Source organism: Haliotis asinina, chromosome 13 (genome assembly GCF_037392515.1).
Source record: "Haliotis asinina isolate JCU_RB_2024 chromosome 13, JCU_Hal_asi_v2, whole genome shotgun sequence".
Classification (NCBI taxonomy): domain Eukaryota; kingdom Metazoa; phylum Mollusca; class Gastropoda; order Lepetellida; family Haliotidae; genus Haliotis; species Haliotis asinina.
In genome coordinates, this window is record NC_090292.1 from 11,813,318 (window position 1) to 11,885,406 (window position 72,089).

General features: G+C 42.8%; 3 protein-coding genes across 3 annotated transcripts; all 3 read right to left on the bottom strand.

Annotated features, from left to right (window-relative positions):
- Window positions 1-8,548: 8,548 nt before the first annotated feature.
- Window positions 8,549-9,565, bottom strand: LOC137259338 (GTPase IMAP family member 4-like). Its single transcript, XM_067797018.1, has one exon. It carries the CDS (start codon window positions 9,563-9,565, stop codon window positions 8,549-8,551), a length of 1,017 nt encoding a protein of 338 aa, XP_067653119.1.
- Window positions 9,566-21,933: 12,368 nt separating this feature from the next.
- Window positions 21,934-25,222, bottom strand: LOC137259872 (GTPase IMAP family member 4-like). Its single transcript, XM_067797505.1, has 3 exons — window positions 25,140-25,222; window positions 24,192-24,239; window positions 21,934-23,575 (listed from the first exon to the last, which is right to left on the bottom strand). Exons 2-3 carry the CDS (start codon window positions 24,202-24,204, stop codon window positions 22,518-22,520), a joined length of 1,071 nt encoding a protein of 356 aa, XP_067653606.1. The 5' UTR covers window positions 24,205-24,239; window positions 25,140-25,222; the 3' UTR covers window positions 21,934-22,517.
- Window positions 25,223-55,031: 29,809 nt separating this feature from the next.
- On the bottom strand, window positions 55,032-57,973 carry LOC137259796 (GTPase IMAP family member 4-like). Its single transcript, XM_067797411.1, has 3 exons — window positions 57,913-57,973; window positions 57,259-57,305; window positions 55,032-56,645 (listed from the first exon to the last, which is right to left on the bottom strand). Exons 2-3 carry the CDS (start codon window positions 57,269-57,271, stop codon window positions 55,588-55,590), a joined length of 1,071 nt encoding a protein of 356 aa, XP_067653512.1. The 5' UTR covers window positions 57,272-57,305; window positions 57,913-57,973; the 3' UTR covers window positions 55,032-55,587.
- Between the last annotated feature and the right edge of the window lie 14,116 nt (window positions 57,974-72,089).

Here is a 72,089-nt window from a genome sequence, read left to right on the forward strand (position 1 = left end):
TCTATAGCGTGTTTTCATATTGTATTGTCCGAATAGTGATATTTTATTTAACTTTCCACCCTACTTTCAATTCCATTTGTGATATTGTAGTTGTTTTACTGTCCTTTGTTGACCGGTTTTCATGATATAAATATATTCCATTTCAGTGTAAAATGTTCTCGTCACGATATGGTTGAAATCTTGCCGATTTGACGTTAAATATTAACTCACTCATTCACTCACTCACCGTTTTGGCTGAGGAAGGCCTACAAACACCAATATCAGTTTTCACTTTAATTCTCACTGTACTCTGCTGGTAGGAGGGCCAGTATTAATAACATTGACCCTGCTGTAGTTTTAAGATGTTTAACTAGTATTTCAGACCAGTATTTGGGAGAAAAATCTTCCAATTAGTGCATTGATGACAGCTCCACATCTATAACAGGAACCGGAAAAGGCACTATATTACTATCTACTTCGCATGCGTAAATTGAAATTATTTTAAGTGTCTGAGTATTCTATCATGTTCACTATGCATCAAACTATAAATGTGGACAGTTTCGTGCTTTTATCATTAAATGCCTATTTTACCTACTCATCCATCTGTGAATTTCGTTGTTTTAAGTGTAATACAACTGAACATAACCCAATATTTCCTTTCCTAACACACTCACTCTCTAGTATTGGGTAGATATGTTACAGCTGTTACTGACTTTAAGATTAGTAAATGTCGAGTCTTTCGTTCCTTTTGTGCTGCTTGTGTTGTATTTAAATCGGTTACTCGCTGATCCATCCATTAATAATACAGCGATCCAAACAAAGGTAAATTTCTGCCTTTAAGAGGTGATTACCACTTACACGTGCTGCTTGGCTACACTCGTTCCCATTCACCTCAGATGTATCTTTTCCTTGTTTACTTTTCAATCTGTCCTGAAGTCTCATCTGTTCAATAATCAGTGACAGTTATTCTTTGATTCATATGCTTACAGCATTCCCTGTGTGGTGTGGTGTATCATTCCTCATCTTTCTTTTCATTCTTATTTACATTATTGTCTACATGTGTCCTTCAGAAGGCCGAGGTGTCCTTTTTCGTGACAATGCTGCTATCATTATTGCCCCAGTGTGTAATTCAGGAGGCTGAGGTTGAATACCATTTGCGTGTCGTTATTATTCTTATTATCAGACATTTAGACTTGGGTGTAGAGGTGGGTAGATCATAGTGTGGGAGTACATGGACATATAGACCTGGGTGTAGGGCTGGGTAGATCATGGTGTACGAGGACATAGACATATAGAGCAGTGTGTAGGGCTGGATAGATCATTGCGTGGCAGTACAAACACATATAGATCTAGGTGTATAGTGCAGTGGGTCTGACCACGCCAAACTAGATAAAACGAAACGTGATGCTACGAAAAAGTATAGTACAATTTGAATAAAACACACATGTACATACTTTTGTCTGTATATGTATGATTCACACATCTAAGGTCAAGCAGGCCTTGGTTCGTGTTGGTTAACAAAGGTGGATAACATTCACTTCATGCATGTTGCTTTGACTTTGACGGTGAAGAAAGATACTGTAAAGTTTTTGTTGGTCACGTTGTACCCTCTATGTTTGTTTATTTTCCCTGAGCCCGAACATCAACCCATGGGCCCCGAGGGACCAGTGAACAACGTTTGTTTTTCTTACCGAACACCTCAATGTTAATTTTGAAGTGTTTAGAAACGAGTATCAGATCGTACACTTGCATCTCACTGTTTTTCCTACAGCCATGGCCATAGTAAAGTCGCCGCGGTGTAATTTCTCCTCTTAGTATTCACACGCACTAAATTTGAACGTTTTGTTAAAAGTTATATATTGGAGTGAGAGCCACAACCTTTCCTAGCCATCGCTAGATTTTCGAGACCACACAAGAAAAAAAACCAGACGTAGATTTATCTTCCTTCCATCGACTTGAATTCGCAAAACATCGGTAATTTCCGTACATCATTTACCAGTCAGTGTTATTCGAGCTAAACATGTACAACCACGAAGTACCGAATTAGTTACCATTGCCAACGGAGTGCATTGCAGCACACCTCGCTTGTAAGCAGGATACATTGAAAATAATAGAAGAGCAATCAGCCAAACAGAAATCGACATTTATGTGTGAAGGGAGATAAACCTGCATATCTGTCTTCAGAGGATGAAGACAGTTTGTCAAAAAGGAAAACAAATGCCATTTGAAGTTTTCCAAAAAAAACCCACCAGTATGTGAAATGCAAGAGTTCTAATTGATAAGTTCCTTGTAACATTTGGGCGTAGAACATTTCAACAAGAAGTAGGCATACCCATGTGCACCAGCTGTGCTCCCCTTCTTGTGGGCTATGCCTGCTTGCGATGCCAAAATCGAAACACGGTAATTTGACTGACTCAAGGCTCTGGTATATCAATGTTTTGATTTCGTTCAATAGCCATCAAATCGCCAATTGCCTTCCCCTGATTCATCCACATGAACTTGACATTAAGGACAGAAGTAAGACCGCCTCAATTTGTTCATATTTCGATCTGTACAATAAGACCACACCCCACAAAGGTATGTAACAAACAGGGTCGTTTCAGCTTTCTAATAGTCAACTTTCCGTTCATGTCGAGCCATAGTCCCAAACGTATTTCTGGGGATATACGAGCTATATCAAGCATGTAGTCTAGTGTAGTTTGTGGGTGGCAATATGGGGGATATGAACCTGGGTAGTAGGTCTGTTTGCATTATCTGACATTCATGGGGCAATATTGAACATGATGATCTGGGTGTAGGCGCTGTTTGGATCAAGAGGTATGTGTAGAACTGTCGCCTAGTTTGGCCGAGGTGAAGGGCTGTGTGGGACAATACTGAACATGATGATCTGGGTGTAGGCGCTGTTTGGATCAAGAGGTATGTGTAGAACTGTCGCCTAGTTTGGCCGAGGTGAAGGGCTGTGTGGGACAATATTATTTACTTTTTCTTTGTTTTAGGGTTTGTATCATTGTGTATTGGAGGAACACCAAACAATAATAAACGTTATACAATGTTTCCGAATTAATCCATCAGAAGAACCTAAGGAGAAAAATAGCTGGATGTTTCACATTTCCTTTTTTATAGATGTAATTTTGATTTTCACATGGAGCATCAAGTTCATGGACCTAGTACAACCATTCTGTGAATTAAGGAAAGAGCATTTTCCCGAATTATGTACTCATATTTTGTGTCTTGCTGCACAGCGTGTTTGTTTGTGGGGACGAAACTGACGCAACGTCACTGCGTAAGACAAGGGTGTAAGTGGGAAAAACCACTCTAACCAGTACAAAATGATCCATAATCATTTACTGACATCAGTATAAATGAAAGTCATTAAAACTACCCATCCGAAATTTAATTTCCTTAAATCGACCTTTTTGACAACAGTGCACAATTCCCACCCTCGAGCGATTTTTCAACAATCAGCAATCTGCGTGTGTCTGCGCCTCATGTATGAGGTATACCGATTTGGGTTGCTGCAGTGTTCATCTACATTTCAGAGGATAGATTGTCTTGTTTGTAGGTTTGTCTAAACCTGCAGTCGCGACAATTGTTTTAAAAAATGAAAGCTTGTTTTCACAATCTGCTGGCATCTTGTCACGATTTGCTTATCTTTCGAGATACAATTTGTTTTCACTAACGATTCTATTAAAATCGATTGTTGTCGTAACATAATGTTTACAAATCGTTCTTTTGGTTCTGTTACAAACGGTGTCATGTGAAATAATTTTGGTCATGATTCTCAAACATATTTGACTACGAGGAGGAAGTATTTTTGATTGTTTAACTTGATGACACCCAAATGATTTCCAAAACGGACTTTTGAACGTGACGCCCCGATTTTTTGAAAAAAAAGGTCGGCGCCCTGTCGCGAACATCCGTCAGTCTGAGTGCAAGTGTTGTTTTGAATTGTTTTCACCAAGTTACGAAATCTAGACTACTTCCTACAGTACTGTCTTTGATTGATGGACAGGAGGATTTTGCATGACATTGCTTATAACATAACAATTTCACTCTTGGAAGCGAGGCGGGGATCAGTATAATATTATTTACATTATTATTGTCACTTTGACCACAACCTTGCTTCCGAGGAAGAAATCGCTTTGTTCAAGTAAAATCCTTTTGGTCATCAGTCATTTACTACAACTAGTAAGTAGGTTTAATTTTTTTTAATTCAATGAAAATAATCTAGATAGCGTCTTCTAAACTGGAAGCGAGGTAGGTGTTCAGCCTCGCCATTTAATACGTACATGCTTCCAAAACGCTCCCTTTTCACTCACAAGCAACTTATTTAGCTCAACCTGAGGAGGACGGTGGAAATTTGTGCATGGTGACACCATCACTTAACACCGAGGAGCGTTTGACGGCAACACAACAATATACCAATTTCCCGAGATAATATGACTAATTAACCAGGTCAAACTTTGGGACAAAATGGCGTCTGTCAAGCGTCGCTGTGGTTACTGGTCACTCTTATTGTAACATTTGTTCGTAGTTTATCGATATTTGTGAATGAAATACTTGTTATAAATGCTTTTTGTATATATTTTGTCCCATCAGTGCATATAATTTTTCTCTGAGGCAGTATAATTCGGCTGAGGATTTAGAATATGTCTTTGTTGACGTCGGGAAATCAGCAAATTGACAAACTTGTTACACATTTTACATACAACAAACTGAAAATCCTTCCTCATATATATGATGTCAATGCAGAGCTCTGGCGACAGAGCTACGTAACCTGTCTGTGGTTTCATTGGTGGGCGAGAGTGAAAAAGACAACATTTGGGGAACTTTTAATCGCCCAGTATTAATTAACTACAAGTGTTTTTAAGAATGAATTTGGTGTTCCTTAAGATTAACCGTAATTCTTTCATATGTAATGGTTAAAAACGTACAGAAAGTGTGAGTTTATTTGTCCTTTAAGGAATCATAGAACGACATACTTTATGTCTCCAATAAAATAATACTGTGATCCACTTTTCCTCGTCTATATTGCTGTCTTCATGATAGTGTATGATGCAACCCTACACTGTGACCTGAGTGCGATTTGACATTGCGTGTAAAGTGACTGCATTGCCTTTCATTGTGTGACTGTACAACCCAGGAAAGCTGGAAAGTGGATTCCCGAGAAACAAGCGTTTCACGGAAGTTTTGTGACTGAGAGTGTTGCACCGCATAGGACGCACGGGCAAATGTGTACTGGCTGTGTAAATCAAGGGGAAGGTTGGGACTACATGGGACATACGTACCTTCGGGTAGGGCTGGGTAGATGAAGCGACAGGTATGGGACTACATGGGACATATTAACCTGGGTGTAGGGCTGGGTAGATCAAGGGGAATATGTGGAACTACATGGGACATACGTACCTTGGGGTAGGGCTGGGTAGATGAAGGGGAAGGTTGGGACTACATGGGACATACGAACCTGGGTGTAGGGGCTGGGTAGATCAAAGTAAAGGTTTGGGACTACATGGGACATATGCCCCGGGGCGTAGGGACTGGATAGATCAAGGTGATCTATAATTCAAGCTGTAGATATCAAATATACACCTTCATTCTATTTAAATGCACGAGGAAATATGAAATGTCTGGTTCTGCACAACTATACACATTCCATAATCACCTGGTGACATTACTGAGTGCTACATTACACAAACAAAGAAAACATACAAATAAATAAGAGAAGGTCTGAACCTGGAAAGACAGGAAGAGAGAGAAAGATAACATAACACTTTAATATCCCAAGAGAAATTTGTCTTACCGCATGCCAGATCACAGAATACATGGTTAAGATAACAGTAATCTAAAATATGCGTTGATTATAACATTCATTAAAACATAGACAACGCATATATACAGTGAACACACACTGTGCATGGGAAACGTAAAAATGAAAATCATCAAGAGGATGGAAATATTTTAAAATAAATAATTAACACATTCGTTCAAAGTCTAATGCTCGTTGATATGAAGGACTGTCGAGCGATGTTCGATCTGAGCAGCGGCAGGGGGATACGTCGTCCCTACTGTACTGGGAAGTTTGATAAAAGTACCTCTTTGCGTATTTGCCGTTCACAAATTGAGCCGAAACTTTCAAAAGTTACACCAGATATTTTAATAGCAGTATTTACAATTTTGATCAACTTGTTTTTATTCCACACCGACAGATTTCCATACCAGCCGACAAAGTTATAAACTATTATGCTTTGGATAAGATTCTGGTCAAAGATTGTCAAAATGGTTTTATCAGATTGATTTTTTTAGTTGATGCAAGAAGCATAATCTGTGTTGACCCTTCCAGTAGATGTACTCAATATTTCTGTAAAACTTAAGTTAGAGTCAGTTATTGTGCCAAGATACTTATACTTATCTACAAGTTATTTTCTTTTTTCTAAAATCAATAACAATTTCTTTTGTCTTTTTAATCTGGTTTCTGCAAACCGTAAAATCTCTTATCCAATTAATGATCAAAGAACAAACGACCATGCTATGTAAGTTAGTTAAAAGCAGGTTGTATAGTGTTAAAAGCTGAAGGCAGCAAATAGTAGATGCACATAGCTGTTGCTGTTTTCTGAATGTGAATAAACTTTATGGAAGGGAATCAGTTTAGCTTCGTTTGTACTGCGCCCTGGTCTGTAGGCCGACCGAACAGGGTCTACAAGGTGTTCAATCTTGTTCAATAAAAGCTTTTTAATAAGTCGTTCCATTGGGATTGATGTTATTCGACCGGGCGGTAATCATTGTAAACTGATGGAGTTTTCGTTATCGGAACAGGGATAATATTTGAGGTTTTCCAAACTATAGGAATTTTGCAAAAGGAGATTGATTTTAGAAAAATGTTTTGAAAGACAGGCGCTAACTGCTCCGCACACTCTTTTAGAAGAAACCGTAGTAACTTGTCAGGGCCAGACGATTTTCTTGCACTGAGGTGCTTAAAAGAGAGTAAAACATCATGTTCTGATGCAGATATTTCAACAGACGGAGATAGTGGCATACAGACATTTTCAATTTCGCTGTTACAATCGTAACAATCAAAACGAGCATAAAAAGTATTCATTTCGTTGGCATATGATACCACAGGGACTTGTATCGCTTAAAACGATTGGTTGAAAATAAAATATACAGTGGGAACGGCCAATCGGATGTTTGTGCTGATCTGATCAGTTCACTTGAAAGTCAAGGTCACTTATGGCCGACAAGTGAGTAGGATTGCCAGCGGTTTTGGTGAAAATGCCTGCTTACTGTCGAGAAAATGATATTTAGAGTTGCAATAAGTATTCCGAACCGCGGAATGCCGCAGCCGATCGAATTCAGCCCAACGCTTGTGCTGTCAACGTGACTGGAATTAATAAACGAATTGAAAAGGTAAGTTTTCGCCGTATTTGGTGATCCATGATTTTGGCGTGAAATTGCGGAGGTAGCTGTTTTCGATGATTCGTGGCGTATAACTTTGACCATTTATAGGTCATTTTGTAGGGAAATCATCTGGCTTTCGATCCGTTGGCGTCGACGGGGCCTTAAAATAGTTTACGCGGTGACATGTAACTTTGATCGAACAGGGGGTGGTTTCTTCGTTACATCCCTTTCCTTTTATATAGTACTAGGGTAGGGTCTATACAAATATATATCATTCGAACGCTGTTTCTAAGCGATACACGTCCCTGTTTATGATACGTTGTCAGATACATTGATCAGCTGCTTGTTTTCTTTGGTCCCTGTAATAGACTTCAGTCCATTCCCAGCTGATCTTAAATTGTTATCCGAAAATTGTTGTTCAGTTTTATTCTTGCAAGCTTGTCTGTATTTAGCCTTTTCTATTATAATGTCCTTTTGCTCATTTTTTTAAATGTGCAGATTTGTGATACAAGTTAAAATATGGAACTGTAGCAGTCACCCGTGTTCCTCATTTTCAAGTCTAAAATTGCCTGTCGCTACAGAGGAGGAAAAGATGTTACCAATAAAAATTGAAATGGAATAAACTGATAAAAGATTATTTTACTAAGAAAAAGTGACATTAGAGAAAAGACGATAATTTCTTCATGATATTAAGCTGTACATTTTAATTAATACATTGCTTTATAATGTTATGATTAACGAAATCGGTGAAGAGATAAACATTTTAGAAAATGCTACTGCTACACTCTTTATTAGAATACACAATGGGTAACACTCTCGACGTTACAAATTTGAATTAAAACCGGGTAACCCAACCCACCGTGCAGTTCAAACAAACGTTTTTCACAACATTCTGTTCAGCTTACAGGTCATTGGTTTACCTTTCTTCTCATCGTATTCAATTTGTCATTTTCGACCACAGACCTATCCTCTGCTTTGACCAAATGCATTAGTTCCCACGATTTTTTAAATTGAGTTGGAAATAGTTCTTATTGGTCAATTTTCACAGTGACGAAAAAACGCAATGTTCATGTTTCATGCAATATTCGCACATGTGGAAATTGACCAATCAGAGCTGTTCCCAAGTCAGTCAAAGATACCACTTCTCTTGTTGTGCTTTCAGACATGGCTGTCACTACCAAAGTGTAGACACAACATTCTTTACTGAATGCCAAGCAGTTCGTATGAAACCCATGTTGCCTTGCTCAAGCTCTTCTCGTATTTGCTTACGAATCTCTTCAAGACGCAATTCTTCTCTCCTAAGCTCAAATACTTCCTTTTGTTTTCTTTTTTCATCTTTCATTCCCTCAAGCTGTCTTCTCATTTCCTCCTGTGCTTCCTTTAGTTCTGCCTCTCGCTTCTTTTCATCTTCTTCCTTTTGCCTCAGTTCTAGGGCTTTTAGGCGTTCTATCAACAGTTCTTCATCTTTTTGCATGTGAAGATACCGTTCGTCCAAAGCAGCAGCTTCCTGTTTAAGTCTGTTTTCGAATTCCTTCTGCCTGATCCCTTCAAGCTTTTCCTTTTTCTCGGCTTCTTGCAGATCAGCTTCACATATCTCGTACATTTCATTTGTATAGCACTGGCGGCCATTTTCATCAACCATATCATTTACCATGTCTATCAGGTGTTTGGTAAATTTCTCCTTTTCTTCATCCGTCCCTCTGTTGTTGGTAGCAATAAAGCGAAGACTTATATCAAATAGGAAAAGCAACATTACTGGGAAATCACCTAAGTAGCTGTCAAGAGTTTTACCCTCCGCTACCAAGTCATCTTTTCCAGCGAATACGACAATGACGAATCTTTTAGCTTCTTGTCCAAAGCACTGAAGGAAAAATTCTAGTGTTTTCTTGTCGTCGTCACCCATCCTGCCAATTCTCACAATGAAGAGAATGGCGTGTATTCCTGGAGATGACATCCCCACACATTTCATGACCTCTCGCCTGATGTCTTCGGGTGATCTGTTTGTATCACAAAAACCCGGGACATCAAGTTGCACGTCGTACCCAAAGCATTTGAAGGAATGCTGCTTGCATTTTTTTGTAAGAGACTCTGGGCCTATTGATGATTGGAATACCTTTTCCTCCTTTCCAGTTCCAATTATTGTATTCCCTGTTTCACTTTTACCTGCTCCAGTCTTTCCAACAAGTACCATTCGAATTTCCCTCTTCAGAAAACTGCTAGTATTTTCTGTGAAGAAAAAATAATCATAGCTTCACACACTATTACCGATTACGTCACATCATGTCACATCAATATCGACACTTGACTTTCAACCAGATGCCATTAGAAAGTGGTAAGATCAAATACTAGGTGTTGAGTGTTGATTTTTTAAACTTACTAATTATGGTGCTCATAAATATAATCACAACCAAATATTTATTGAGGTGATTGCAATGTTTTTGCTTTATTCAGCTCTGGCTATATTCTAAGGTAATGACAAGGAATCACCCGAGCTGTAACGAATCAATCAACGAGAAGGCAACGGTGGTGTGCTGTACAATATAATAAAGAATGGTGAGCATATGTTACAGATTGATACAGTCTCACATATGCACTTTTCAGCTTCAAAGCGGTTTTTCTCGTTCATCTTGAATACATTTCTGGATAGTAAAGAAATACCTTTGCCAGCCATTGCGAAGCTTTTTGCCCTTTGAAGTCTTTTCCAGCCTGTAACGTAAAGAAAATAGTATGGACACCATTGTGTACATTGCTGCTCAATGTCAAAATTGTAGACATTGTTGGTCTGTTGAAAGCAACACGGTTGTTCTTCAGCTTGTAAACGTGGTTTTATTCAGCACACGTCAAGGGTTAAGGCACGTCGGTAAAATATGGTTATCATCGTCACGACATAACCCTGTAAACCCATTTGTTCATCTAGGTCAGCCTCTTGCCAAGGATTCCACACAAAATGCGACATGCTATCTCTATGGAAACCTACTAAGGATGGACAATGAAAACAATATTTCGAAGACCTATACAGGTGACACTTCACACATGGACGAGATGATTTTTCATGTATCAAGACACATGATTCAGTTCCTAAAGCATTTCTTTGTATAGAACGTAAGTGCTCATTTAACACGTCCTCAGTAGCCCATTGTTTATCAATCTGGGTATGCATAGTATCTCTTATCTGAACGAAACTCGGAACTCAAAAACCTGAAAAGAGTAGGACCAGAATTGGTCCTGATTATCGTAGGAGGCGACTAACGGGATCCAGTGCTCAGGTTCGCTGACATGTTGATGGTATAGTATCCCAACTACGCAAATCTTTTGCCATACTGCCAATCTTTAAATTGTCCGTTCAAGCTGTTGACTCTATAATTGGTGAATGAAGATAGAAAATGTTTAATTATGTGCCATGATACATGTAGACACACTTTTAAGACATAAGTGAATACACAGGAATCGTTTAACGTGTAGCTGAATCTTGTCCAGAATCAGCACTAAAAGTATCAGAAATACTCACCCCTGTGTGCTCGTCCTACCTAAGTCAGGTCCCACTTGTAATATAGTCCGTCATACCCACCTCTGGTTTTATACTTATAGCCGAATGACGTATCTCGAGAAGTAGAAGAAGATGAGGAAGAAGGAGAAGACGAAGAAGAACACATTGGTAACAGCATATATATTCAGACGCCAAAACAGGCGACCTGTAAGAAGCTCAATCACCATATACATATAAATGAAACGTTCAGCTAAACACATCACAGATTTCATATCTACATTTTTTATAGACAGGATAGCAATACAAAGGAATACAGGTAAATGAAGGAAGAACATCCACATATTAAAACTATTAATTTATATGGATAAATGTAATCCCAGTTCACAAGTTCATAAATCACTGCAAATACACAAGTGGAAAGATAACTGGAAGAAAATGCCACGTTGAAATTGAATTGACCATCTTGGTCATCAGATAATTATACAGATATATGAATTATTAAACTAGTCAACAGCATGAGCATCGATCTACGCGACTGTGTCAACCAAGTCGGCGAGCCTAACCACATCATCCATTAAGTTGCCTCTTACGACAAGCATGGGTTACGGAAGCCCAGTTATAGCTTGATTTATCACTAGTAATATTTCATTATGTGCCATTATTTGCTATTATTGACAAGTGGAAGGAAGTAAGATCAGCCTGTAAAATATGACAGCAATGATACCAGTGATCATATTTTTGGCCAGTAACTTTAACTGTCAAAAAATGAACTAAGTGTCTTTTTAATCATAGATAAGAGTTCGTGATGGTGTATGCTTGGAAATTATCACATCTAGTGCAGCAATTCGAACACATGCAGTTCCTAAGGTAAAATAAGGCCTCGGTATAGCCTGGCTGACGTATAAAGATATTAGTAGTAGGCACCCACGTATTACCTAACACGCAGTATGTCCCAAAATCAGATCCCTCGCACAATCAAGTTACTGGTTTATTTTGACAACGGTCTTTGTGTACTGTTCATGCTTCAAAAGAGACATCTTAAATGTCTGGTAGAATATCACGCTAACTATATACTACAGAACATGCAATACATTGTACACGTCTTCTCAGATTTCAGCAAATCGCGTGTGATCGATTGTACACGTTTTATAAGCAGGAGGACACTGATCGTCAGTAGAAGTAGTTGTCCTTAGCGTGTCAGTTTCAAGCTGTGGGGTTTGCAGGTATACTGTACATGTAGACATCTAATATTGTACGCCCTCGGGACAATGCAGTCTCTATTCGGTACAGATACAAAATCTGAAGGATTCATATGGTTCCGATCATTGAGGGAATTGTGTCAGCAAGATAATTTAATTTATTACAATTTCATGAGGTACTTGGTATACAAAACCTTTAGTATAGATATACAATAAGTGTTAACAGACATTTGATCTCTCATAAATTGACATTTGGCTGCAACTAGTATAGAATTACGTGCATTATCCGAAATTATAGTCAGTAGATACAATTCGTGAAAACACACCTATGTTTTTCTTTTAGGGAGAGCTCAAGTATTTTGTTATTGCCTCAAAGTGTATTCTCATTGCCATTGAAGACAATAGTTGTGGGTCCAGTATCAAGAATCTTTCGTAGTGCTTCGACTGTCGTAGGTCTATGTTCCATACTTTACAGTTTTAGAACTAAGATAGCTTTGTGAAACCGGGTCTCGAATTTTCGTCAGCCAGCAAATTGTTTCATGGGTCACAGTGACCAGTGTTTGACAGTTGGAGTGCTGTTTCCGTTCAAGTCACCTCCTGCGACCAGTGTTAATTACTGTTGACGAATGACGAAACACCTGTTACCATAGTGATTGAGTGAGACTGGATACAGAAGGAAAGTGAACAGTATGTTCCCCACTCACTTAAATGCACTGTACTCTGTTGGTTCGAGGTCCAGTATTGATAACATTGACCCTGTTATATTTTTAAGATGTTTAAAGATCACATGCAGTGCAAATATCAAACATAATTAAACACAATTATCACTTATTCAGGACATGTAATATACATTGCCGCATGTACAAAACAAGTAAACGAAATTATAAGCCTACAATCGCGATTCAAAAGTGCAATATTTTGTACTTGGGCTTACTTCCCTCGAAACGAAGCCTTCGTGAGACCGAACCCTGTCATAGCGGGTAGCGGTGCACTCAGGTGTAATGACGGCTTCCGATTTTGCTGGTTCATTAGCTGATACGCTGAGGGCTCATTGTGTGTATAGAAAGATGATGTTTGGTGGGCATTTTAGAAGTATGGCGAGTCGCAAGAAAGTAAGATTCTTTATGGATAACAACTTCATTTATTGTACCTGATGCGTCGTTTCAGTATGGATTCATATACCATTGTCAAACATAATCATTTACACTAAAAGAAGTTGTTATCCATAGTGTACATGTGTATGAATGTTTGTCTAATTACATAGTGTGGCAGAGACAGGACTGGGGTGTACGAGCCATAAATCAATTTATTTATAGCGTATAGCCTGATTGGTGTTAAGTTCAGATTGCATGTGTTCAATGATTGAAGCTGTGTATTGCATATTGCCTTAAGCAGACAAACAGGCAGGCAGACATATAAGTGTCAATAAACCGGACATTGAGCTTTCTCTGTGAAAGAAACTGCTTACCACAATCAACAAGTTTTGTTTTTTGATGTAACGAGTAGATTATTTACTTGTTTGTGTACACAACCAAGATTAGACTACTGCTCACGACCTCATACTCCGGGCATGCATACTGTTTCAATCTCCGCGAACCTATTCACTGCGCATGCGTTATGGGTGCAGCGCAGCATAGCTGTTCAAACCACGTTTTCCCCCAGCGCTGGAGGAAATTTAGTGAATCGTTTGAACTCAGATTTCGCGTGCTTTTATTCATCGCCTTTTTTTTAACTTTATAGGTTGAATTGGCATTTTTGATGATTTGTTAAGGTAATTGCATACCGAAAGGTATGAGAATGTGCAAAGTTGTGTTTTACGTTTTATGTGACCTTTAACCAGTATTTCAGGCCATTATCTGGGAGACAAATCATCCCATTGGTGCATTGATGACAGACCCACATCGATAACGGGAATAAGAAAAGGCACAATATTACTGTTTACTGTTTCATGATCACTGACAGTTATTTCTTGGTGCATATGCTTACAGCATTCCCTGTGTGGTGTATCATTCCTTATCATTCTTTTCATTCCTATTTACATTATTGCCTACATGTGTCCCTCAAAGGCCGAGTGTCCTTATTATTGACAATGCTATTGTCATTATTGCCCCAGTGTGTGAAATTCAGGAGGCTGAGGTTGAATACCATATGCCGGTCGTTATCATTCTTATTATCAGACATATAGACCTGGGTGTAGAGGTGGGTAGATCATAGTGGGGGAGTACATAGACATATAGACCTGGATGTAGGGATGGCTACATTATGGCGTGGGAGTACATAAAGATATAGACCTGGGTGTACGGCTGGGTGGAACATGGTGTTGGAGTACATAGACATATAGACTCGGGTGTAGGGCTGGGTAGATCATGATGTGGGAGTACATAGACATACAGACCTGGGTGTGTTGTTGGGTAGATCATGATGTGGGAATGCATAGACCAATAGACCTGGATGAAGGGATGGGTAGATCATGGTGTTGGAGTACATAGACATATAGACCTTGGTGTAGGGCTGGGAGATCATGGCGTGGAAGTACATAGACATATAGACCTAGGTGTAGAGCTGGGTAGATCATGAGTCAGTGAGTTCAGTTTTACGCCGCACTCAGCAATATTCCAGCTATATGGCGGCGGTCTGTAAATAATTGAGTCTGGACCACACAATCCAGTGATCAACAACAGGAGCATCGATCTGCGCAATTGGGAACCGATGACATATGTCAACCAAGTCAGCGAGTCTGACCACCCGATCCCGTTAGTCGCCTCTTACGACAGGCACAGTCACCTTTTATGGCAAACATGGGTTGCAGAAGGCCTATTCTACCCCGGGACCTTCACGGGTGGGTAGATCATGATGTGGGAGTACATAGACATACAGACCCGGATCTAGAGCTGGGTAGATCATGATGTGGGAGTACATAGACATATAAACCTGCGTGTAGGGTCGGATAGATAATGGTGTGAGAGTACATAGACAAATAGACCTGTGTGTAGGGTCGGACAGATAATGGTGTGAGAGTACACAGACATATAGACCCAGGTGTACGGCTGGGTAGATCATGGTGTGGGAGTACATAGACATATAGACCTTAATGTAGGGCTAGGTAGATTATGGTGTGGGAGTACATAGACATATAGAACTGGGTGTAGAGCTGGGTAGATCATGATGTGGGAGTACATAGACATATAGAGCTGGGTGTAGGGTCGGATAGATAATGGTGTGAGAGTACATAGACATATGGACCTGGGTGTAGGGTCGGATAGATAATGGTGTGAGAGTACATAGACATACAGACCTGGTTGTAGAGCTGGGTAGATCATGATGTGGGAGTACATAGTCATATAGACCTGGTTGTAGGGCTGGGTAGATCATGGTGTTGGAGTACGTAGACCTATATACCTGGTTGTAGGGCTGGGTAGATCATAGTGTGGGAATACATAGACATATAGACCTGGGTGTGGGGCTGGGTGGATCATGATGTGGGAGTACATTGACATATAGAGCTGGGTGTATGGCTGGGTAGATCATGATGTGGGAGTACATAGACATATAGACCTGGGTGTGGGGCTGGGTAGATCATGGTGTTGGAGTACGTAGACCTATAGACCTGGTTGTAGGGCTGGGTAGATCATAGTGTGGGAGTACATAGACATATAGACCTGGATGTAGGGCTGGGTGGATCATGATGTGGGAGTACAGAGACATATAGACCTGGATGTAGGGCTGGGTAGATCATGGTGTGAGAGTACATAGACATATAGACCTTTGTGTAGAGCTGGGTAGATCATTGTGCGGGAGTACATAGACATATAGACCTGGGCGTATGACTGGGTAGATCATGGTGTGGGAGTACATAGACATACAGACCTGTGTGTAGGGCTGGTTGGGTCATTGTGTGGAAGTACATAGACATATAGACCTGTGTTTAGGGCTGGGAGATCATGGTGTGGGAGAATATATACATATAGACCATGGTGTCGGGTTGGGTAGATTATTTGTGAGTTATTCGAGATAAAGGAGTACAACCACGAACTACCGAATGAGTTGTCATTGGCAACGTTTCGGGATGGATTGCAAGGCACCTCGTTTGTAAGCAGGGTACATTGAAAACAACAGAAGCGCACTCAGATAATCAGAAAATGACATTTATGTGTGAGGTAAGATAAACCTGTATATCTGTCATCAGAGTTTCTGGACAGTTTGTCAAAAATCAAAACAAATGCCATTTGAAGTTTACCAAAAACACATTATGTGAAAACTAAGATTTCTAAATGATAAGTTCTTTGTAACATTTGGGCGTAGAACATTTCGACGAGAAGTAGGCATATCCATGAGCAGCAACTGTGCTCCACTCCTTGTTGCCTATGCCTGCTTGCGATGCCAAAATCGAAACAAGGTAATTTGACTGACTCAAGGCTCCGGTATATCAATGTTTTGATTTCGTTCAATAGCCGTCAAATCGCCAATTGCCTTCCCCTGATTTATCCACATGAACTTGACATTAAGGACAGAAGTAAGACTTGTTCATATTTAGATCTGTACATTAAGAGCCCATCCCACAAGGGTATGTAATAAACAGGGTCGGTTCATCTTTCTAATAGTCAACTTTCTGTTCTTGTCGAGCCATAGGCCCAAAAGTATTTCTGGGGATATACGAGTTACATCAAGCATGTAGTCCGGTGTAGTTTGTGTGGGACTATATTGAAATTGACATCACGTTGTAAGGGATATGTGGATTTAGAAGTTTATGTGGGACTACATGCGATATTCTGAGGTATGTGTAGAACTGTCGTCTAGTTTGGCTGAGGTGAAGGACTGGTTTGGAAAATAATATTTACTTTTACCGTGTTTTAGGGTTTGTATCATTGTGTATTTGAGGGACACCAAACAATAATAAACGTTATACAATGTTTCCGAATTAATCCATCAGAAGAACCTAAGGAGAAAAATGTCTGGATGTTTCACATTGCCTTGTTTATAGATGTAATTTTGATTTTCACATGGAGCATGGAGCATCAAGTTCATGGACCTGATACAAACACTGTGTGAATTAAGGAAACATGGTATTTTCCCGTATGATGTATTAATATTTTGTTTGTGTCTTGCTGTACAATATGGTTGTTTGTGGGGACGAAACTGACGCATCGTCATTACGGAATACAAGGGGGTAAGTGGGAAAATATCACTGTAATCAGCACAATATGATTGTAATGATACCAATGGCACCACTCCTTACTCTTTGATAAGTTAAGGTAACACTGATGCATATCGCTATAGAGCGCCCGGGTAGCCTTGTGGTTAAAGCGTTCACTACTCACGCCAAACACACGGGTTTGATTCCCCACAGGGTAGAATGTGTGAAGCCCATGTCTGGTGTTCCCTGTCGTGATGTTGCTGGAAAACGGTGTAAAACTGTCATTCACATTCTGAAGTGTTTAACCCCAAGAGAAAACGGACGTCGTCTAGGGGGGGGATCTAACTGCCTTACAATATCGGGATCATATTATGATACCAGTCCTTATATCATTTATTCCGCTACATTGTCCTGTACTGACATTTCACCATGACAACGCTGCTGCCTTTCTGATGCGTCTTGCAACAACAGTGTTGATATCATAGACTGGCCTTCACCACGGAAGATAAGAGTGACAGATGAATCGGGGTGACGTTCTGTTGCCGTCACAGTCGCTGTGTTGGCGTCGGACCTCGTGTGCTGGTGACTAGGTCATGAATCACACTGGTAACCAACCAACAGTAGTATCAGTGTTGAGTTAATGATCAGATAAACTCAAGTGGGGTACAAATCCATATATCATTTACTGACATCAGTAAAAACGAAACCTCGTCATTAAAACTAATCATTTCGTCATTTAATTATCTTAAATCGACCTTTTTTGACAACAGTGCAGAATTCTCACCCTCGAACGAAATTTGAACGATCCGAGGGAGGCGCAAAGGTGACGTATACCTATGTGGGTTGCTGTAGTATTCATTTACATTTCCGAGAGTAGATTGTCTTGCTTGTAGGTTTGTATAAACCTGCAATAGCGACAATTGTTTTTGAAAATGAAAGCTCTATGTTTTCACAATCTATTGCTATCTTGTCAAGACTTGTTTATAAATCGTTCTTATGGTTCTCTTACAAACGGTGTCATGCGAAATCTTTATGGTCATGATTCACAAAAGTATTTCACTACGAGTAGGAAGTATTTCTGATCATTTAACTTGATAACGCCTAAGTGATTCCCAAAACGGACTTCAGAACGTGACGCCACGATCTAAAAAAGTCGCGAACATCCGTCAGTCTGAGTACAAGTGGTGTTTAAAATTGTTTTCACCGAAATCTAGTTACGAAATCTTGACTATGTCCTACAGTACTGTCTTTGACTGATGGACAGGGGGATTTTGCATGACACTGATAATATCATAACAATTTCACTCGTGGAAGCGAGGCAGGGATCAGTATTGTATTACTTACAGTATTATTGTCACTTTGACCAGAACCTAGCTTCTGAAGAAGAAATCGCTTTGTTCAAATAAAATCCTTTTGGTCATCAGTCATTTACTATAACTAGTAAGCAGTTTTAATTCTTTTGAATTCGATGAAAATAATCTAAATATATAGCTTCTTCTATGTCGGAAGCGAGGTAGGCGTCCAAACACCAGAATAATACGTACATGCTTCCAAAACGCTCGCTTCGCACTCACAAGCAACATATTTAGCTCAAACTGATGGGGACGATGGAAATCTGTGAATGGTGACACCATCGCTTGACACCTGGGAGCATTTGACGGCAAAACAGCGATTCGGCATGTCTTTGTTGACTTCAAGAAATCAGCAAATTGACAAGCTTGTTACTCACTTTACATACAACAAACTGAAAATACTTCCTCATATGACATCACTGCAGGGCTCCGACGACAGAGTTACGCAACCTGTCTGTGGTTTCGTTGGCAGGCAAGACTGAAGCAGACGACTTTTTGAAATAACCACAAGCTTTTTCTCTTTAAGAATGAATTTTGTGTTCCACTTATGATTAACCACAATCCTTTCACATGTTATGGTTAAAAGAGTACAGGAAATGTGAATTATTCTTTCTTCCACTTTTCCACGTCTATATTGCTATCTTCACAATAGTGTATGATGCACGCCTACACTTTGACCTGAGTGTGATTTGACATTGTGTGTAAAGTGACTATATTGCCTTTCAGTGTGTTTTAGAATCCTATGTTACGTCGCGTCCGTAGGTTAAGAAAACCTTGAAATGAGAAGTGCACAAGCGTGACCGAACAACCAGTAATGCTGGGAAGGGGATTCCTGAGGAATGAGTATTTCACCGAAGTGTTGTGACTGAAGGTGTTGCACTGCTTAGGTCATACGAACCTGGGTGTAGGGGCTGGGTAGATGAAGGGGAAGATGTGGGAGTACAAGAGACATATAGACCTGAGTGTAGATTCAATCGCGGGAAAGGTGTTGTACACCCTCAGACATTTAGACGTTGGTGTAGGGCGGAGTCAATCACAGGGAAGGTGAGGGCTACATGATACATACAGACCTGTGTGTAGGGCAGAGTTTATCACGGGGCAGATGATGGATACATGATACATACAGACCTGGGTGTAGGGTGGAGACAATCATGAGTAAGATGGGGGCTACATGATATATACAGACCTTGGTGTAGGGCGGAGTCGATCACGGGAGAGATGTTGGCTACATGATTCATAGAGACCTGAGTGTAGGGCGGACTCAATCACTCCTAAGATGTGGGCTACATGATACATATACAGACCTGGGTGTTGGGCAGAGTCGATCACATGGTACATATACAGACATGATTGCAAGGCGGAGTCAATCAAGAGGAAGTTGGCTACATGATACATACAGAACTGCGTGTAGGACGGAGTAGATCACGGGGAAGATGTGGGCTACATGATACATACAGACCTGGGTGTAGGGCGGTGACGATCAAGAGGAAGATGTAGGCTACATGATACATACAGACCTGGGTGTAGGGCGGAGTCAATCACCGGGAAGGCGTGGGACTGCACAGGGACATGCATACCTGGGTGTAGGGTGGGTCAATAAACAGAAAAGTGTGGGGCTTTATGTAACGTATAGACCTGAGTGTAGAGCAGGGTAGATGCAGGTGAAGGTGTGTCGCATCATGAGACATAAAGACCTGAGTGTAGAGCAGGGTAGATGCAGGTGAAGGTGTGGAGTATCATCAGACATAGAGACTTGAGTTTAGAGCAGGGTAGATGGAGGTGAATTTACGGGGCATCATCAGTCATTGAGACCTGAGTTTAGAGTAGGGTAGATGCAGGTGAAGGTGTGGGGTATCATCAGACATAGAGACCTGGGTGTAGTCCTGGGTCGATCAAGGTGCAGTCGTTTGGCTACATGGGACATAGGGACCTGGATGCTGGGGATCAAGATGTGGGACTGTATGGACATAAAGATCTGAGTTCTAGGGCTTATGCAGAGATGTGACACAACACTGTATATTTTGTAGTGAGCGACTGTGTAGGTCTTCAGGGCGCGTGTAGAACTTGGCGTATTTGGTGCTGTGGACAATGGTGTATATTGTACATGAAATCACCTCAAACGAATTCCCCGACTTTATCCTTTAAAGCAAGTTTCACAGATCCTTATTTTTTTAAAAAATAATTGTGATGTATGATTATAGCTGTAGAAGTCAAGTATACACCTTCATTCTACTCTACTGCACGCTAAGATAGCGGTCGCAGTATACATGGCCTCCCCATCCTTACGAGGCATAACGAAACACCCAGCTATACCTAGAGAATCTTCTCTCTGTAAAAACCCACCGCCCCTCCCACGACGTCCCATTCTCTCAGTCTCTCACTGTCTTCACTTTCTTTCTCTGTCTCAGTCTCTCTCTCTCTCTCAGTCTCTCTGTTTCTTTCTCTGTCTCTCGCACAAACAGCTTCTTCCCCCACCAACCCACCCGACACCTACACACACACACACACACACATCCAGCAATGGACATAATTCCCATGTGATTGAAAGATGAATTGCGGATTATGATGTATTTGAGGTAATCCATCGAAATTGTACGCCAGACAAGAATAATCTATAATCATGTTTTCCGAACTTATTCATCAAAGCAAGAACGGAAAGACATTCCTTGGTGTATTGAGCTGACTCGGATATGGAATTCAAACTGTCCATGATAAATATGTTAAAAAACCTCAAAATAAATAACGGTCAATGTATATAGTTTCTAAGACAAAAGTCTATCATGAGACACAAAAGTGCAGAAAATGTCCTATCATACCTCCCACAGACCTACAACTGAGCTACGTCTAATGTAAAACTTAGTAAAGGGGCTAAACGGAAGACCGTGCAGACCGGGTAGATATTGCTAAGGTTACCGTGCTCCTCCAGAAACGCACGAACGCACGCACACGAACACACATATCAATTAACACGCGAAACGATCTACTCAATATGAATCACTGAGGTTGTTCCCGTTAGTAAGCTCGTACAACAAGCATGGGTTCCTGAAGACCACTTCTAGCCCGAATATTCACTTGCTTCAAGTATGTTGATGTAGACATGAAATGTCAAGTTCAACACAATCATGTACATTCCATAATCACCTAATGATATTACTGAGTGCTACATTACACTAACAAACAAAACACACAAATAAACAACAGCAGTTTAGAACCTGTCAAGACAGGAATATCTGGTACAAGTTAAAATAGGGAACTGTAGCAGTCACCTATATTCCTCATTTCCAAGACTAAAATTCCCTGTCGCTTCAGACGAGAAGATTTTACCCATAAAAACTGTAAAATGAATGAATAGATAAAAGATTGTTTTACTGAAAAAATAACGCTAGAGAAAAGACGACACTTTTTTAATGATTGAAAGCTGTACCTTTTAATTTATGCAGTCTTTTATCATGTTATGATTAACGAAATCGGTGAGAGATAAGGTTTTTAGACTATTCTACAGCTACATGCTCTAACAGAATAAAGAACGGGTTACACTCCCGGCGTTAAGAATTTGATCGAAAACCAGGCAGCCCAACCCAACGTCCGGTTCAATCTAACCTTTCGTTTTTCACAACACTGTGTTTAGCTTATAAATCATTTTCTCAACTTGTCATGTTCGACCACTGACCTATCCTCAGCTTTGACCAAATGCAATAGTTTCTGCAATTCTTTGATTGACTTGGCAAGAGCTCTTTTTGATCAATTTTCACATGGTCAAGAAAACGCAATGTTCATGTTCCATGCAATCATCTCACATGTGGAAATTAACCAGTGAGGTACATCATATCTCTTGCTGTTCTTTCAGACATGGACCTCATTACCAAAGTGAAAACACAAGATTCTTTGCTCTTTTTGGTCAATTTTCACATGTGGAAATTAACCAGTGAGGTACATCATATCTCTTGCTGTTCTTTCAGACATGGACTTCATTACCAAAGTGAAAATACAAGATTCTTTGCCGAATGCCAAGCAGTTCGTATGAAACCCATGTTCCCTTCTTCTAACTTCTCTCGCATCTGTTTACGAATTTCTTCAAGACGCAGTTCTTCTCTCCTAAGCTCAAATACTTCCTTTTGTTTTCTTTTTTCATCTTTCATTCCCTCAAGCTGTCTTCTCATTTCCTCCTGTGCTTCCTTTAGTTCTGCCTCTCGCTTCTTTTCCTCTTCTTCCTTTTGCCTCAGTTCTAGGGCTTTTAGGCGTTCTATCAACAGTTCTTCATCTTTTTGCATGTGAAGATACCGTTCGTCCAAAGCAGCAGCTTCCTGTTTAAGTCTGTTTTCGAATTCCTTCTGCCTGATCCCTTCAAGTTTTTCCTTTTTCTCGGCTTCTTGCAGATCAGCTTCACATCTCTCGTACATTTCATTTGTATAGCACTGGCCACCATTTTTATCAACCATATCATTTATCATGTCTATCAGGTGTTTGGTAAATTTCTCCTTTTCTTCATCCGTCCCTCTGTTGTTGGTAGCAATAAAGCGAAGACTTGTATCAAATAAGAAAAGCTTCAACATCACTGGAAACTCACATAAGTAGTCTTCAAGAGTTTTACCCTCCTGTTCCAAGTCATCTTTTCCAGTAAATACAACAATCACAAATTTTTTAGCTTCTTGTCCAAAGCACTGCAGGAATTTTTCCAGTGTATTTTTGTCTTCTTCGGTGAACCTTCCTATTCTTACGATAAAAAGAATGGCGTGTATTCCAGGAGATGACATCCCCACACATTTCATGATCTCTTGCTTGATAACTTCATGGGATTTTCTTGTGTCACTAAAACCTGGGACATCCACAAGTTGCAAGTCGTAGCCAAAACGTTTGAAGGAATGCTGCTTGCATTTCTTTGTAACGGATGCTGGACTTATTAATGATTGGAAAACTTTTTCTAGCTTTCCAGTTCCAATTATTGTATTCCCTGTTTCACTTTTACCTGCTCCAGTTTTTCCAACAAGTACCATTCGGATTTCTCTCTTCAGAAAACTTCTTGTATTTTCTGTGAAGAAGATTAATCATAACTTCAGGCACTATCAACGATTATGTCAAATTATATAACATCAATATCGACACTTGACTTTCAACCAGACGCCATTTGAAAGAGCTAAGATCAAGTACTAGGTTGTGAGTGTTGTTTCTTTAAGCTTTCAAATTTTTGTGCTCATAAATGTTCATATTTATTGACATGGTTGTAATGTTCCTGCTTTATTCAACTCTGGCTGTATTCTAAGCTAATTACAAGGAATCACCCGAGCTGTAACGAATCAGTCAGCTCAGTTTAAGTATCAAAACCTGAGAATAATCCCTCTCAAAGGTGCACAAAGGCAGCGCCCGTGCGTCCGTGCGTCCGTGCGTCCGTGCATCCGTAAAGTCCCAACAGGAATTACATCAGTAACAATCTATCATGGCACCAGGTGTTTTGCTGAGAAGGCAACGGTGGTCTGCTCTACCTATTACTATTTACAAAATTCAAGTCTTTCCTTGTATGTTGTGCAATATATTAAAGAATGCTGAACATACATTACAGACTGACACAGTTCCATACATGCGCTTATTCAGTTTCTAAGCAGTTTTCTCGTTTATCTTGAATACATTTCTGAATAGTAAAGAAATACCTTTGCAAGCCATTGCGAAGCGTTTTGCTCTTTGAGGTCTTTTCCAGTCTGTAACGAAAAGAAAATAGGATCGACATCATTGTGTATATTCCTTATCAATGTCAAAACTGTAGACTGTGTTGGTCTGTTGAAGGCAGTACGGTTGTTCTTCAGCTTGTAAACGTGTATTTATTCAACACACGTCAAGCGTTCTGGTCTGTTTAGGACTTCTTGCTTCTTGTGTTGTGTTTGTGTTTACAGGACATTGTGAATCCTTACACTGAATTACACATTTCACTTTCAATAATAAATTTTAGACGCCCAAACAGAGACATGATTAGTAAACGAAGCACGTGGGTAGATATGGTTATCGTCATGATATTACCCTGTAAACCCACTTATTCAGCTGGTCCCTTCTCTTGCAAAGGATTCCACACAAAATGCGACATGCTGTCTTTGAGGATGACAAACTAAGGATGCACAATGAACACAATATTTCGAAGACTCTACATGTGACACTTCACACATGGACGAGATGATTTTTTCAGGTATCGTGACACATGATTCAGCTTCCTAAAGCATTCCTGTTCATAAAACACGTCCTCAGCCCCGATTGTTTATCAATCTGGGCATGTACGGTATCTGCTATCTCTGCGAAACTCGGAACTCGAAAACTTGAAAAGAGAAGGGCCAGAACTGATTATCGTAGGAGGGGAATAACGGGATCCATTGCACGGGTTCGGTAAAAGGTTGATGTCATAGTATCCCAACTACGCCATCATGCCAATTTTTGATTGTGTGTTCAAGCAGTTGACTCGATAATTGTTGAATGAAGATAGAAAATGTTTCATTATGTGCCATGATACATGTAGAAACACTTTTTTAAAACATGAATGAATATACATGTATCGTTTAACATGTAGCTGAATCTGATCCAGAATCAGCACTAAAAGTATCAGAAATACTCACCCCCTGTGTGTTCGTCCTACTCACGTGATGTCCCAGCTGTAATGTAGTCCGTCACGCTCATGTCTGGTTTTATACTCATGCATTTCAGGTAGGGAGAGTCACATGACCAGACCAGTTGAATATCATCCCTCACCTGGGTCAGGTGAGAGCTTCGTCAAATGGCTGTCCAGACAAACAGAGAACACGTGACTTTCTACTGGAGTCAGGTAGGAGGAAATTAAACACAGACATTATATTTTCGGCTTTATTCAAAGAAGACAATGACAGCCATGCAGATTCATGGCAGAATCATGTGTCTCGCGAATCAGAAGAAGACGCATAACAAGAACATACAACTGCAAATATATTCATTATGTGTGCATAATACAGACAGAAAGACAGACAGAGAGATAGACAACGTGACAGATTCACCGACATGGTTCCTGTGTGTTGATTTGTTTGTTTGTTTGTTCAAGGCTGCAGTCAGCAATATTGACCAGCTATATGGCAGCGGATCGTGATTAAGATCAAGAAGTTCCATGTACGCAACTGGGTTATGATGACATGTGGTAACCAAGTCACTGAGCCTGACCATTCGTCCCCGTTGGTCGTCCATCAAGACAAGCATGGGCTACTGAAGACCAGTTCTAACCTGGATTTTTATCACCAGTGATATGCCATTATGCACCACTGTATGTGATAAGTAACAGTTGCAGGGAGCTAACATCAACCAGTAAAATGAGATCGTAATGATACTGTTCACAGTCTTTTAACCACGTTGATTTGGTTGTCCACAGATGAACTTAAGTGGCGTTTACTTGATCTACAATTGTTCAGGAATTATTCAAAGACGACTCCGCCGTTCGTAAGAGGCGACTAACGGGACTGGGTGGTCAGGCTCGCTGACTTGGCTGGCACGTGTCATCGGTCCCATTGCGCAGATCGATGTCCATGCTGTTAATCACTGGATTGTCTCGTTCAAAACTCGATAATTTACAGCTGGAATATTTTTGAGTGTGGCGTAAAACTAAACTCTCTCACTCATGAATTATTATATCTTTTGAAACTGGTGCTGTTTAGACATGGTAACGCAATTCAGTATCAACGCATACAGTTGCTAGGGTGGAATGAGGCCTCGGTTTATGCTGGCTAGTGTGAAAAGCTGTTAGTAGTAGACACTGACATGCTGTTATCTAACACGCAGTATATCCTCACCCGCCCTTAACTCAGATCCCTCGCACTGACAACTTTTAAGTTAATGTTGTATTTTCAAAAGGGTCTTTTAATAGCAATCATACCACATGAGTGACAGCATCAACGCTTTGTAGGGATGGACTACATTGTATCCACCATTGAATAAATTTGGTCCTTTGTTATCACAAGGTATTACACACATCTTCCTGTTTTCATATTTACGCTGATCTCTGGATTCCCGAGGAATGGGTTTTTCCTCTATGTGAGAGGTTGCACTCACTTTATAAACAGGTAGAGAGGATGTCGTCAGTGGCAGTAGTTATGCTTAGTCTGGCACCTGGAAGGTATGTTTTAGTTCAAAGGTTATGTTTGCAGTTATTGTATAACGCGGGAGTCAGCAATGTTCCACCTGTGTGACAGCTGTCTGGTAGTATTCATGTATGGATCAGACAATCGACTGATCAGCAACACCAATATCGATCTATGCAACTGGGAAACGAGGCTATGTGCCAACCATAATGGCGAGTCTGACTATCAATATGCTTCCTTTCAAGATGTACACAAGGAAACATAAACAGTTTGTTTTCTGTTATATATGTCAGGAACGATCATGGCGAATCGACGTTTGTTTATGTGACAGAAATAAATTGAAAGTGATTATTTGGTTTTCGATTCCTAAATTTAAACTAATACGCCACGCCCACTAGCGACCTATTTGCGAGACATTCCGTGTCCAGTCTCGCTTGAACTTTAGCAAAAATATGCAAGTTGATCCCGAGGCACTTTCACTTGGTTCAATAGTGCAATGGTCCCGCATGTGTTGGATTTCCTCCTTCTAAGTTTTACGCTTGGTTGGATGTCCTGATATGGTTACGCAGTGTGAAGCATGACTGCTTCCACAGAATGTGTGAAGCAAATTTATGGTGTCTAACTATTGCTAAAAGCGACGCAAACCCATACTCACTAATTCCCTCATTCACTGTAAGGATGTCCAACTGTTGGTACAATGTACGAAGAAAATTTGTTGAGTCCCTTGCCCTGGTTTTGCTGGGATATTGCGGAAAGCGGCATAAAAGCGTACTCACTCACTCACTCACTCACTGTAAGGATGTCCCCACATGGGCACTTTGTGTGAAGCCCATTTCTGGTATCCCCGCCGTGATAAACTCACTCACTCACTCACTCACTCTGAGGATGTTGTTTCACTCGAACCGCGTCAAGTAAATCTACATCAGACACAAACCCCCTCTACATCTGGAAACAAGTGAGTGAGCTTTCCACCCAGAACTCGTTCAGTATTAGAAATGTGTAGCTTATCGCTAGTATAGTCAGCAATACCATAGTAATCTTACGTTCGGGATCAGAGTAGTTGTCTTTAGTGCGTTAGTTTCAAGCTAAGGGGTTGACAGTCATATCGTACATTTAGAAATCTATTATTGTACGCCCTCGGGACAATGCAGCCTCTATTCGGTACAGATACAAAATCTGAAGGATTCATATGGTTCCGATCATTGAGGGAGTTGAGTAGTATAGGGAATGACAGTTCTGGACCACTTTCAAGAAAAGTCTCTACAAAGCCTTATTTACTAAATAAGGCTTTGGTTGGGCCATTAGCTCTTGCTACTATTACCCCTACTACAAAAAAGTTGGGTGCCTATGTCACGTTTATATCGATGAAACAGTTTAACGTGAACCGCCTACGATCTCTTTGGTGTTCATAATAAAGGCTTGCTGGGCTTTTTGTATCCCCTGTTCTATGTACTTTTTTTTCTCGTCCTCGCTGATAGCAGACTTACGAGATTTGGATCGAATATCTTGTTTCATTCCGTTATATTTTGTGAGTTCAGAGAGGATTGAACTAAATTCCTCTTCTGAGATCTTACTATCAGAGAGTGCCGTGGAAATACGCTCACTCACTGTGTTGAGCTTTGCTTCGGCCAGAACCCTGATCTCGTCGTGTTTCAATGCCTTACGATGCAGTCTGCGTGATACTAACTTAAGCGCCAACCCTAACACCCCCGCTATCCCAGCTGTTATTTCAAACCCTAGCACTATAGGTGCGGCCACGATAGTAGCCAACAACCCAACACCTGCAGCCCCTAGTCCCATGCTGGTTGCCATAAGGGTAGTGTCAGCCCCGTCCACGATATTGAAAGCTCTATTGTACTTCTTACATAGTGCTTTCCGCGTGTCACGGTCTTGTTCTAGTTGGCGTTTCACATCACATAACTGCCTCAAGCGGAACCCATCTACGGTTTCCAGCGTCTTCGCTACTTCCTCTACGACTGGGTACAGACCCATCCTATAATATATATTTTGGAAGATATTTTAATTGGGGTTCAGTTAATATTCTATCAATGAATTTGAAGTCTACAAGTTCTATACAACTAGTCAGGGTAATATGTGAGAATCTAATAGACTTTCCTGTTGTAATAAAAACCCCACTGAGGCTTATTAAGCTGGTTATAGGACCCGTGGGGGTATCCTGTTGTATAATAATACGACAATATTGGTGTATGTGTTCGTCATACCAGTGGATTGACACCCCGGGTAAAATTTGGCATACTCTTGGGGGGTTTTCATTGTCTAAAACCCAAAAGAAGACTTCTATGATGAGTGTGAAAGGGGAGAATCTTCTATTAACAAGATCTTTGATATAAGGATTATTGCTAAATGTTAATTTATTTTTTACTATAGTCCTTAACCCATTTTTTTCGATATCAGTAGATATCATGGGTACTAATCCCCTCTCCGGAATGAAATCCCCGGGCCAGATACCGTTGTTCCTAATCTTAGAGATCTGCCACTTATCTGTGTCTATTGTGATATAAGGTGAGGTGAGTGTTAAGTTGATCAACCATTTGGGCTCTTTAAAATCTGATAACGACACCCGTCTGTACACGTTGTCTTTGAAGTGTAGGATGTATAATTCATCTTCCTCACCAGGCTGATCGAATCCCTCCGTATCTCCTAGGTCGTTAAGTGTAGTGTTGGGTCGATGACTGATCATTATTATACTATTACGATATAATTTCCAACTGGTTTTTTGATAATAGTTCAGGGGTGAACTTCATACCCATGAAGTGTATGTTGTCAGGCAGGAAGATATTGGTTAGTGATATCTTGTTTTCCACGATCACGTTGACCCCCTGCAGACTGGTGTTGGAGTCGGAACCCACCCGCACGTAAACGTTGCAAACTTGATACTGGTGTCGTTTCACCCACCCGAGTTTGATCCCCTTCACGATCTCGATATTATTCCCCGATGGTTCCCCTAGGTAGACTTTGATGATCAGTGTTGAGTTTGCCGGTAGACTCTCTAGTATACTGACCACGCCTTCGAATTCAGACACCAACTGCAATTTCACGTTTTGTATGGCCGGTTTACTCGATAGCATGTGGGCTGCCATAGTGTCGAGTGGGCTGACGACTATGCTACGTCTCTGAGTTGGGACGTAAGCCACGAGCAGGGTTCCATTGTTCACGACTTTGTTTAGGTGGTTGTCTTTGTTATCCGTGAACACGTAGGGAGAGACGAGTCTAATATTGAGAAACCAGTCGTCGTTATTGGGTAACAACACCCACTTGTCATCTTCGGTGAAGACGAGCATATATGGTTTGTTTTGGACGACGGTAGTGCTCTCAACATCGTCTAAGTCGAACAGTTTACCACCGAACGATGGGTATATTATCCAATTATTATCACCGGTGTTGACAAGGGCGTACTTAGTGTTGACTGTTGCTCTTGTGGTATCTACTATATCACTTAGGGTTCCACCGGAGGGGATTTCAACACGTTTGTAAATGTTGTTTTTCAGTTGCAAGGCGTACGATTTACCATCTACTCCGGGAGCGTCGAAACCGCGCGTGTCTCCGAGGTCGGAGATCCCGATATTGACGCATTTTTTCACTCCGGGCCCTTGTGCGCTGGTCATTTTACATGAAGCGTTAAGCTGAGGTATCCTATATTTACAGGATTATGATTTATATCTAACACCGATATTGTCAGCTCAGGTATGTTGCCCTGGGTTAATCTCTTATACTGCCGTGGTGAAAACGACTCGGTTCTACCGTCGTTGAATTTCTCAGTTTTCACCGGCACTGCTCTCAGTATAGTGGAAGGGTGACCTCCTTGAATGTTGTACGTTGTGCTCACCTGACCGAGATGAATGTACAGCTCTCGGTACGGTACTAGGTCGGGTAACTTCGTGCCTGTGACGGTTGTTGTTGGTTTTATCTCGTCAGGAGACATACCGAGTATCCTCGCTAATGGTCGGCCGAGCCTCAATGAGGTTCTTCCGTTGTTGATTAACACCACTGTACCGTTTGAGTCGTTCATCTTGAGTTCGGCTCCAAGGGGTTTGAAGACCTCGTCGTTTAGAGAGCACACGCTGTAGTAGCCGTCAGTTATCTGGCTGCGAGTTCCACTGACGAACAGCTTATTGTTGCTGATGTTGATGTTAGTCCATTGCGGTAGGTAGGTGATATCGCAGAGTGCGACTTCGAGTTGACCTGACGTGTTATCGATCGCGTGCGTCAGCTGAACGGCCTCACCGCTCGTTATTCCTGGAAGTGTTATGTACATATTATAATATATAATTCATATATTATAATATGGATTTAGCACACTTGAAAATCGTGGTGAATGCAGATGGCACGGGGTTTAAAACAACCTTTATTAATATCTTTGAAAACTATGTCGTGTCCGTTAATAACGCGCAGGCGGTGGTAAACTGGAATCAAAACCCAATGCAGTTTTGGCAGAACCAACTCAACTTTGCTGTGTGGTGTGCGACGACAGGGTCGGGTGTGACACTAGACTACGGTATAGACGAACTGAGTAAGGCAGTCATTTTGTTTCATATTTATTATCAAACGAGACGAATATTGAAGGAAATAAGTGCTCCTCTTCCCCAAGATAAAGCGTGGAGTATGACGAATAACCCCTATGATAAACGCGCTTATGAACGTATTTGTGGGGAGTTTGAGATTCCAACGAATAAAGACTTTCGCCTTCCTGGTGTGAACCATGGTCTCGGTATAGTTCTCGTGTACTTCTACAGATCCGGAACATATCAGGCCGGTTCTAAAGATGGTTCATACAACCCACACCGTCATACATTTACAGGCCCCACAACGAATGAACAGATCCATGTCAGCTGTATAAAGCAAACCAATCCTGATGCAGCCACAGCCTGGACTAAAATGATCTCAAAAACATCGAAAGAATTCACTCGTGCTGGTACAATACGCTTGAACGACTCGATTCGAACGTACGTGTGGGCGCTGTTGGGTGCGCAGTCTATGACGCGTTCCAACATCCTCGGTAAGGGAACTGCTTACGACGCTCAGAAACAGTTCGTTTCCAACATTGAGGATGCTATCAATTCTCCAGTTGATCTCCCGCGGGCCATCGAACGCTACCAAAACGTGTTAGAATACGCCAGATCGAAAGTCAATTACGTGTTCGGTGTGGGGTTGTACATGGCTCCGAGTGATATGCAACTGAGAATAAAAAAAGTGGTGGGTTATAACAACAAAATAGTCATAGCCACGAAGGATCAAAAGTTGGGTATCAACCCCGATATTAACACCACCTATATCCCACACATCCCACCACGTGAAAAGGGTATAGTGGCGCCACCCCCGGAGTCTAAAGTTCAACCAACACCACACCCCCATATACATGTGGGGGTACCCCCCACACCCCCCTATCAGCAGCATATTGATAGTAAAACGGCCCTGGTGGTTGGTGGGGTAGCTTTGGGACTTATTTGGTTAAAGATTTTTTAGCCGCTACGTACACCAGACCCGCCACGGCGACGATGGCTGCCCACAGGTTTTGACTGAGCCACATGGCAGTTTTAGACAGAGCGCTCAACAACCACGAGACGATGCTACCCAGGATGCCGGGAAGGGCTTCGGCGGCTTTACCAGCCAGTTTAGCTAGGCCTTCCCCGAGTTTTTTTATCCAGTCTTTAACACCACCGCCTGTGGGAGTGGGAGTTCCCCCGCCGGCAGGTGTGGGGGTTCCCCCTGTCAGTGACACCACCAGGGTTGATATGATGAAACCAAATGCAGTCAGAATGCTGGCGATGGTGATCCCTTGCTCCCGGAACAATATCCGAATCCTGTCTGCTAACGTGGTGTCTCGGTAGAGGACTTGATTGATGGTTTCCCGCACACGGTTGACCTGGGATCGAAGCTTTTCTTTGTAGCCGGACGCTGTCTCCAACCAGGTCTGCCTTTCATCTTCCAAATTACGTATTCGTTCCTCGATGGTGGCTTTCATAGACTCGTCCTCAGTTTCACCGAGTTTTTCCTTTTCACGGGCGATGTGGTAGTCTATCTCACTCACTTTGGCCGTGCTTTTCCAGAGCTGACCACGAATGGTTTGCATCAACAGGTCCAACCCCTTCAGTTCCCGAAAGGTAATTTCGAGGCCCGGGAAGGGCTTGTTCTCGTAGTCGGCCAACACCTTTTCAATATCATAAGTCATGTTTTGAACCGATGTGGCGTCCCTGATGACTTCCAGATCTTGACGGGCCTTCGGGGGAATCTTCTTAGGTCGCGCGCCACCGTAATCTTTGAAGCCTAGTTCATTTTTGACAAAGTTAGTATTAGTTTTACCGACCAATGTTGATAAAGCAAGCGGTTCTCTCGTGTATTGATTAAAGAGATCGATCTCCGGGTGATCCTTCAAAAACAGCTTACGCTCGTCATCAACGGTAAATTTGTCATAGTACCTTCCCAACGGTTTGATGTCGTCTCTTTCTTCAACTGCGTTGTAATAATCGTTGACGGCGTCCCTCAAGAGTGTGGTCCTTGGTGAGAGCTCGACAGCCGGCTGTAGGCTGAATGAGGTCTCCTGATCGGCCCCTGTATCATCCATAGTATCATCCCACATCTCCCTCATAGGTATGTCTTCATCCATTATTTAGTATTAAAAATATATTTCGTTTATATATAATAATGTACGGCAGAAAATTAGATCCTTTCAGAAGATTGAGAGAGCCATTAGGAGCCAGAGCCGTGCGTCAGTCGGTGACCATCACCAATAATCCCAGCAAGATAGACCAGAATCAAACTCTGCTGGTTAGATTTCCAAACCTTGGTGAGAATGACCTCATTGTACCAGGCACTGTTCGACTGGCGTTCAATATCACGTTGACCTCCGACAACGATAAACGCGAGCTAGTGCGGAACGTGGGTCGAGCCATCATCAAGAAAACGACCGTCAAGATCAGCGGTAACGAGGTGCTGAGCATCGACGACAGCGACGTGTTTCACTGCTACAGGGATCTCTGGAAAAGCGAGAGAGAACGAGTCAATGATGTGTACCAGGGCATCAGCAAATCAACCCGGGCGCGCATAGGATATGTCTTCACGCAAGAACAGCAAGACAAGTTATCGGACGGTGAAAAGGCCATCGCTCTAGCATACGGGAATCGATTCTGCGTGCCGCTCGACTTCGAGTTGCTCACGGGACACGCGCCGTTTTACCAGGCCGCGCTGGGTGATAGGCTCGAATACGAGCTCACGTTTAACGACTATAGCAAAGTAGTGCGTACGCCGAACGGTGATGAGGCCAGTTATGCCATAGACAACATCTCTCTGGAGTTCGACATGGTCACTAGCCCGGAGCTGGCCAGGCAGGTTCGAAGTCAGTACTCTGGGAAGATGGCTATACTGTACGATCGCGTATTGAGGCATAGATCAGTCGTGCGAGATAAGAGCGACACTGTGTGGAATATCAACCTGAACGTGCCGGCGCGATCGATGAAAGGTATCCTGGTCGTCCCCGTGGAGTATTACGATCCATTCCGGAGGGACAGCGAGAAGTTTTTCAACCCCGAGATTGAAAAGGTGGAAGTGACCATCGAGGGCGTGCCCAACCAGCTGTTCAGTCATGGTATGAGACCACACCAGCAGTGGGATGAGATAAAAAAGCTACCAGTGGGGGACTACATAACAAAGGACCTGGACCTCGGCTCCGTGCAGATCGGTGAATACCTGACCACCAAGTACGCCCTATGGTTGGACATGCGATCCACGGATGATGATAAACTGCACGGTAGCGGGCGTCGTATAGATAACGGCAGCGAAGGGATAACCATCCAGATTACTAAGAAGGCTCAACCCGCTGGTAAGTTGAAATTATATCTGTACGTTATTATGGACGCGCAACTTAATATAGACAATGGGAGATTCGTGCAAGCCTTCTACTAGTGGGGGGTACCCACAACTACCCACTGACCCACACTGCGCCATAGTGTGCGGGCAGACTGGCTGTGGGAAGACCGTTTTCGTGTTGGATATGTTGGAGGGTTACTACAAGGATGTGTTCGATAACATCGTTATCATGTGCCCTACTCTGAGCATGAATAAAACGTGCGCGCGACCTTGGGTGATGACGGACCCGGACGTACACAAAATCGACCCTGGAACACGCCTGCAGGACTGGTTGAAAGCTCTTCACGAGAAATTTAAAGGGGAACCGACGCTGTTCATACTGGAGGGCTGGGTAGAACATGATGTACGAGAACAAGGACATATAGAGCAGGGTGTAGGACTGGGTAGATCATGGTGTGGGAGTACATGGACATACAGAGGAGGGTGTAGGGCTGGGTAGATCATGATGTACGAGAACAAGGAGATATAGAGCAGGGTGTAGGGCTGGGTAGATCATGATGTACGAGAACAAGGACATATAGAGCAGGGTGTAGGGCTGGGTAGATCATGGTGTGGGAGTACATGGACATACAGAGCAGGGTGTAGGGCTGGGACGATCATGGTGTGGGAGTACATGGACATACAGAGCAGGGTGTAGGGCTGGGTAAATCATGATGTACGAGAACAAGGACATATAGAGCAGTCTGTAGGGCAGGGTAGATCATGGTGTGGGAGTATATGGACATATAGAGCAGGGTGTAGGGCCGGGTAGATCATGATGTACGAGAACAAGGACATTTAGAGCAGGGTGTTGGGCTGGGTGGATCATGATGTACGAGAACAAGGACATATAGAGCAGGGTGTAGGGCTGGGTAGATCATGATGTACGAGAACAAGGACATACAGAGCAGGGTGTAGGGCTGGGTAGATCATGATGTAGGAGAACAAGGACATAAAGAGCAGGGTGTAGGGCTGGGTAGATCATGATGTACGAGAACAAGGACATATAGAGCAGGGTGTAGGGCTGGGTAGATCATGGTGTGGGAGTACATGGACATACAGAGCAGGGTGTAGGGCTGGGTAGATCATGGTGTGGGAGTACATGGACATACAGAGCAGGGTGTAGGGCTGGGTAGATCATGATGTACGAGAACAAGGACATATAGAGCAGTGTGTAGGGCAGGGTAGATCATGGTGTGGGAGTATATGGACATACAGAGCAGGGTGTAGGGCTGGGTGGATCATGGTGTGGGAGTACATGGACATACAGAGCAGGGTGTAGGGCTGGGTAGATCATGATGTACGAGAACAAGGACATATAGAGCAGGGTGTAGGGCTGGGTAGATCATGGTGTGGGAGTACATGGACATACAGAGCAGGGTGTAGGGCTGGGTAGATCATGATGTACGAAAACAAGGACATATAGAGCAGGGTGTAGGGTTGGGTAGATCATGGTGTGGGAGTACATGGACATACAGAGCAGGGTGTAGGGCTGGGTAGATCATGATGTACGAGAACAAGGACATACAGAGCAGGGTGTAGGGTTGAGTAGAACATGATGTACGAGAACAAGGTCATAGAGAGCAGGGTGTAGGGCTGGGTAGATCATGGTGTGGGAGTACATGGACATACAGAGCAGGGTGTAGGGCTGGGTAGATCATGATGTAGGAGAACAAGGACATATAGAGCAGGGTGTAGGGCTGGGTAGATCATGATGTATGAGAACAAGGACATATAGAGCAGGGTGTAGGGCTGGGTAGATCATAGTGTGGGAGTACATGGACATACAGAGCAGGGTGTAGGGCTGGGTAGATCATGATGTACGAGAACAAGGACATATAGAGCAGGGTGTAGGGCTGGGTAGATCATGGTGTGGGAGTACATGGACATACAGAGCAGGGTGTAGGGCTGGGTAGATCATGGTGTGGGAGTACATGGACATACAGAGCAGGGTGTAGGGCTGGGTACATCATGATGTACGAGAACAAGGACATATAGAGCAGTGTGTAGGGCAGGGTAGATCATGGTGTGGGAGTATATGGACATATAGAGCAGGGTGTAGGGCTGGGTGGATCATGGTGTGGGAGTACATGGACATACAGAGCAGGGTGTAGGGCTGGGTAGATCATGATGTACGAGAACAAGGACATATAGAGCAGGGTGTAGGGCTGGGTAGATCATGGTGTGGGAGTACATGGACATACAGAGCAGGGTGTAGGGCTGGGTAGATCATGATGTACGAAAACAAGGACATATAGAGCAGGGTGTAGGGTTGGGTAGATCATGGTGTGGGAGTACATGGACATACAGAGCAGGGTGTAGGGCTGGGTTGATCATGATGTACGAGAACAAGGACATACAGAGCAGGGTGTAGGGTTGAGTAGAACATGATGTACGAGAACAAGGTCATAGAGAGCAGGGTGTAGGGCTGGGTAGATCATGGTGTGGGAGTACATGGACATACAGAGCAGGGTGTAGGGCTGGGTAGATCATGATGTAGGAGAACAAGGACATATAGAGCAGGGTGTAGGGCTGGGTAGATCATGATGTATGAAAACAAGGACATATAGAGCAGGGTGTAGGGCTGGGTAGATCATAGTGTGGGAGTACATGGACATACAGAGCAGGGTGTAGGGCTGGGTAGATCATGATGTACGAGAACAAGGACATATAGAGCAGTGTGTAGGGCTGGAGAGATCATGGTGTGGGAGTACATGGACATACAGAGCAGGGTGTAGGGCTGGGTAGATCATGGTGTGGGAGTACATGGACACACAGAGCAGGGTGTAGGGCTGGGTAGATCATGGTGTGGGAGTATATGGACATATAGAGCAGGGTGTAGGGCTGGGTATATCATGGTGTGGGAGTATATGGACATATAGAGCAGGGTGTAGGGCTGGGTAGATCATGGTGTGGGAGTACATGGACATACAGAGCAGGGTGTGGGCTGGGTAGATCATGATGTAGGAGAACAAGGACAAATAGAGCAGGGTGTAGGGCTGGGTAGATCATGGTGTACGAGAACAAGGACATATAGAGCAGGGTGTAGGGCTGGGTAGATCATGGTGTGGGAGTACATGGACATATAGAGCAGGGAGTAGGGCTGGGTAGATCATGATGTACGAGAACAAGGACATATAGAGCAGGGTGTAGGGCTGGGTAGATCATGGTGTGGGAATACATGGACATACAGAGCAGGGTGTAGGGCTGGGTAGATCATGATGTACGAGAAGAAGGACATATAGAGCAGGGTGTAGGGCTGGGTAGATCATGGTGTGGGAGTACATGGAAATACAGAGCAGGGTGTAGGGCTGGGTAGATCATGATGTACGAGAACAAGGACATACAGAGCAGGGTGTAGGGCTGGGTAGAACATGATGTACGAGAACAAGGACATATAGAGCAGGGTATTGGGCTGGGTAGATCATGGTGTGGGAGTACATGGACATACAGAGCAGGGTGTAGGGCTGGGTAGATCATGATGTACGAGAACAAGGACATATAGAGCAGGGTGTTGGGCTGGGTAGATCATGGTGTGGGAGTACATGGACATACAGAGCAGGGTGTAGGGCTGGGTAGATCATGATGTACGAGAACAAGGACATATAGAGCAGGGTGTAGGGCTAGGTAGATCATGGTGTGGGAGTATATGGAGATACAGAGCAGGGTGTAGGGCTGGGTAGATCATGATGTACGAGAACAAGGACATATAGAGCAGGGTGTAGGGCTGGGTAGATCATGATGTACGAGAACAAGGACATATAGAGCAGGGTGTAGGGCTGGGTAGATCATAGTGTGGGAGTACATTGACATACAGAGGAGGGTGTAGGGCTGGGTAGATCATGATGTTCGAGAACAAGGACATATAGAGCAGGGTGTACTGTTGAAGAGATCATGGTGTGGGAGTACATGGACATTCAGAGCAGGGTGTAGGGCTGGGTAGATCATGGTGTGGGAGTACATGGACATACAGAGCAGGGTGTAGGGCTGGGTAGATCATGGTGTGGGAGTACATGGACATACAGAGCAGGGTGTTGGGCTGGGTGGATCATGATGTACGAGAACAAGGACATATAGAGCAGGGTGTAGGGCTGGGTAGATCATGATGTACGAGAACAAGGACATACAGAGCAGGGTGTAGGGCTGGGTAGATCATGGTGTGGGAGTACATGGACATACAGAGCAGGGTGTAGGGCTGGGTAGATCATGATGTACGAGAACAAGGACATACAGAGCAGGGTGTAGGGCTGGGTAGATCATGGTGTGGGAGTACATGGACATACAGAGAAGGGTGTAGGGCTGGGTAGATCATGGTGTGGGAGTACATGGACATACAGAGCAGGGTGTAGGGCTGGGTAGATCATGATGTACGAGAACAAGGACATATAGAGCAGTGTGTAGGGCAGGGTAGATCATGGTGTGGGAGTATATGGACATATAGAGCAGGGTGAAGGACTAGGTGGATCATGGTGTGGGAGTACATGGACATACAGAGCAGGGAGTAGGGCTGGGTAGATCATGATGTACGAGAACAAGGACATATATTGCAGGGTGTAGGGCTGGGTAGATCATGGTGTGGGAGTACATGGACATACAGAGCAGGGTGTAGGGCTGGTTAGATCATGATGTACGAGAACAAGGACATTTAGAGCAGGGTGTTGGGCTGGGTGGATCATGATGTACGAGAACAAGGACATATAGAGCAGGGTGTAGGGCTGGGTAGATCATGATGTACGAGAACAAGGACATACAGAGCAGGGTGTAGGGCTGGGTAGATCATGGTGTGGGAGTACATGGACATACAGAGCAGGGTGTAGGGCTGGGTAGATCATGATGTACGAGAACAAGGACATATAGAGCAGGGTGTAGGGCTGGGTAGATCATGATGTACGAGAACAAGGACATACAGAGCAGGGTGTAGGGCTGGGTAGATCATGATGTACGAGAACAAGGGCATATAGAGCAGTGTGTAGGGCTGGGTAGATCATAGTGTGGGAGTACATGGACATACAGAGCAGGGTGTAGGGCTGGGTAGATCATGATGTACGAGAACAAGGACATATAGAGCAGTGTGTAGGGCTGGGTAGATCATGATGTACGAGAACAAGGACATGTAGAGCAGGGTGTAGGGCTGGGTAGATCATAGTGTGGGAGTACATTGACATACAGAGCAGGGTGTAGGGCTGGGTAGATCATGATGTTCGAGAACAAGGACATATAGAGCAGGGTGTACTGCTGAAGAGATCATGGTGTGGGAGTACATGGACATTCAGAGCAGGGTGTAGGGCTGGGTAGATCATGGTGTGGGAGTACATGGACATACAGAGCAGGGTGTAGGGCTGGGTAGATCATGGTGTGGGAGTACATGGACATACAGAGCAGGGTGTTGGGCTGGGTGGATCATGATGTACGAGAACAAGGACATATAGAGCAGGGTGTAGGGCTGGGTAGATCATGATGTACGAGAACAAGGACATACAGAGCAGGGTGTAGGGCTGGGTAGATCATGGTGTGGGAGTACATGGACATACAGAGCAGGGTGTAGGGCTGGGTAGATCATGATGTACGAGAACAAGGACATACAGAGCAGGGTGTAGGGCTGGGTAGATCATGGTGTGGGAGTACATGGACATACAGAGCAGGGTGTAGGGCTGGGTAGATCATGGTGTGGGAGTACATGGACATACAGAGCAGGGTGTAGGGCTGGGTAGATCATGATGTACGAGAACAAGGACATATAGAGCAGTGTGTAGGGCAGGGTAGATCATGGTGTGGGAGTATATGGACATATAGAGCAGGGTGTAGGACTGGGTGGATCATGGTGTGGGAGTACATGGACATACAGAGCAGGGTGTAGGGCTGGGTAGATCATGATGTACGAGAAGAAGGACATATAGAGCAGGGTGTAGGGCTGGGTAGATCATGGTGTGGGAGTACATGGACATACAGAGCAGGGTGTAGGGCTGGTTAGATCATGATGTACGAGAACAAGGACATTTAGAGCAGGGTGTTGGGCTGGGTAGATCATGATGTTCGAGAACAAGGACATATAGAGCAGGGTGTAGGGCTGGGTAGATCATGATGTACGAGGACAAGGACATACAGAGCAGGGTGTAGGGCTGGGTAGATCATGGTGTGGGAGTACATGGACATACAGAGCAGGGTGTAGGGCTGGGTAGATCATGATGTACGAGAACAAGGACATATAGAGCAGGGTGTAGGGCTGGGTAGATCATGATGTACGAGAACTAGGACATACAGAGCAGGGTGTAGGGCTGGGTAGATCATGATGTACGAGAACAAGGGCATATAGAGCAGGGTGTAGGGCTGGGTAGATCATAGTGTGGGAGTACATGGACATACAGAGCAGGGTGTAGGGCTGGGTAGATCATGATGTACGAGAACAAGGACATATAGAGCAGTGTGTAGGGCTGGAGAGATCATGGTGTGGGAGTACATGGACATACAGAGCAGGGTGTAGGGCTTGGTAGATCATGGTGTGGGAGTACATGGACATACAGAGCAGGGTGTAGGGCTGGGAACATCATGATGTACGAGAACAAGGACATATAGAGCAGGGTGTAGGGCTGGGTAGATCATGGTGTGGGAGTATATGGACATATAGAGCAGGGTGTAGGGCTGGGTAGATCATGGTGTGGGAGTACATGGACATACAGAGCAGGGTGTAGTCTGGGTAGATCATGATGTACGAGAACAAGGACATATAGAGCAGGGTGTAGGGCTGAAGAGATCATGGTGTACGAGAAGAAGGACATATAGAGCATGGTGTAGGGCTGGGTAGATCATGGTGTGGGAGTACATGGACATACAGAGCAGGGTGTAGGGCTGGGTAGATCATGATGTACGAGAACAAGGACATACAGAGCAGGGTGTAGGGCTGGGTAGATCATGATGTACGGGAACAAGGACATATAGAGCAAGGTGTAGGGCTGGGTAGATCATGGTGTGGGAGTACATGGACATACAGAGCAGGGTGTAGGGCTGGGTAGATGATGATGTACGAGAACAAGGACATATAGAGCAGGGTGTAGGGCTGGGTAGATCATGATGTACGAGAACAAGGATGCACAGAGCAGGGTGTAGGGCTGGGTAGATCATGATGTACGAGAACAAGGACATACAGAGCAGGGTGTAGGGCTGGGTAGATCATGATGTACGAGAACAAGGACATATAGAGCAGGGTGTAGGGCTGGGTAGATCATGATGTACGAGAACAAGGACATATAGAGCAGGGTGTAGGGCTGGGTAGATCATGATGTACGAGAACAAGGACATACAGATCAGGGTGTAGGGCTGGGTAGATCATGGTGTGGTAGTACATGGACATACAGAGCAGGGTGTAGGGCTGGGTAGATCATGGTGTGGGAGTACATGGACATACAGAGCAGGGTGTAGGGCTGGGTAGATCATGGTGTACGAGAACAAGGAGATGTAGAGCAGGGTGTAGGGCTGGGTAGATCATGGTGTGGGAGTACATGGACATACAGAGCAGGGTGTCGGGCTGGGTAGATCATGATGTACGAGAACAAGGACATACAGAGCAGGGTGTAGGGCTGGGTAGATCATGATGTACGAGAACAACTACATACAGAGCAGGGTGTAGGGCTGGGTAGATCATGATGTACGAGAACAAGGACATACAGAGCAGGGTGTAGGGCTGGGTAGATCATGGTGTGGGAGTACATGGACATACAGGGCAGGGTGTAGGGCTGGGTAGATCATGGTGTACGAGAACAAGGACATATAGAGCAGGGTGTATTGCTGGGTAGATCATGGTGTGGGAGTACATGGACATACAGAGCAGGGTGTAGGGCTGGGTAGATCATGATGTACGAGAACAAGGACATACAGAGCAGGGTGTAGGGCTGGGTAGATCATCATGTACGGGAACAAGGACATATAGAGCAAGGTGTAGGGCTGGGTAGATCATGGTGTGGGAGTACATGGACATACAGAGCAGGGTGTAGGGCTGGGTAGATCATGATGTACGAGAACAAGGACATACAGAGCAGGGTGTAGGGCTGGGTAGATCATGATGTACGAGAACAAGGATACACAGAGCAGGGTGTAGGGCTGGGTAGATCATGATGTACGAGAACAAGGACATACAGAGCAGGGTGTAGGGCTGGGTAGATCATGATGTACGAGAACAAGGACATATAGAGCAGGGTGTAGGGCTGGGTAGATCATGATGTACGAGAACAAGGACATATAGAGCAGGGTGTAGGGCTGGGTAGATCATGATGTACGAGAACAAGGACATACAGATCAGGGTGTAGGGCTGGGTAGATCATGGTGTGGTAGTACATGGACATACAGAGCAGGGTGTAGGGCTGGGTAGATCATGGTGTGGGAGTACATGGACATACAGAGCAGGGTGTAGGGCTGGGTAGATCATGGTGTGTAAGTACATGGACATACAGAGCAGGGTGTAGGGCTGGGTAGATCATGATGTACGAGAACAAGGACATATAGAGCAGGGTGTAGGTCTACTTAGATCATGGTGTTGGAGTACATGGACATACAGGGCAGGGTGTAGGGCTGGGTAGATCATGGTGTACGAGAACAAGGACATATAGAGCAGGGTGTAGGGCTGGGTAGATCATGGTGTGGGAGTACATGGACATACAGAGCAGGGTGTAGGGCTGGGTAGATCATGATGTACGAGAACAAGGACATATAGAGCAGGGTGTAGGTCTACTTAGATCATGGTGTTGGAGTACATGGACATACAGGGCAGGGTGTAGGGCTGGGTAGATCATGGTGTACGAGAACAAGGACATATAGAGCAGGGTGTAGGGCTGGGTAGATCATGGTGTGGGAGTACATGGACATACAGAGCAGGGTGTAGGGCTGGGTAGATCATGATGTACGAGAACAAGGACATACAGAGCAGGGTGTAGGGCTGGGTAGATCATGATGTACGGGAACAAGGACATATAGAGCAAGGTGTAGGGCTGGGTAGATCATGGTGTGGGAGTACATGGACATACAGAGCAGGGTGTAGGGCTGGGTAGATCATGATGTACGAGAACAAGGACATATAGAGCAGGGTGTAGGGCTGGGTAGATCATGATGTACGAGAACAAGGATACACAGAGCAGGGTGTAGGGCTGGGTAGATCATGATGTACGAGAACAAGGACATACAGAGCAGGGTGTAGGGCTGGGTAGATCATGATGTACGAGAACAAGGACATATAGAGCAGGGTGTAGGGCTGGGTAGATCATGATGTACGAGAACAAGGACATATAGAGCAGGGTGTAGGGCTGGGTAGATCATGATGTACGAGAACAAGGACATACAGATCAGGGTGTAGGGCTGGGTAGATCATGGTGTGGTAGTACATGGACATACAGAGCAGGGTGTAGGGCTGGGTAGATCATGGTGTGGGAGTACATGGACATACAGAGCAGGGTGTAGGGCTGGGTAGATCATGATGTGTAAGTACATGGACATACAGAGCAGGGTGTAGGGCTGGGTAGATCATTGGGTGGGAGTATATGGACATACAGAGCAGGGTGTAGGGCTGGGTAGATCATGATGTACGAGAACAAGGACATACAGAGCAGGGTGTAGGGCTGGGTAGATCATGATGTACGAGAACAAGGACATACAGAGCAGGGTGTAGGGCTGGGTAGATCATGATGTACGAGAACAAGGACATACAGAGCAGGGTGTAGGGCTGGGTAGATCATGATGTACGAGAACAAGGACATATAGAGCAGGGTGTAGGTCTACGTAGATCATGGTGTTGGAGTACATGGACATACAGGGCAGGGTGTAGGGCTGGGTAGATCATGGTGTACGAGAACAAGGACATATAGAGCAGGGTGTAGGGCTGGGTAGATCATGGTGTGGGAGTACATGGACATACAGAGCAGGGTGTAGGGCTGGGTAGATCATGATGTACGAGAACAAGGACATACAGAGCAGGGTGTAGGGCTGGGTAGATCATGATGTACGGGAACAAGGACATATAGAGCAAGGTGTAGGGCTGGGTAGATCATGATGTACGAGAACAAGGACATATAGAGCAGGGTGTAGGGCTGGGTAGATCATGATGTACGAGAACAAGGACATACAGATCAGGGTGTAGGGCTGGGTAGATCATGGTGTGGTAGTACATGGACATACAGAGCAGGGTGTAGGGCTGGGTAGATCATGGTGTGGGAGTACATGGACATACAGAGCAGGGTGTAGGGCTGGGTAGATCATGATGTGTAAGTACATGGACATACAGAGCAGGGTGTAGGGCTGGGTAGATCATGATGTACGAGAACAAGGACATATAGAGCAGGGTGTAGGGCTGGGTAGATCATTGGGTGGGAGTATATGGACATACAGAGCAGGGTGTAGGGCTGGGTAGATCATGATGTACGAGAATAAGGACATATAGAGCAGGGTGTAGGGCTGGGTAGATCATGATGTAAGAGAACAAGGACATAAAGAGCAGGGTGTAGGGCTGGGTAGATCATAGTGTTGGAGTACATGGACATACAGAGCAGGGTGTAGGGCTGGGTAGATCATGGTGTGGGAGTACATGGACATATAGAGCAGGGTGTAGGGCTGGGTAGATCATGGTGTGGGAGTACATGGACATACAGGGCAGGGTGTAGGGCTGGGTAGATCATGGTGTACGAGAACAAGGACATATAGAGCAGGGTGTAGGGCTGGGTAGATCATGGTGTGGGAGTACATGGACATACAGAGCAGGGTGTAGGGCTGGGAAGATCATGGTGTACGAGAACAAGGAGATATAGAGCAGGGTGTAGGGCTGGGTAGATCATGATGTACGAGAACAAGGATACACAGAGCAGGGTGTAGGGCTGGGTAGATCATGATGTACGAGAACAAGGACATACAGAGCAGGGTGTAGGGCTGGGTAGATCATGATGTACGAGAACAAGGACATATAGAGCAGGGTGTAGGGCTGGGTAGATCATGATGTACGAGAACAAGGACATATAGAGCAGGGTGTAGGGCTGGGTAGATCATGATGTACGAGAACAAGGACATACAGATCAGGGTGTAGGGCTGGGTAGATCATGGTGTGGTAGTACATGGACATACAGAGCAGGGTGTAGGGCTGGGTAGATCATGGTGTGGGAGTACATGGACATACAGAGCAGGGTGTAGGGCTGGGTAGATCATGATGTGTAAGTACATGGACATACAGAGCAGGGTGTAGGGCTGGGTAGATCATGATGTACGAGAACAAGGACATATAGAGCAGGGTGTAGGGCTGGGTAGATCATTGGGTGGGAGTATATGGACATACAGAGCAGGGTGTAGGGCTGGGTAGATCATGATGTACGAGAATAAGGACATATAGAGCAGGGTGTAGGGCTGGGTAGATCATGATGTAAGAGAACAAGGACATAAAGAGCAGGGTGTAGGGCTGGGTAGATCATAGTGTTGGAGTACATGGACATACAGAGCAGGGTGTAGGGCTGGGTAGATCATGGTGTGGGAGTACATGGACATATAGAGCAGGGTGTAGGGCTGGGTAGATCATGGTGTGGGAGTACATGGACATACAGGGCAGGGTGTAGGGCTGGGTAGATCATGGTGTACGAGAACAAGGACATATAGAGCAGGGTGTAGGGCTGGGTAGATCATGGTGTGGGAGTACATGGACATACAGAGCAGGGTGTAGGGCTGGGAAGATCATGGTGTACGAGAACAAGGAGATATAGAGCAGGGTGTAGGGCTGGGTAGATCATGGTGTGGGAGTACATGGACATACAGAGCAGGGTGTCGGGCTGGGTAGATCATGATGTACGAGAACAAGGACATACAGAGCAGGGTGTAGGGCTGGGTAGATCATGATGTACGAGAACAAGGACATACAGAGCAGGGTGTAGGGCTGGGTAGATCATGATGTACGAGAACAAGGACATACAGAGCAGGGTGTAGGGCTGGGTAGATCATGATGTACGAGAACAAGGACATATAGAGCAGGGTGTAGGTCTACGTAGATCATGGTGTGGGAGTACATGGACATACAGGGCAGGGTGTAGGGCTGGGTAGATCATGGTGTACGAGAACAAGGACATATAGAGCAGGGTGTAGGGCTGGGTAGATCATGGTGTGGGAGTACATGGACATACAGAGCAGGGTGTAGGGCTGGGTAGATCATGGTGTACGAGAACAAGGACATATAGAGCAGGGTGTAGGGCTGGGTAGATCATGGTGTGGGAGTACATGGACATACAGAGCGGGGTGTAGGGCTGGGTAGATCATGATGTACGAGAACAAGGACATATAGAGCAGGGTGTAGGGCTGGGTAGATCATGGTGTGGGAGCACATGGACATACAGAGCAGGGTGTAGGGCTGGGTAGATCATGATGTACGAGAACAAGGACATATAGAGCAGGGTGTAGCCCTGGGTAGATCATGGTGTGGGAGTACATGGACATACAGAGCAGGGTGTAGGGCTGGGTAGATCATGATGTACGAGAACAAGGACATACAGAGCAGGGTGTAGGGCTGGGTAGATCATGATGTACGGGAACAAGGACATATAGAGCAGGGTGTAGGGCTGGGTAGATCATGGTGTGGGAGTACATGGACATACAGAGCAGGGTGTAGGGCTGGGTAGATCATGATGTACGAGAACAAGGACATATAGAGCAGGGTGTAGGGCTGGGTAGATCATGATGTACGAGAACAAGGATACACAGAGCAGGGTGTAGGGCTGGGTAGATCATGATGTACGAGAACAAGGACATACAGAGCAGGGTGTAGGGCTGGGTAGATCATGATGTACGAGAACAAGGACATATAGAGCTGGGTGTAGGGCTGGGTAGATCATGGTGTGGGAGTACATGGACATACAGAGCAGGGTGTAGGGCTGGGTAGATCATGATGTACGAGAACAAGGACATATAGAGCAGGGTGTAGGGCTGGGTAGATCATGATGTACGAGAACAAAGACATACAGAGCAGGGTGTAGGGCTGGGTAGATCATGGTGTGGTAGTACATGGACACATAGAGCAGGGTGTAGGGCTGGGTAGATCATGATGTACGAGAAGAAGGACATATAGAGCAGGGTTTAGGGCTGGGTAGATCATGGTGTGGGAGTACATGGACATACAGAGCAGGGTTTAGGGCTGGGTAGATCATGATGTACGAGAACAAGGACATACAGAGCATTATGTAGGGCTGGGTAGATCATGATGTACGAGAACAAGGACATATAGAGCAGGGTGTAGGGCTGGGTAGATCATGGTGTGGGAGTACATGGACATACAGAGCAGGGTGTAGGGCTGGGTAGATCATGGTGTACGAGAACAAGGACATACAGAGCAGGGTGTAGGACTGGGTAGATCATGATGTACGAGAACAAGGACATACAGATCAGGGTGTAGGGCTGGGTAGATCATGATGTACGAGAACAAGGACATACAGAGCAGGGTGTAGGGCTGGGTAGATCATGATGTACGAGAACAAGGACATATAGAGCAGGGTGTAGGTCTACGTAGATCATGGTGTGGGAGTACATGGACATACAGGGCAGGGTGCAGGGCTGGGTAGATCATGGTGTACGAGAACAAGGACATATAGAGCAGGGTGTAGGGCTGGGTAGATCATGGTGTGGGAGTACATGGACATACAGAGCAGGGTGTAGGGCTGGGTAGATCATGGTGTACGAGAACAAGGACATATAGAGCAGGGTGTAGGGCTGGGTAGATCATGGTGTGGGAGTACATGGACATACAGAGCAGGGTGTAGGGCTGGGTAGATCATGATGTACGAGAACAAGGACATATAGAGCAGGGTGTAGGGCTGGGTAGATCATGGTGTGGGAGCACATGGACATACAGAGCAGGGTGTAGGGCTGGGTAGATCATGATGTACGAGAACAAGGACATATAGAGCAGGGTGTAGGCCTGGGTAGATCATGGTGTGGGAGTACATGGACATACAGAGCAGGGTGTAGGGCTGGGTAGATCATGATGTACGAGAACAAGGACATACAGAGCAGGGTGTAGGGCTGGGTAGATCATGATGTACGGGAACAAGGACATATAGAGCAGGGTGTAGGGCTGGGTAGATCATGGTGTGGGAGTACATGGACATACAGAGCAGGGTGTAGGGCTGGGTAGATCATGATGTACGAGAACAAGGACATATAGAGCAGGGTGTAGGGCTGGGTAGATCATGATGTACGAGAACAAGGATACACAGAGCAGGGTGTAGGGCTGGGTAGATCAGGATGTACGAGAACAAGGACATACAGAGCAGGGTGTAGGGCTGGGTAGATCATGATGTACGAGAACAAGGACATATAGAGCTGGGTGTAGGGCTGGGTAGATCATGGTGTGGGAGTACATGGACATACAGAGCAGGGTGTAGGGCTGGGTAGATCATGATGTACGAGAACAAGGACATATAGAGCAGGGTGTAGGGCTGGGTAGATGATGATGTACGAGAACAAAGACATACAGAGCAGGGTGTAGGGCTGGGTAGATCATGGTGTGGTAGTACATGGACACATAGAGCAGGGTGTAGGGCTGGGTAGATCATGATGTACGAGAAGAAGGACATATAGAGCAGGGTTTAGGGCTGGGTAGATCATGGTGTGGGAGTACATGGACATACAGAGCAGGGTTTAGGGCTGGGTAGATCATGATGTACGAGAACAAGGACATACAGAGCATTATGTACGGCTGGGTAGATCATGATGTACGAGAACAAGGACATATAGAGCAGGGTGTAGGGCTGGGTAGATCATGGTGTGGGAGTACATGGACATACAGAGCAGGGTGTAGGGCTGGGTAGATCATGGTGTACGAGAACAAGGACATACAGAGCAGGGTGTAGGGCTGGGTAGATCATGATGTACGAGAACAAGGACATACAGAGCAGGGTGTAGGGCTGGGTAGATCATGATGTACGAGAACAAGGATATATAGAGCAGGGTGTAGGGCTGGGTAGATCATGGTGTGGGAGTACATGGACATACAGAGCAGGGTGTAGGGCTGGGTACATCATGGTGTACGAGAACAAGGACATATAGAGCAGGGTGTAGCGCTGGGTAGATCATGGTGTTTGAGTACATGGACATACAGAGCAGGGTGTAGGGCTGGGTAGATCATGGTGTACGAGAACAAGGACATATAGAGCAGGGTGTAGGGCTGGGTAGATCATGGTGTACGAGAACAAGGACATATAGAGCAGGGTGTAGGGCTGGATAGATCATTGCGTGGCAGTACAAACACATATAGATCTAGGTGTATAGTGCAGTTCGTCTGATCACGCCAAATTAGGTAAAACGAAACGTGATGCTACGAAAAACAAGTGTAGTACGATTTGAATAAAACACATATGTACATATACTTGTTTGTATCTATATGATTCACACATCTAAGGTCAAGCAGACCTTGGTTCGTGTTGGTTAACAAAGGTAGATAACATTCACTTCATGTTGTGTTGACAAAAGTGGTGAAGAAAGATACTGTAAGTGTTTCGTTGGTCACGAGGGGCCCATGGGTCGATGTTTGTTTATGTTCCCTGAGCCCGAACATCGACCCATGGGCCCCGAGGGACCAGTGAACAACGTATTTTTCTTACCGAACACCTCAATGTTAATACTGAAGTGTTAAAAACGAGTATCGGATCGTACATTTCAGCTAGCCTGAGTGAAAGAGATGATTCAAATCTTGCATCTCGCTGTTTTCCCCACAGCTATTGCCTTAGTAAAGTCGCCGCGTTGTAATTTCTAGTCTTAGTATTCACACGCACTAAATTTGAACGTTTTGTCAAAATTGATTTATTGGAGTGATAGGCAAATCTTTCCGTAGCCATCGCTAGATTTTCCAGACAACACAAGAAAAAAACAGATTTAGATTGATCTTCCTTCCATCGACTTGAATTCGCAAAACATCGGTAATTTCCGTACATCATTTGTGAGTCAATGTTATTCGAGCTAAACAAGTACAACCTCGAATTACCGAATGAGTTACCATTGGCAACGGAGTGCATTGCAGCGCACCTTGCTTGTAAGCAGGATGCATTCAAAATATAGACGAGCACTCAGTCAAACAGAATTCTACATTTGTGTGTGAAGGAAGATAAACCTACATATCTATCTTCAGAGGTTGACGACAGTTTGTCAAAAAGGAAAACAAATGCCATTTGAAGTTTTCCAAAAAAGAATATGTGAAATGCAAGAGTTCTAATTGATAATGTCTTTGTAACATTTGAGCGTAAAACATTTCGACAAGAAGAAGGCACGTCCATGAGCACCAACTGTGCTCCCCTCTATGTGGCCTATACACGCTTGCGATGCCAAAATCGAAACAAGGTAATTTGACTAACTTAAGCGTCTGGTATATCAATGTTTTGATTTCGTTCAATAGCCATCAAATCGCCAGTTGCCTTCCGCTGATTTATCTACATGACCTTGACATTAAGGCGACAAGTAAGACCGCCTCAACTTGTTCATATTTCGATCTGTACAATAAGACCACACCCCACAAAGGTATGTAACAAAAAGGGTCGTTTCAGCTTTCTAATAGTCAACTTTCCGTTCATGTCGAGCCATAGTCCCAAACGTATTTCTGGGGATATACGAGCTATATCAAGCATGTAGTCTAGTGTAGTTTGTGGGTGGCAATATGGGGCATATGAACCTGGGTAGAAGGGCTGTTTGCATTATCTGGCATTCATGGGACAATATTGAACATGATGATCTGGGTGTAGGCGCTGTTTGGATCAAAAGGTATGTGTAGAACTGTCGCCTAGTTTGGCCTCAGTGACGTAATATGATTGGGTTGCTGCAATGTTCATCTACAAATGAAAATGAATGCTCTTTGTTTTCACAATCTACTGTCATCTTGTCAAGATTTGCTTATTTTTCGAGATACAATTTGTTTTCACTGACGATCCTATTAAAATCGCTAGTTGTCATAGTTTAATGTTTATAAATCGTTCTTGTGGTTCTGTTACAAACGGTGTCATGCGAAATCTTTTTGGTAATGATTCACAAAAATATTTAACTACGAGTAGGAAGTATTTTCGATTGTTTAACTTGATGACACCTAAGTGATTTCCAACACTGACTTTAGAACGTGACGCCATGATTTTTTTAAAAAGATGGCTACGCCCTGTCGCAAACATCCGCTTGTCTGAGTAAAAGTGGTGTTTAGAATTGTTTTCACCGAAATCTAGTTACGAAATCTAGACTACGTCCTACAGTACTGTCTTATATTGATGGACAGGAGGATTTTGCATGACACTGATTATAACATAACAATTTCACTCTTTGAAGCGAGGCGGGGATCAGTATTATATTACTAACAGTATTATTGTCACTTCGACCAGAACCTCGCTTCCGAGGAAGAAATCGCTTTGTTCAAGTAAAATCCTTTTGGTCATCAGTCATTTACTATAACTAGTAAGCAGTTTTAATATTTTTAATTCAATGAAAATAATCTAAATAGCGTCTTCTAAACTGGAAGCGAGGTAGGTGTCCAACCTCGCCATTTAATACCTACATGCTTCCAAAACGCTCCCTTCTCACTCACAAGCAATTTATTTAGCTCAAACTGAGGAGGACGGTGGAAATTTGTGCATGGTGACACCATCACTTGACACCTCAGGGCATTTGACGGCAAGACAACAAAAGACCAATTTCCGGACTAATTGACGTGATCACGTGACAAGGTCAAGCTTTGGGACAAAATGGCGTCTGTCAAGCGTCGCTGTGGTTACTGGTCACCCTTTTTGTAACATTTATTCGTAGTTGATCGATATTTGTCGATGAAATACTTGTTATAAATACTTTTTGTATATATTTTGTCCCATCAGTGTATATAGTATTTCTCTGAGGCAGTACAATTCGGCTGAGCATTCAGAATATGTCTTTGTTGACGTCGGGAAATCAGCAAATTGACAAACTTGTTACACATTTTACATACAACAAACTGAAAATCCTTCCTCATATGATGCCAACGCAGGGCTCTGGCGACAGAGTCTGTCTGTGGTTTTGTTGGTGGGCGAGAGTGAAACAGACGACTTTTTGGCTACTTTTGATCGCCCAGTATTAATTAACGACACGTTTTTTTAAAGAATGAATTTGGTGTTCCGCTTAAGATTTACCATAATTCTTTGACATGTAATGGTGAAAAACGTACAGAAAGTGTGAGTTTATTTGTCGTTTAAGGAATCATAGAACGACATACTTTATGTCTCCAATAAAATAATACCGCGATCCACATTTCCTCGTCTATATTGCTCTCTTCATGATGCAACCCTACACTTTGACCTGAGTGCGATTTGACATTGCGTGTAAAGTGACTGCATTGCCTTTCATTGTGTGACCGAACAACCAGTGAAGCTGGAAAGTGGATTCCCGAGGAATAAGCATTTCACCGAAGTTTTGTGACTGAGAGTGTTGCACTGCATAGGACATACGGACATAGGTGTACTGGCTGTGTAGATCAAGGGGAATATGTGGGACTACATGGGACATACGGACCTGGGTGTAGGGCTGTGTAGATCAAGGGGGAAGGTTTGGGACTACATGGGACATATACCCCAGGGCGTAGGGACTGGATAGATCAAGGTGATCTATGATTCAAGCTGAAGATGTCAAATATACACCTCCATTCTATTTAAATGCACGGGGAGATATGAAATGTCTGGTTCTGCGCAAGTATGTACAATCCATAATCACCTGGTGATATTACTGAGTGTTATATTACACACACAAACAAAACATACAAATAAACAAGAGCAAGTATGAACCTTATTAAAACCTCATTAAAACAGAGACAACTCATATATACAGTAAACCCACATTGTGCATGGGAAACTTTTGATATGAAGGGCTTTCGATCTCAGCAGCGGCAGGGGGATACGTCGTCCCTAAGGCAAACATTTGTACTGGGAAATTAGGCAATGACTAGGATCTTTGATAATTTTGAGTACCTTTTTGAGTATTTGCCGTTCACAAATTGAGCTTAAACTTTCAAAAGTTACACCAGAAATTTTAATAGCAGTATGTACAATTTTGATCAACTTGTTTTTATTCTGCACCGACAGATTTCCATACCAGCCGACAAAGTTATAAACTAATATGCTTTGGATAAGATTCTGGTCAAAGATTGTCAAAATGGTTTTATCAGATTGATTTTTTTAGTTGATGCAAGAAGCATAATCTGTGTTGACCCTTCCAGTAGATGTACTCAATATTTTCTGTAAAATTTAAGTTAGAGTCAGTTATTGTGCCAAGATACTTATACTTATCTACTGTATCGATTTCTTCTCCACTGATGACAAGAGGTGTCAAAGTTAGTTTCTTTTTCTAAAATCAATAACAATTTCTTTTGTCTTTTTAGTATTTAAAATAAGATAGTTTGCGTGGCACCATTCTGTAAACTTGAGACCATAAAAGGCCAGATAAAACAGCATCATCAGCAAATTTATAGAAATGGTAAAACAATCAATTGTATACAACGTGAGTACAACTGGCGATAAAACACAACCTTGCGGGGCACCCGTTGAAACACTGACAGTTGATGATACTGACCCATTTACGGACACAAACTGGTTTCTGCAAACCCTAAAATCTCTTATCTAGTTAATGATCAAAGAACAAGCACACATGTTATGTAAGTTAGTTAAAAGCATGTGAGGTTGTATAGTGTTAAAAGCTGAAGGGAGCAAATAGTAGATGGACATAGCTGTTGCTGTTTTGTGAAAATGTGAATAAACTTTATGGAGGGGAATCAGTTTAGCTTCGTTTGTACTGCGCCCTGGTCTGTAGGCCGACCGAACAGGGTCTAAAAGGTGTTCAATCTTGTTCAATAAAAGCTTTTTAATAATTCGTTCCAAACATTTCACTGGGATTGATGTTAATCGACCGGGCGGTAATCATTGTAAACTGATGGAGTTTTCGTTATCGGAACAAGGATAATATTTGAGGTTTTCCAAACTATAGGAATTTTGCAAAAGGAGATTGATTTTAGAAAAATGTTTTGAAAGACAGGCGCTAACTGCTCCGCACACTCTTTCAGAAGAAACCGTAGCAACTTGTCAGGACCAGACGATTTTTTTTATACTGAGGTGCTTAAAAGAGAGTAATACATCAAGTTCTGATACAGATATTTCTACAGACGGAGGTAGTGGCATACAGAGTGACATTTTCAATTTCGCTGTTAGAATCGTAACAATCAAAACGAGCATACAAAGTATTCATTTCCTTGGCATATGATACATTGTCAGATACATTGATCAGCTACTTGTTTTGTTTGGTCCCTATAATAGACTTAAGTCCATTCCCAGCTGATCTTAAATTGTTATCCGAAATTTTTTTTTAGTTTTTTTCTTGTAAGCTTGTCTGTATTTAGCCATTTGTATTATAATGTCCTCATTTTTTTAAATGTACAGATTTGTGATACACGTTAAAATATGGAACTGTAGCTGTCACCTGTGTTCCCCATTTTCAAGACTAAAATTGCCTGTCGCTACAGAGGAGGAAAAGATTTTATCGATAAAAATTGTACAAGAAATAAACTGATAAAAGATTATTTTATTTAAAAAAGTAACATCAGAGAAAAGACAATAATTTCTTGATGATATTAAGCTGTAAGTTTTAATTTATACATTGCTCTATAATGTTATGATTAACGAAATCGGTGAAGAGATAAACATTTTAGAAAATTCTACTGCTACACTCTTTATTAGAATACACAATGGGTAACGCTCTCGGCACTAAAAGTTTGAATTAAAACCGGGCAACCCAACCCAACATGCGGGTCAATCAAACCTTTCGTTTTTCACAATATTGTGTTCAGCTTACAGGTCATTGGTTTACCTTTCTTCTCATCGTATTCAATTTGTCATTTTCGACCACAGACCTATCCTCTGCTTTGAGCAAATGCAATTATAGTTCCCACGACTCGTTAATTGAGTTGGAAATACTTCTTATTGGTCAATTTTCACATGGGCGAAAAGACGAAATTCTCATGTTTCATGCAATAATCGCACGTGTGGAAATTGACCAATAAGAGCTGTTTCCAAGTCAATCAAAGATACTTCTCTTGCTGTGCTTTCAGACATGGCTGTCATTACCAAAGTGTAGACACAACATTCTTTACTGATTGCCAAGCAGTTCGTATGAAACCCATGTTGCCTTGCTCAAACTCATATCGTATTTGCTTACGAATCTCTTCAAGACGCAGTTCTTCTTTCCTAAGCTCAAATTCTTCCTTTTGTTTTCGTCTTTCATCTTTTATTCTCTCAAGCTCTTTTCTCACGTTTTCTTGCGCTTCCTTTAGTTCTGCCTCTCGCTTCTTTTCCTCTTCTTCCTTTTGCCTCAGTTCTAGGGCTTTTAGGCGTTCTATCAACTGTTCTTCATCTTTTTGCATGCGAAGATACCGTTCGTCCCAAGCAGCGGCCTCTTGTTTAAGTCTGTTTTCGAATTCCTTCTGCCTGATCCCTTCAAGTTTTTCCTTTTTCTCGGCTTCTTGCAGATCAGCTTCACATCTCTCATACATTTCATTTGTATAGCACTGGCCACCATTTTCATCAACCATATGATTTACCATGTCTATCAGGTCTTTGGTAAATTTCTCCTTTTCTTCATCCGTCCCTCTGTTGTTGACAGCAATAAAGCGAAGACTTGTATCAAATAAGAAAAGCTTCAACATTACTGGGAATTCACTGAAGTAGTCGTCAAGAGTTTTACGATCCTCTTCCAAGTCATCTTTTCCAGTAAATACAACAATCACAAACTTTTTGGCTTCTTGTCCAAAGCATTGCAGGAACATTTCCAGTGTGTTTTTGTCTTCTTCGGAGAATCTTCCTATCCTCACAATGAAAAGAATGGCGTGTATTCCTGGAGATGACATCCCCACACATTTCATGATCTCTTGCTTGATGTCTTCATGGGATCTTCTTGTGTCACAAAAACCTGGGACATCAACAAGTTGCAAGTCGTACCCAGAGCGTTTGAAGAAATGCTGCTTGCATTTTTTTGTAACAGACACTGGACTTGATAATGACTCGAAAACCTTTTCCTTCTTTCCAGTTCCACTTATTGTATTCCCTGTGGCACTTTTACCTGCTCCAGTCTTTCCAACAAGTACCATTCGAATTTCCCTCTTCAGAAAACTGCTTGTATTTTCTGTGAAGAAGATTAATCGTAGTTTCACACGCTATTAACGATTATGCCACATTATGTCACATCAATATCGACAATTGACTTTCAACCAGATGTCATTAGAAAGCGGTACGATGAAGTACTAGGTTTTGAGTGTTGTTTTTTTTAAAGCTTACTAATTATTGTGCTTATAAATTTTATCACACCCTAATATTTATTGACATGATTGTAATGTTCCTGCTTTATTCAACTCTGGCTGTATTCTAAGCTAATTACAAGGAATCACCCGAGCTGTAACGAATCAATCAGCTCAGTTTAAGTATCGAAACCTGAGAATAATCCCTCTCAGAGGTGCACAAAGACAGCGCCCGTGGGTCCGTGCGTCTGTAAAGTTCCAACAGGAGTTACATGAGTAAGAATCTAACATGGCCCCAGGTGTTTTGCTGAGAAAGCATCAGCGGTCTGCTCTATCTAATACTGTTTTGATAGTTCTAGTGTTTTCTTGTATGTTATGCAATATAATAAAGAATTGGTGAACATACATTACAGACTGATACAGTTCCATACATGCGCTTATCCAGCTTAAAGGCAGTTTTCTCGTTCATCTTGAATACATTTCTGAATAATATAGAAATACCTTTGCCAGCCATTGCGAAGCTTTTTGCCGTTTGAGGTCTTTCTAGTCTGTAACGAAAAGAAAATAGTATTGACATCATTGTGTACATTCCTCATCAATGTCAAAACTGTAGACAGTCTGTTGAAAGCAGCACGGTTGTTCTTCAGCTTGTAAACGTGTATTTATTCAACACACGTCAAGCGTTTCATCCTTTTAGGACTTCTTGCTTCTAGTGTTGTGTTCGTGTTTACAGGACTCATTGTGAATCCTTACATTGAATTACACATTTCACATTGAATAATAAATTATAGACCCCCAAACAGAGGCATGATTAGTAAACGAAGCACGTGGGTAGATATGGTTATCGTCTTGATATAACCCTGTAAACCCACTTATTCAGCTGGTCCCCGTAGGAGACGACTAACGGGATCCAGTGCTCACGTTCGGTGAAAGGTTGATGTCATAGTATCCCAAATCGTTTTCCATCATGCCAATGTTTGATTGTCTGTTCAAGCAGTTGACTCGATAATTGCTGAATGAAGACAGAAAATGTTTAATTATGTCCCGTGATACATGTAGACACACCTTTAAAGACATGAATGAATACACATGCATCGTTCAACATGTAGTTGAATTTTATCCAGATTCAGCACTAAAAGTATCAGAAATACTCACCCCCTGTGTGTTCGTCCTACCTAAGTCAGGTCCCAGCTGCAGTGTAGTCCGTCACGCCCACCTCTGGTTTTATACTTATGCATTTCAGGTATGGAGAGTCACATGACCAGACCAGTTGAATATCACAGTTGAGCCTCGTCAAACGCCTGTCCAGACAAACAGAGAACACGTGACTTTCTAATGGAGTCAGGTAGAGGGAAAAAACAGACATAACATTTACGGCTTTATTCAAAGAAGACAACCATGCTGATTCATGTCCGAATCATGTGTCTCGCGAATAAGAAGAAGACGCATAACAAGAACATACAAATGCAAATATATTCATTATGTGTGCATAGATACAGACAGACAGACAGACAGATAGTTAGACAACGTGACAGATTCACCGACATGGTTCCTGTGTGTTGATTTGTTTGTTTGTATGTTTGTTCAAGGCTGCAGTTAGCAATATTGGCCAGCTATATGGCAGCGGATCGTGATTGAGATCAGGAGCTTCCATTTACCCAACTGTGTTACGATGACATGTGGTAACCAAGTCACTGAGTCTGACCATCCGACCCCGTTGGTCGTCCATGAAGACAAGCATGGGCTACTTGAGGACCTGTTCTATCACGAGTAATATGCCATTATGCACCACTGTATGTGATAAGTAACAGATGTAGGGAGCTAACATCAACCAGTAAAATGTGATCGTAATGAGACTGTTCAGTCTTTTAGCCACGTTGATTTGATTGTCCACAGATGAACTTAAGTGGCGTTTACCATATCTGCAAGTGTTCAGGAATTATTCAAATATAACTCTACCTTTCGTAAGAGGCGACTAAAGGGATTGGGTGGTCAGGCTCGCTAACTTGGTTGGCACATGTCATCGGTCCCATTGCGCGGATCGATGTTCATGCTGTTAATCACTGGATTGTCTCGTTCCAGGCTCGATTATTTACAGACTGCCGCCATATAGCTGGACTATTGCTGAGTATGGCGTAAAACTAAACTCACTCACTCATGAATTATTATATCTTTTGAAACTGGTGCTGTTTACACATAGTAACGCAATTCAGTATCAACGCATACAGTTGCTAGGGTGGAATGAGGCCTCGGTTTATCCTGGCTGGTGTGAAAAGCTGTGAGTAGTAGACACTGACATGCTGTTATCTAACACGCCGTATAACCCAAACCCGCCCTTAACTCAGATCCCTCGCACTGACAACTGTTATGTTAATGTTGTATTTTCAGAAGGGTCTTTTAATAGCAATCATACCACATGAGTGACAGCATCAACGCTTCGTAGGGTAGCACTACATTTTATCCACCATTGAATAAATCTGGTCCTTTGTTATCACAATGTATTACACACATCTTCATTTTTTCATATTTCCGCTGATCTCTGGATTCCCGAGGAATGGGTTTTTCCTCCATGTGAGAGGTTGCACTCACTTTATAAACAGGTTGAGGATGTCGTTAGTGGCAGTAGGTATCCTAAGTGTGTTACCTGGAAGGTATGTTTTAGTTCAATGGTTATGTTATGTTTGCAGTTATTGTATAACGCGAGAGTCAGCAATGTTCCACCTGTATGGCAGCTGTCTGCTAGTATTCCTGTATGGACCAGACAATCTACTGATCAGCAACACCAATATCGATCTATGCAACTGGGAAAAGGGGATATGTGCCAACCATAATGGCGAACCTGACTATCAATATGCTTCCGTCCAAGATGGAAACATAAACACTTTATTTTCTGGTATATATATTAGGAACGATCATGGCGAATCGACGTTTGGTTATGGGACATAAGTAATTGAAAGTGATTTTTGGCATTTGATTCATAAACTTAAAGTAACAGGTCATGCCCACTAGCCACTTATTTGCAACACATTCCAGTGTCCAGTCTCCTTTCGGCTTTGGCCAAAAAAAGGCAGTTGATCTCGTGGCACTTACACTTGGCTCAATAGTGCAATTTTCTCGCATATGTTGGATCTCCTCCTTTGTGTTTTAAACATATTGGGCACAGGTTATCTAAGTTAGGAACGCCCTCTCCTCCTTCATAGTTATAAGCTTGATTTGATGTCCTGATATGGTTATGCAATATGAAGCATGACTCATTCCTGTGGTGTCCCTTGCCGTGATATTGCTGGGACAATGCTGAAAGCGGCGTAAAGGCATACTCACTCACTCAATGTAAAGATGTCCCCTCTTGGGCACAATGTGTGAAGCCCGTTTCTGTTGTCCCCGCCGTGATAAACATAAACACTCACCCACTCCAAGGATGTTGTTTCACGCGCACCGTGTCAAGTAAATCCACATCAGACACAAAAAATCATCTACATCTGGAAACAAGTGAGTGAGGTTTCCACCAAGGAATCATATGACCTTGTACAACATGAAAGTTGGGTTCAGTATCAGCATTGTGTAGCTTATCGCTAGTATAGTCAACAATACCATGGTCATCTTACGTTCAGGATGACGGGTACAGATATACTCTAACCAAACAGAAATACAAAAACCATATTGATGGATGAAATATTTTCCAAAATTATCATTGTTATGATTTCGTCATTTTTATGCTATTTTGTGTACATGCAACGAAAGCTTAATGCAAACACATATCATCGGTAACTTTTATGCACGCTTATGTTTAAAGTGTCAATGATCATTAGATGAAGAGTTATTTACAATAAAGCGGGTCGACATGCAATTCATGCCAAACTATCTACAGAATCCAAAGATTCTTTTGATTCTGTAGATAGAAATAAAGTGTGGAAATGCCTTAGAAATAGGGGTCTTACAGGCAAAATGTTTGATATTATCAGATCAATGCATGCAAATGTAAAGTCTTGCGTTCGATGCGATAATGATTTCAGTGACTATTTTGATTGCCCTGTTGATGTACGACAAGGCTGTGTTCTAAGCCCCATACTTTTTTCATTTTTTATCAACGAACTATATTTTGATACTATACACTCTGGCAGGCATGGCATCCAATTATGTCCTGATCTTGCTGAACTCTTCATTTTACTTTTTGCTGACGACGTGATCCTAATGTCAAGCGCTGTTATTGGCCTTCAGAGGCAAATTATAGACTATCACATGATTCAGATAACTGGCGACTTGACGTTAATCTTGAAAAGACCAAAATTGTTGTTTTTCGTAAGGGTGGCCCAACGACAGCTGTAGAGAAATGGTACTTTAAAGGTGAACGTATGTCCGTTGTCAACGAATATAAATATCTAGGGATATTATTTACACACACACTAAATCTGCATAAATCTATCATTAATTTGGCAAGTAGGGGGAAAAAGGCTTTACTACAATTGCTTTCTGTTATACCGAAGTTGGGGGTTGTTGGTCCCAGTATATTCTTCAAGTTGTTTGATTCCCAAGTGCAGCCTATTCTCCTCTATGGATCTGAAATCTGGGACTTCAAGGAATTTTATGTCATCGAAAAGGTTCACCTTCTTGCATGTAAAAGGTTATTGAATGTTGGTATGTCTACGCCTAATAGTATGGTGTACGGTGAATGTGGGAGATACCCTTTGTACATAATTTCTTACTCTCGCTGTTTAAAATATTGGGGTAAAATAATAAATATGCCCGAACATCGTCTTCCCAAAACAAGCCTACAATATGATTATTCATCTTGATAATATTGGTAAAAACACTTGGGCAACCCATATTCGCAGTCTTTTGTTTAGATACTGCTTCGGATTTATCTGGCTATCCCAAACCCTGGGCGATGTTAATGCATTTATCAAACATTTTCGTACCAGGGCTATCGATATCTTCAAACAGGACTGGCATTCATCACTATATGAAAGTTCATGATATGACTGTTATCGTGAGTTTAAATCTCTACTTAAACCCGAGTCGTATCTATACAACCTACGTAATACTGTAACACTGTTGAGAATGAATTTCACTTTTTATTTATCTGTCCTGTATATAATGATTTAAAGCAGATGTATTTCCCACCATGGCTACGATCATACAAGAATGCTACAAGACTTTATTCAATACTTTCAAGTAAAGCATCCCTATTACAACACAAGACAGCTCTGTTTATTCATTGCGCGCTCATATTGAGAAGAGATTCACTGTAACGTGTCATATGTTGTATATGTTGTACATACTATACATATATATTTGTATATGGGCCACTGGCCTTCATACAATAAACTGATTGATTGATTGCCAAACTATATATGGTGATGACATCAAGCGATCTGGTCGTAGAAGTACTGGGATGTTCTCATTCTGAAGACACTGAATCGTGTCATGCGCAGTGTGAGTCCTGGCGTTTTCTCGCTGGAACAATTCCCCAATGATCCGTCAAACTTTGCAAGTGGATGTTTTGTCAGACAACTAATCACATTGTAAATCATCGACTTGCATTTGTATGAAAGAATCTGTCTATGTAACTGTTAACAAAATGAACAGCGGAATGCAGACTGCTTGCAATGAGGGAGCCAATGACCTGTAAAAGCGGCAGTTTGAACTGAAATATTTATTCAGTCCACCCTCAGATGGTGCAGATCAACTTTAGGGACACGTGATGCCAACAACAGATGCTGAAGGGAATGCAAACCTGTGAACGGGCACCTTTACTTATTGGATCTTTTTATAAGCTGTATGTGTTAACAGAAATTATATCATTTATAAATTTACATTTGGCTGCAACTGATACAGAATTACATGTATTCTCTTACTTGAAGTTGAAACAGATACATTTCGTGAAAATACACCCGTGAGCCTTTTTTGAGAGTTTTGCGGGTTTGATATTGCTTCAAAGTGTATTCCCACCATCCTTGAATCAATAGCCCATGTCCCCAAATCGCTTCATGGGTTAGACTGGCCAGGATGTAACACTTGGAGAGCTGTTTCCCTTCAAGTCACTTCTTGTGACCAGCATAAATTACTGCCGATTAATGTCCAAACATCAGTTCACTTAACGTGTGTGTACGCTAACTGTAAATTAGTTGTGACTGAGTGAGTTTAGTTTTAAGCCACACTCAGCTATATGCCAGCTTTATGGCGGCAGTCTGTAAATAATCGAGTCTGGACCACACAAACCAGTGATCAACAACATGAGCATCCATCTGCGCAACTGGGAACCGATGACATGTGTCAACCAAGTGATCGAGCTTGACCATCCGAAAGCCTCTTACGACAAGCATAGTCGCCTATTATAGCAAGCATGGGTTGCTGAAGGCCTATTCTACCCCGGGACCTTCATGGGTAGTAAACTAGTTGTAAGTGTATTGCACCTAAATTGCCTTTACTAACACATTCTTTCCTTATGTTGTGTAGTTACAGCTGATGTTGACATTAAGACGGTAAAAACTCGAGTAATTTAGTTCTTCCAGTGTTGCTACTGCTGTATGTAAATCGGGTGCTTGCTGATCCATCCATTAACAATGCAGCACTCCGAGCAAAAGTACATTTCTGTACTTTAAAAAAGCCGATGACTACTAACATCTTTTGTTGTTCTATGACACTGTTTCCCTTCACATCAGATGTGCACTGAAGCAGAAATTTTGATTTGTCAATGTGTGATTTGCGATTTCCAGAATTGAAAATTCTTGCACCGATAGACTCAGTCGACGACAATATACTTGATAAGTTGGGAGGGTCAAAATAGCGTCTTCTAACTCGAAGTTCAGCTTCTCATAAGCCATTACGAAAGGTTATGGCTTATAAATCTAATAATGTCAGATGTTCATCAGCTCTTTCTTGTGAGCTTTGAGCATGCCCTGAATGGTTTGAAATTCCTCGATATATTATGTCCAGTTCATAATTATTGAGAATCCCATGAACATAACTGAAAAACAAATAATAAGTGAAATATGCAATTACGAAGCATTCAATATTTTTACCTACCCTCTGGATTTCTGCAGGCAGATCAGATCTCCGTTATCTTCCACACATAGTCTAATGCTGGTAGGCGTACACCCTATTTTCTAGGTTACCCTGCTCCTTCTGCGAGCGAATGGACTTAGTGATACAACTGTTGTACAACACGAAATCAACATTGTTTTCTCTGGACAGTGGTTTGGGAAATGTCATCTACTTAAATTACAGGGTGAGGTAACTATAATGTGACATATCTAGACAGATAAAAGGAATTTCTTCCTTGGATTGATAGCAGAATTTCATCATCTGTGGAGCTCATGAATAAACCGATATGAAAATTCTCATCAGGAACTGTTAGTGCCCTTATTGTTATCATTGAGGGGGAGGGGTAGGGGTGGCCCAGTGGCCAAAACGTTCTCTCGTCAAGCTGAAAACCCGGGTATAATGTTTAAAGCCCATTTTTCTTTTCATGTCTTGTACTGTAATTTTCTTTTTCTTCAAATCCCTTTTATCATTTAGACATGAGATCCCCTGATGATCTTAACGTCAGGCCCAGTTCTATCCATAAAATATGTTACTGAGATTCTTTCAGTTTTACTTGAAACCGAGTTTTCTTTGGTGTATTGTTTTGAGTATTAGATGATTGGAAACCGTGTAAAGTTCCTGCACTGTTCTAGTGGCAACATGTAGACACAACAATTATACACAGTAATGAACAGTCCGCATAAAGTATCAGAGACGCCAGCTTACATTATACTACTGTCGGAAATAAGAAAAAAGGAAGAGGATATCCAGAAAAGTATGTTTACTCTTACAATGCGGCAAAAATACGAATGGCCGCTGAAAACAAACGATCACACTATAGATGGTAATGAGCTGGGTCCACCAGGTATGGCGACGGAAATCCGACTCATCTGGCATGAAATGCATGCGCTACCTACTGGCGGAGGGGTCATTTCAAAGATATTTTGTGCTTTTTCATGTGTTTTGGATACGTCTCATCTCTTGACTGATATCTTACGTGTCTTTCTGCTAAGTTTCTGCTAAGATATGTGAACGGGCATGATACCTAATATCCATAGAAAAACATTGTATCAAATGTCTCGAAATAGATAAGTGACAAGACCCCCCGAAGATGAACAGGACCGGACATTGTTATATACGTTTGGACATGTCCTTCACTACCTTAAAACCCCTATGATATTAGCATGTCTTGGCTGCTTTTCCCAGCCCGGCCCCTACCATAGTCCCCTTCGCCTGTCCTGGTTTTGCTCTTGAGACGACCCCAAGTACCTCTTTTTTCGTAGTGAGACGCCATGGTAGATGCATCCTGAATTGTTTCATGATGAGAGCTATTATTTTTACGACAGCTATCGTTTGTAGTGAAGCCGAGTTTCTTAAAAAGTGGCCTTTTCAATACAATATCATCACATACTAGTTTGCTTATTGCTGATTTCTGATCTCTCCTCGCTAAAGTCTTTTTTTCTCGTGTCATATATTATTACCATTGGAACTGAAGTTAATATATTTTAACAGATATTTTACACCTTCGCTTATCAACTACATAAATTTTAGCGATAAACGGAAAAAAACATTGTTTTTTCTATTCCCGACAATACTATAGAATTTTACGTCTGCTCTCACTTGAGCACTCTGCTCATGCAAAGCGTCTTCACGGTCAACAGTTGTGGGTTGAACTGGATCACGGCATATGCGATTTGTAAGATGCTGGAGTTTGTCCCGGAGACGTTGCTCCGTCATCTAAGCAAACATGGGCATGACATTGTCCGAATGCAGCTTAGGCGGCTTGCCATTGATGTGTAGATTATCAGGCCAGTCGTCTTCCCTCACTCAAGTAGTGTGGAATTTAGACGGTTTAAGCAATATATTCTTGGTCGGGTTCTATGCCTTCCCCTGGTGCAAGTCCCATCTCCAGTATGGTTGGTTTGACTAGGAAGGCTGACTGTGCTGAGAAAGTGAAAGATTGAGTACTTCTTGCCTATAAAATCCCTCTATCTAGGCCCACTACGGACAGGCGTAGCATTCATTTGTCACTCAGAATGTTGAATATCCCATGTGGGTACAACATTAACCGTTTGTTTAAGAATATTTGCTCCAGCAGCAATGAATTAGAACAGGAACTCAGCCACTTACAACATGTATTCACCAACTTCAACCAGTATCCATCTAACCTAGTCAGGAGGAACATCTCCACTATGCTCCAGGACAATCCCAAACTGACCAAGCAAGAAACTGCCTCCATTAGAATTACCCTCCCATCAAATCAGCAGACTCCAAAAACACCAAGCAGGCATCGACACCATCTTCTCTGGCTCTCCAGTCCTCAGGACCATCCTCCAAGCCATGGCCGTAACCCACCCTCCAGTATGCAGGAGTGATTTACAAGATCAACTGTGAAAGTGGCGATTCATGTATAGGTGAAACTTCCCGCCGAGCACTGACACCCGCATGGAAGAACACAAATCCTCTACAGCCAAGGCAGACAGCAAATCTGCTATCTCAAACCATCAACAAATATTCAAGTTCGACCAGTTCGAAGTCCTGTGAACCAAAACCCAGGACTTCGCAAAAAGAAAGCCATTGAAATCCGCCGCCACAAACCTATGATCAATAAAGACCAAGGATACTGGATACCATCGGCCTGTGAAGAACTAATCAAACCATAGATTATCTAAGCTTTGTGTGTGTTTGTTGTTACCACTCGTCATTGGCTTGGTGTCCTCTCATTCTGCCTACATCTCATTCTGCCTACATCTCATTCTGCCTACAGCTAAAAACAACACAAGCCATGATCTGTTGGTCACAACTGTGTTGGCAGAATGAGAAAGTGATACATGCTGCTTGACCCTACCTCCCCACAAGAAAAAAGTGGAACAGTCTGATTTTTTGGTGTCTTTACTTACTTACTGTTTTTTTATTGTTACCTATCATTAAAAATAATTGAACAGACTGATTTCTCTCTTATCCTTCTTTAATCCCTTTGTTCTGGTTAATTCGTTATGTCTATTAAGTATCTTTAGAAAAATAATGACGAAACTGTCTTCTCTCTAATCCATTTCTTCTTCTGATTAATTAGTTGACTCTTTAAAGTGTCTTTCTCTCTTGTCCACCTTTTATCCCTTTGTTCTTCTGGTTAAGTAGATTTCTCTACTATCTTTAAAACCAGACTGGTTTCTTTCTAAATCCTTTTGTGCATTCAAATTACCCACAAAGTAGACAAGAAAAATAAACTGCTACACCTCCTCTACCCCAAACACATCCTTCTCATCTCTCCCCTTCCTCAACCCCACAAACAACCGCCACCACCACCCCCTCTAAACCATCCCGCCTCCATCCACCCAAACCCAACCCACCTCCCCCAACAATCCCGCTCCAAACCACCCCCAAAATCCCCCTCCTCCCTCTCCCTTCTGCACCCCCCAAACCCTCCCACCCCAAACCTCCACCCCCTCTAAACCCCATCCCTCCTCCTCAGCGTCCACCCCCAACATCCCAACCCACTACCACCACAAACCAACAGCAAAACAGCAAATTGCAGTAACCGTGGCACTTATACGGTGAAACTGCAACAGTCTCCGAGCACATGGGTATGAGCTTAAGGCACTCATTACCCATAACAAAATTACCCCGATATCATTGCTCTGCAGGAAACCAGACTATCACCAAAAAGCGCCTTCAAACTTCCAGGCTACGTTTTCATTCGGCATGACAGACCTCGGCCTACTAATCACCCAGGCTTCTTTATAGCAGAGCAAATAAATTACCAAGTTTTGCATATTAAGACACAAGAACTAGAAGCCCTGGCTATCAACACAAAACTTGACAATAAATATCTCACTATCATAAATGTATCCGGAAGACAAAATTTCAAAATTACCACCCAGGATTTGGACACCTTCTCTAAATATATTTCCCCCCATATCATTATCCTCCGAGACTATAACACTCACTAGAGACTATACTGATACTAACGGAACCTGCCTTACTGACTGGCTAAACAAACAAAACCTAACCATACTAAATGATAACCAGCCCCCTCTCAACCCTACAGTCACCCACAGCCACAGCCGTGTACATCACAATCACTACACCCAAACTCACACAAGCTTGTACATGGGAGGTACACGATGACACCTGGGGCACTCACCACTGCCTCATCAAAATCACAATTGACTCACACATCCTCACCCCACCCACCAACACCCACCACAAAAACAGATTTTAGATACAACCTAAAAAAGCAGACTGGCACAAATTCAACTCACTATGCAAACAAATCAACATCAACACCATCTAAGACCCCGACATCAACATCTTCAACGAAAACTACACTAATACCATCCTAGATATAACAAATAAATGCATTCCCACTTTTCGGCCCAAACCCCCCCCCCCCCCCCACAAAAAAACAGTCCCCTGGTGGAGCACTGATATAATCAACGCCAGAAAGGCAAAATAAGGCCCGTAATCATTTAAAAAGGGACCGTTCCATAATTACCTTTGGCTAAAAAACTAAGGAACCAAACCAAGGATTTAATCAGGGCAGCACAATTCAACCACTGGAAGAAATTCTGCTCCACCTTCAGCCCCTCAAAACAAAATTCTAGGCACATGTGGAATAAATTTCAAGCCATTAAGGACATTTAAAAACTTTCACCTAATTTTCCGGACCTACCGTTCCAAATTACCTTTGGCTAAAAAACTAAGGAACCAAACCAAGGATTTAATCAGGGCAGCACAATTCAACCACTGGAAGAAATTCTGCTCCACCTTCAGGCTCTCAAAACAAAATTCTAGGCACATGTGGAATAAATTTAAAGCCATTAAGGACATTTAAAAACTTTCACCTAATTTTCCGGACCTACCCACAAGCAAAGCTAAGGCAAACAAATTTGCTGCCCACATTTCCACCACCAGTGGCTCCAGCCAACTACCCACATAGCAAACATCTCACGTAACTACATGAACTCAAACTACCCCACCCACAGCCAAACATACACTGACGCATCCATCAACCAAAACAAACTCACCGTCATAGGCATATATGTACAACAAACCAACAAACACCCCCCCAACCCCCCACCCCCATCGTTACCACAAATCTCCATTACAACAACCACACCTCCATAAACTAAACACAGCAGGACTCACAGCAATCCTAACTGCACTCCACCTAATTCCCTCCCTCCCCCAATATAACTTCCCTATCCTTTCCTCTCACTCAGCTCTAGCAAGCAAATACACAAGCACTCTAAGTCACGCCCATATCTCATACACAGCATAGTCCTTCAAACAGATTCACTCACCCACCTAAATAAAAACATTACATTCCTATGGATACCCAGTCACACACACATACCAGGAAACGGCACAGCAGACACAGCAGCCAGACTAGCAACAATAAACCTATCACATAACATTAACTTCCATACATCCAAGACAGAACTCAAACAACTCAATCCAACATAAAACAAATAAACTTTCAACATCACATTAACACAAACAAATCTACATGTGTCAAATCTATAATAACATCACCAGTCACCAAACTCCCTACATTCTCCAACACTAAACACAATGACACAGTCATAAGCAGACTTCATTACAGGCATCGCAAACCTTAACCACTCACTATATAAACAAAACAGACATACAGACGGCCTATGCACGCACTGCAACACACAAGAAGATATGCACCACATACTCACTCAATGCACAGCACAACAAACCAACATATTACAGCTACCTAACAGTATATCACCTAAATACCACATCTATCTATCTATCTATCTATCTATCTATCTATCTATCTATCTATCTATCTATCTATCTATCTATCTATCTATCTATTTGTACCACAGCTGTTATGGCTGGTTTACAGAGAGTTGAGTTTATCACTTCTGAAAACCTTAATCGACCTACTACTGAAGGTACCTTTAGTTCCAAGGATATGTTTGTAGGTGCTTGTCAGATACATTACTGCAGTCTGACTCACCGCAAATGTCAAATGAAAGAACCTGACGTAACTGATCGAACCCCCCCCCAAAAAAAACAAAAACAAAAAAAAAACAAAAAAAAAAAACAAAAACAAACCGACTCTGGAACAGGCAATCTAGTAGTCAACAACCAGAATATCGACCTATGCAACTGAGATTAAAGTCAGGGAGCCTGACCACCCGGTGTCTTATTATTGCCATTGCCAATTAGAAAATTAGTCTTTAGAAATGGTTTTATTGACAAACCGGGGAATAACCTTTCTTAATTCCCCGTTGTACTGCCTTTGATCGCTACTCGGTGATTTCATGTTAAACACATATAACTACTTATAAGTAAATTAGTCAAGGACCTGTGCCAGAAAACTCTTTATGCAAAAATAGTCTGTCAAATTTAGTTAACAGTATTAATGCCTTCACATACTGATATGTTATTCATACTAAACGCACACAGCAATCACGGGCACAATCACGTGGTTGTGCATCAGAGTTCAAACAGCCTATTCTCTATCTCTGCTTTCAGTTTAGACCAGGTTTTGTTATGTTAATTTACACTGTTCAGTCCTGCTCAACTGCCCCAGACGTATGGTACAGACTAAATGTAGCCTGACAAGGATGTTGAGACGACTCGACAAGAATTAAAAACAAAATAAAAAAAATTGATCATGTGAAATACCTATTACCAAAATGATTGGGGACAGGGCTTACTCGCCATTGTGTGTGTATAAGATTGCCACTGAACAGTTCTTAGTTAACGTTACCTATTGCTTTTTTATTATAAAACACAACAGGAATTAGGTTTGGTGTGGTGTCAGCTGTTCGGTACTATCTGACTCCCAATTATCCTATATGTCTTAGTTCAAATGTCTAATTTTACAATAGAATGGGAATGGTCTTTGTCATCAATACCATGTGTCCTAGGGAAATCATATATACCAGATGTGAGACCAAATTCCTCGCTGGGAATGGACCACGTGTTTGGAATGAAAATCCAAGCTCAGACATTACACTATGTATCATTCTCTGATTTTATGAGGGATACGATTGACATCAACTCGTTGCATACAGTTGGTCATAAATGATAGGACATGCATGAAAACATTATCATTTGAAGAACTAGGGAAATAAAGACAGGCGTAATCCAATGATTTCCTAGACACGGCACAATAAAACCAACGAACAAAAGAAACGATACCAAGTCGTTATCACTTATAATACAAAGCGACAAACCACCATTTTGAAAACGGAAAGTGAAATTAGATACCAGGTACAATGGCGACACGCATGCGCTTACACCTGTTATATAATTTCTCATTCCTTTTTCACAAGTGAGGTTTGTGGTTTTGTAATATCCATGATGCCCGCTTGGTATCGTTTCTTTAGTCTGTTAGTTTATGATAGTTTCTGTAAGTATGGCTCAAGGACTGAAGCACAGCGATGACTGCATTTCTCCTCATTTCTGACCATTTCCCTTAATTACAACGAAACCAAACACAAGGCAACAACCCTAGATTGTCAGAATGCTACAGGCTACGCCGATATTCCAAAGTTATGCGTTTATAGCGCTTAAAACATGTTTTTTTCCGAATATCTTGTGTATTCGTGTTTGCGAACCGCCTAATTTTGAAATCGCTTCCCAATAGTGATGTCATACGAACGTCATCAATAGTGATGTCATACGAGCGTGAAAAATAGTTATGTCATACGAACGTCATCAATAGTGATGTCATACGAGCGTCATAAATAGTGATGTCATACGAACGTCAACAATAGTGATGTCATACGAACGTCAGCATTGTTATATGTATTTGGTATTTTCATTGAGGTAACGTTTAGAGAATGAAAACAGTTCAAAACACACAAAATCAATTTATCCTGCTGTTCACAGTTTCAGTTCTAACGTTTTTTTACAAAGTTAAGTTAGCAGATTAAATTCGTGAAAAGTTTGTTCCAGAGACTTTGGACATGAACCCGGAATGACTTATCACCAAAGCTTGTGAAGTTGTACTGAGGAATGGACAGAAGGTGGTGACTGAGTAGACAGGATGGGTATGATGGAGCCAGTCCATAGTAGCACTTGTAGGTCAGGCACAGACCTTTGAATTTCAATCAGGCTTCTATAGGAAGCCAGTGTAGTGAGTGAAGAACTGGGGTAATTGGTAAGAAATTGGACACTCTTGACACCATCCGTGCTGCAGTGTTCTGTATTTTCTGGAGTCTTTGTAATAATGATTTATTAATTTCCAAAGAGAAGGCTCTTGATATAGTCTAGTCGTGAAAGAGCAAGAGATTGGACCAATGTTTTTTTGGCTTCAGAGG

Bases quoted from the DNA above. Each gene is read 5' to 3' on its own strand.
- LOC137259338 (XM_067797018.1), bottom strand. From the start codon at position 9,565: ATGGTACTTGTTGGAAAGACTGGAGCAGGTAAAAGTGAAACAGGGAAT.